Source organism: Rhineura floridana, chromosome 5 (genome assembly GCF_030035675.1).
Source record: "Rhineura floridana isolate rRhiFlo1 chromosome 5, rRhiFlo1.hap2, whole genome shotgun sequence".
Taxonomy (NCBI): domain Eukaryota; kingdom Metazoa; phylum Chordata; class Lepidosauria; order Squamata; family Rhineuridae; genus Rhineura; species Rhineura floridana.
Genome location: NC_084484.1, coordinates 181,758,655 through 181,829,717, shown reverse-complemented (window position 1 = coordinate 181,829,717; position 71,063 = coordinate 181,758,655). Strand labels below are relative to the sequence as shown.

Genomic DNA, 71,063 nt, shown 5'->3' with positions numbered 1-71,063 from the left:
GGCGTCGTCTCTGTTATCTTTTCGGCGCCTACCGAAAACCTGCCTCTTTCAACAAGCCTTTTAAGTAGAGGCCTTATTCTAGTCTGCACTGTTTTTCAAGATCTTTTCAAGATTTTTTTCAATAAGTTATTTTTAAGATGTTTTGTTTTTAAGGTTTTTTAAATATGTTTTGTTTTTAAGATGTTTTATAGAGGTTTTTAGGGTTTTGTTCCTTGTTTGCACTTCTGGACTACTGGAAGGATGGGATATTATTATTATTATCATTATCATCATCATTGTTATTGTTGTTGTTGTTGTTGTTGCTGTTGTTATAGATAAAAGTCCCATTGACTTCTTTTGGAACCCATTTCTCCATGCAGTCATCTAAGCCAGTCTTTCCTAACCTTTGGGTCCCCCAGATGCTGCTTGACTACGTTTCCCATAATTCCTGACCATTGGCCATACTGTCTGGGGCTGATGGGAGTTGTAGTCCAGCATCATCTGGGGACCCAAAGGCTGATCTAAGCCATACATGGGGAATCTGGTGCCTTGCAGATCTTGTTGGACTCCAACTCCCATCATTCTCTGCCAGGTTGGCCAATGGTCAGGGATGATGGGAGTTGTAATCCAGTAGCATCTGGAAGGCCAAACCCTCCTTTCCCCTGATCTAAGACAAATTCATTGTTTTCTGTAGTTTAAACACACCAAATACCTGCTGGATTGCTTGAGAGAGTGCCAATATATGTTCTCTCATGTAAAATCCTCTCTGCTGCTAATATGCTAGCCTATCACGGACAGAGATGGAAACATCTGTCAATTTCAGTTCTCTCTGTTTCTCATTTTTCCAGTACTAAATTCAGTTCTCTACATCTCTGCAGCGATCTGCATTTTTTTTAAATAATCCTCATGAAAATTCACCATTTTAGTGTACATTTCTCCAAATAAACACATTTTTGTAGGCAGTTTTGATGTACACATTTTTGCAAGCCATTCCTCATCATTTCATGCCTTTTGCATGTTATTTTCACTGATATACTCATTTTTATGCACACTTTCCCCTAATATATGCATTTTTGTAAATATTGTTTAGTTGGCGAACTGCATCCCAGAATTCTAATAAATGCAAATTTTGAAGGATGGCTGTGTTTCAGTTCTCATGTCATTTTGAAAAGTGCGAATTTGATCAATTCTGCTTGGAATTCTCCCCCATCCCTAAGCAGTGCTAGTCCTTTATCCCTGATTTGATAGCTTATTGCATGCAGAGAGGTTTCTTATGTGGCGAAGCGTTTGGAAACATAGCACCTGCACCACCCACGAATGGTGCAGACCAGAATTCTGCCACCTCATTCTGTGTCATGAGTGCCTTGGCTCGTAGACGTCATTCTTGGCTTGCCAACAGCTCTAACTTTTGCAACAAAAGTCAAAGAATTGCCCCCCTGGGGTCCTAGTTCCCTAAGGGGGGTTCTTTGCTTCCGAGAAGAGTCCCAACTCCACTGGGTCTCTGCTTTTCAGGCAAAAACTCTCCCTCCTTCAGGAGTAATTACTCCCGGTAGTACTGCCACCACCCTTCTTCCTGATTCCTTTCTCTGACAGGAGGGATCTCAGAGACCAATGTGAATTCCAAGGGATTAACCCTCATTAATCAATGGTCATTAGTAGTGTTCAGCAATCAAGGACTAGATTTAGAATCTTTAGTTCCACGCCAATACACACCATTCATAAAAAGATAGTTTATTTAAAAGTAAATAAGTTGGTATATACAAAAGAGAACAACAGTTTGATTCCTTAAAGCTAATCACCATCAGACGGGCTACATTCGGTACATTGGCATGACAAAGAGGAGAGGTTCAATACAGACAAAGGAATACAATAAAATTCTATCTAGGCTAAGATCCTATACGTACAGCAGAGTTGCCTGGTTCCCAAAAAGCTTCCCTCTGTCAAAACTTCTACAAGTCGAGGTAGGGGCAGGCAAAACACTAAACACCCATTTGGATAGAGGGATGAGTGATCAATGCAAGTTTTGGGGCCAGTTCATGTGGTCCCTCCCAGTAACTCCCAAGAGGGGCTGTAGTTCAATGGTAGAGCACCAGCTTTGCACGCAGAAGGTCCCAGGTTCAACTCCTAGCATTCCCACTTAGAGGAATTGGGTCTCAGGAACTCGTCAAGACCTGGAGAGCAGCTGCCAGAGCAAACAGAATGTTGAATCTTTTCCAATCCAAGGGCCGCATTCCCTTCCAAGGGCCACATGCCAGTAGTTGGAGGGGCCAGGGCAAAAGTGGACAGGGCAATGAATACAAAACTTTTGTGCAATAGGCTAATTTGTACACACACTCCCACTCCCCTCTCCTCCATCCAGGCAAGAGGGGTGATCAGAGTTCAAGGGTACCTTCCACCCTAACAAAAACATTCAAATCATAGTGTGCAAATCAGATTTACTGAGGGATGTGGCCTGATGAGAGGGGGAGTGACTTGGAGAGAGTTCTGAGGGCCTGGCAGAGAGGCCTGGGGGGCCACAAGTGGGCCCCGAGCCTGAAATTCCCTTCCCCAGCAGTGCTGGATTATATGGACAATTTGTTTAATGACTGTTAAGAACTCTGTTTTGAAGCCATCGTTATTTCCTGCAAGGGATGCAAATCTGAAATGCAGGGGTGTACGAAATGCTTCACGGGGTGTTACTCTCTACACATTTTTTACAAGCTGTCTGCTTTTCCGATACAAAAGGTGCTTCTGTACTGGAATAAGAGTGGAAGCGATGTGCAGATCGCCAGGTGGGATTTTGCTTGGTGTCCATGCAGCGGGAAGCAGGCAAGGGCTGTAGCGTCGCATTCGCCCAGAACCCCTCCGGATGGATGCACACAGCCACATACAGATCTGACTGTGTGTATGGATGCAGGAGCTGTATGTGGGCTCTGCACTTTTCTTTTGCCCGTGCAGTTAAATGCATCATGGGTGTGAAGTGGTTTGCAGCCTGGGAAATTTCACGGAAGCAGCGCCATTCACAGGACAGGGGGGTGGGAAGAGAAATAGCCTTTCAGCGGATGCCGCCCTCCTCCTCCTCCACTCGCCTCATCCAGGCCGCTTCTGCACACTTGTCTGCTTTTATCAGCTCCATGTCTCCTCTTGCTCTCTCTTTCTGCCCTTGTGCAAACGGCTATTTTCTTTTGACTTTCCTAACGGGTGCGTTTTTGTGCAGGAAAGCTGTGGGCAATGCGCATTGCTCAGCCATCAAGTCCGCAGTCCACATTTGGGTCTGCGGGATACAACGGGGTGGGGGGAGAGGGCACGTGCTTTGGACCTAACCCTGGACACTTGTCCGGACCCTGGCCTCCCTCTAGGCCGGGAAACTGGGAGTCTTCTCAACCTAGCAGCAGTCTCCCTAGGCATGATGGTGACAGGCCAAACGTCGGGTTTTGCCAAATGTATTTAGCTGTGTAGGGAGCGAGGTGGCTAACCTGTGGCCCTCCAGGTGATGCTGAACTACAACTCCCATAATCCTTGGACATGCTGGCTGGGGCTGATGGGAGTTGTAGTTCAGCAACATCTCAAGAGTCTCCCTTGATGTAGGGAGTGGGGAGGGAGTTGGAAATGCAGCATGAGAAGGCATGGGGGAAAAAATTAAAATCATCCTCGCACACTTTTCATCCCAGAACCTCCTGCAGTTCCTTTTTCCTGCAGGGGATACTTCTGGTTTTGGAGTTTCATTGGGGCAGGAAAACCAACTGGGTTCAGTGTTCACACGGAGGAAAACACACCTTGTGTGTGTGGTTTCAGCTCCTCACATCTTGCACCTGCTGCATTTTAAATTTCTTTCTCCCTGACATCCTCTATTTTATACTGATTTGGTATCAGACCTGATGTTAACACACGCGCCTGTCATCATCTCATCCAGTTTGGCCCAAAGATGGTCCTGGATGGATCAAGTAAGATTGGATTATTGGGCCATCAGGTGGAAGCCCAAACTAGGGCTGTCTGTGTTATGTGATTGCACTATGCGTGATGTTTGCGTGTATCTAAGAATATGGAGTGCGCGTATTTGTATTAGCGATGTGTGACTTTTCTTGTTTGTGCTTTTGATGTTTGTGTTTGAACTTATGTGGAGTGGGTAGCTTTGGATTTTAGGGAAGAACCTGTGTTCTCTGGGTACTCAAAAGATAGGCCTGCAACCTGACTTAATTTTTTTTTAATTACAATCATATGAGAATTTTTTAGCTGCTGAATCTACTGAAGCAAGAAACATACTTCATTCAGACACACGCACACACCACAACACCTGTGTCTAGCGGGCATCATCCTGACAAGAGGCATTTCCCTCCTGAATGAGTGAACAAGGGGGAGAGAGGCCTCTTTTAAGGTGGTGCTTGCCACCTAAAGCACATCAATTAAAAATATATTTTTTAAAAAATCTGCTAGACTAATCGGGGGCAACTTCTTTGTTGATTTCACACACCCCTGCAAAGTGTGATGGGTTGATTTGTAAACATTGCAGACCTGCTGTACTAAGGTTTTGCAAAGTTACTGCGTTAAGTAGTCCTTTGGCAGCCCAGGGTTCAAATCTCTTGTGATGAGACTCCATAAAGGCAGAGGCAGAAATGATTAGCAAGGCTCAGCCCTGAATTCTTCTCCTCTCTTTCATGGTTGGAAAAGGTGATGGCTTCCTCTTTATTTTATTTTAATTTTTTTGCCATTTCCCCGGTAGACGTACCTTTTTGCTTTGTTAGTGTCTGTGGGGAGATCATATTGAGCATCCTTTGTGCAAGATTTTTGCTAACCTTCCATTCCTGCTCCTTTTTAAAGCATGTGGTGGCCTTTTCCCCAAACTCTCCTCCTACCTTCCACTCCTCACCCGTTGAGTGAATGTTCTTAGGGAAACAGTCTGTCTGAATTTTGGTATATGTGAGAAGGTTTTCTTTCCGGATGAGGGGAGATTGCTGTTCGGGTACATCCAGGTTAACAGGTGTATCTTATTGTTTATCTATTATAAGGATTTATACCACAGCCTTCAATCAGATTTCCCAAGGCGGCTTGCAGAATTTCAAAACAGAATAGTAGGAGTTTAAAAAACACACTCAAAGTAGCAGAACTTAGAGCAACATTAAAAAAAAAGCAACTCACCATAAATACCATGAGCCAAAGTTTTAAAAATACACTCTCCACTGGGGTAATCACAGTGTGAAACTGGCACTATTATAGGTGCCACATAATGCTTGTTCTGTGCTGATAAGAAATTGTTCTTTTAGTGCGGCAGCACCTACCCTTTGGAACTCGCTGCCTATTGACATCAGGCAGGCGCCTTCGCTGTTCTCTTTTCAGTGCCTGCTTAGAACGTTTTTGTTCAGGCAAGCATAGATTATCCAGATACATAGATGCTGGTGCGTTTTTACTCTCATTATCATCTGTTGCTGTTTTAATTAGAGCTGGTATAGCACAGTGGGGAGGACAGCCTGGCTGGGAGTCCAGAGTCTGTGAGTTCATATCCCGGCTCGTGTCTCCTGGGTGTCAAGGGCCAGCTAAAGATCCCCCCACAGGGAGTGGCTCAAGGGTTACGTGCCCTGCCACCTGTGCAGCCGTGGGCAAGCTGCAGAGTCCCAAAAAGCCCAGTTGCCCCCAGCTGGCAGTTGCGGACAAGGCAGGGGCTGGCTTATGCAGCTGTGGCAAGCTGAGCAGGCCGTAGCCAGCTGTGGAGGACTAGCTTCAGAGGGAGGCAATGGGAAACCCCCTCTGAATACCGCTTACCATGAAATCCCTATTCATGGGGTCGCCATAATTCAGGATCAAAGGCAGTCCATTTCCATTTTGTTGTTTTAATTGTTTTAAAAATGTTTTAAACTGTTTTTATTGAAAGTTTTAATATTTTTTGTAAACCACATAGAGGTGTTCTACTGCCAAGTAGTGTCTAAATTTTGTTAAATGAAATAAATCCATCTTCTACCCATCCTGGCTCTACAGAACTTCCACTTGCAGCCTGTATGCACCGGCTGCTGACACTCTTCTGTGTTAATCGTACACATCTATATCCTTTCCTTGCTTGTCCAGATGGCTAGTTGCAGGGCTAACAAGCTGTGAGTGTGCACCACTTTGCACACTGATGGTGCAGGGAAGAAACCCACATAGATATCTACACCATCACCACTGAATGAAGGTCCCCCGTCTGAACCCGCGGATAACCACTGCCAGACAGTGCAGGCAGTACTGAGCTAGATGGACTAATGATCCAACTCGGTACAATGCAACTTCCTATGTTCCTTGGTGCTTTAATTAGTTAATTAATTGCTTCCCATAAAACGTCCCCAAAGGACTAATGATAAAAAACAGAAAAGCATTGATAAAACCATCAGTACATAAAACCATAAAATAAAACAATTTCAGTAATATACAGCTTGGGATATGGGTGTCCGCTTCAAAGGCTCGTTGGCAAAGGAAGGCCCTCAATGACTGCTGGCAGTCAAGATAGCACCTGTCCGATAGGGTAGGGGCCGCAGCCCTAAAGGCCCAGTTCTGACATTGCATGGAGTTGATATCTGTAGGTTTCCTTCTCCTGTATAGCGTAGTGACAGGGTGGGTATATAAGGGGTGAGACGATATCTTTGAGGTCCTCAGCCCAGGCTGCTTAGAGCTTTGTACACCAATGCTAGCACCTTGAACTTAATCTCTGGTAGCTGTTTGGCAGCTGGTGCAATTGTTTCAGCAGCAGGGTAACATAGTGGTGATAATAGATGCCTCTGTGAGCAGTTGACCTGCTGCATTTCGCACTAGCTGTAGCTTCCGGGCCATCCTCAGGGACTGCCCCGCACAGAGCACATTGCAGTAATCCAACCTGGAGGTTTCAAGTGCATGAATGACAGCTCTCCCCGTCTCAGCCCAGAAACGGCCACAGTTGTGTTAAAATAACCCAGAGCCCTTCCTAATCAGCTGAGCTCCACCGACTATGAGAATGGCTGTGTATGTGTGAGGGGGTGGGCGGGCATACAGTTGAGAATGCAGAATGGGTGGCTGCAAATGGGGAGGGGCATTCCCCCCCCCACTTCAGCAGTGCAGCTGTAAGATCAACTCATCGCGGGAATACAGGGTTGGGCGTATGAAAGGGTGACTTCTTTAAGTTCTGCTTCTCCATTGCAGATGGCGTCTGGGGAGCATCCACACGTATAACCCCGAGCAGATTATGCTCAGTGCAGCCGTCCGCAGGTCCAGCCGGGATGTCAACATCATGAAAGAGAAACTTATCTTTTCGGGTAAGATGGCCAGCGTTTCTAGCCTCCATTCCACAGAGCAATAACTACATTTGCAGGGTCGAGTGGCTTTGCGTGTGTCTGTCTCCCTTTTTCTTTCTTCATTCTAGTCTTTTGGTGTGCATATTTCTTCCCCTTAAATACACGGGCATGTGTCGCAGCTCCCGCTGGGGGTTTCCATTTTCGTTTATTGCAGCAAAACCACAAAAGAGTCTTGCGACATCTTTAGGCAGCCTTCACCAACCTGTTGTGCACGCTGGGGCTGATGGGAGCTGTAATTCGAGCCACCTGGAGGGCATCAGGTTGGCGAGGCCTGCCCCAAAGACTTACCAAATTTATGATGACATAAGCTTTCACCGTGTATCTGATGACATGGAGTCTTGTCCATGAATGCTTCTGGTGTAATCAATTGGTTAAGCTTTCAGGGGTATCATGCATCTGTTTGCTGTGTTCTGTTGTTGTTGTTACCGTATATTCCGGCGTATAAGACGACATTTTAACCCAGGAAAATCTTCACAAAAGTCGGGGGTTGTCTTATATGCCGGAATATAATATTTCTCCTGCTTGCAGCCTGGCCCGGCGTCCCCTCCCCTGAGGGGAATCCCCATTGCTCCTCCGTCCCCGCCACCTCCTGCGCGGCCGGGGTGGGGAGCAGCAGCAGCAGCAGCCTCCCCGCGTCCTTCTCCTCCGTGGCGGCCTCGCCTGCGCCGCCTCCTGCCGCTGCTGCTGCTCCTCCGCCCGCGGCTGCTCAGGCGAGCGACGGGGCCGTGGCGGCGGCGGCTGCTCCTCCTCGGGCGGCCAACGGCGGGCCGCTCTCACCGCCGCAGGCCGCGCTGGCACCTCCGCTGATGCACAACCACCGGGCGGCGGCAGCAGCAGCGGGAGGCGGCGGAGGCGGGAACCCGCTGCCGACAGCTGCCCCTGCGGCCTCCTCCTCGGTGCCCTCCGCCGCCACCTCCGCCTCCGGCCTGCTGGCACCGCGGGAGCCGGCCTACAACTGGCAGGCGACGAAGCCAACGGTGCAGGAACGCTTCGCCTTCCTCTTCAAGAACGAGGTGCTCAGCGACATCCACTTCTTGGTGGGCAAAGGTCGGTGCGTGCTATGGGGCGAGGGGGCGCTGGCCACGCAGGGAAGAAAGGGGAGAGGGACGCTGGCTTTTTAAACGGGGATCAGGGTCTTTCTTGCGGCTGGGGGCGGGTTGCTATGGGGGCAAGCGGGTTGAAGAGTTGTGGCTGTGGTTGGGGGGCTGTTATTCCGGCGTATAAGACGACTTTTTAACCCAGGAAAATCTTCTCAAAAGTTGGGGGGTCGTCTTATACGCCCAGTCGTCTTATACGCCGGAATATACGGTATGTCCCTCCAAGTCGACTACAACTTATGGCGACCCTATGCATCAGTGACCTCCAAGAGCATCTGTCATGAGCCACCCTGTTCAGATCTTGTAAGTTCAGGTCTGTGGCTTCCTTTATGGAATCAATCCATCTCTTCTTTGGCCTTCCTCTTTTTCTACTCCCTTCTGTTTTCCCCAGTATTATTGTCTTTTCTAGTGAATCATGTCTTCTCATTATGTGTCCAAAGTATGATAACCTCAGTTTCATCATTTAGCTTCTACTGATAGTTCTGTTTTAATTCATTCTAACACCCAATTATTTGTCTTTTTCACAGTTCATGGTATGCGGAAAGCTCTCTTCCAACACCACATTTCAAATGAGTTGATTTTTCTCTTATCCACTTTTTTCACTGTCCAACTTTCACATCCATACATAGAAATCAGGAATACCTTGGTCTGAATGATCCTGACTTTAGTGTTTGGCTTTCAGTGGCCATTCCTAGGGCTGCTTGTGAAAGTAAAACTACAAATATTGGAATATTACCCACTCGTCCCCTCCAGCACAGCAGAGAATAAAAACCCTAATCATTTTTTTAAAAAATCACAGCAACTTGAAAGAATTTAATATTAGTGGTGTTATCTAATTCTAAAATAAATTCATTTAAAAACAGAGTTAACATTCTTTCTTGCTTTTTTTCCTGCCAGCCCATATCCCAAACTGTCTTGCAGGTTTGGGCCACTAGGTGGCACCAGGCTCATAAGCATATTGTTTCCTTAAGCCCATAAGGAAGAGTTCACAGATCATTGAAGCATCAGTGTTAACACAAATGATGGGCAAGTTGCAAGAGGGCCTGAACATCTCAGACTGTGGTTGGCTCTTGGCTTGCTTATTGTTCCTAGTCAGTGTCTACAGTACTGAGCTAGATGGACCAATGGTCTGACCTGGTATAAGGCGGTTTCCTATGTAAACTGTTCCTGCCTTTGGTATGGTGTTGAAGCTTTTATTGCACGATGATCTCATACCTGCTACAGATGGGTTCTGGGTACCAGCTGTCCCCTTGGTTTTAAAGCTGGGTTCAATTTCAGATTAAACTGACAGTTTTTAAAGCGCAGAACAACACAGAGGTAAATGGGAGTGCCCAGTGTGGTGTAGTGGTTAAGGTGCTGGACTACGACCTGGGAGACCAGGGTTCGAATCCCCACATAGCCATGAAGTTCACTAGGTGACCTTGGGCCAGTCACTGCCTCTTAGCCTCAGAGGAAGGCAATGGCAAACCCCCTCTGGATACCGCTTACCATGCTTCCTTGGCCTTTCCTGCTGATTGGAGCCAATCCAAGTGAAAGGAGGTGAGCCAGCCACTGAGAAGACTCTTCTCAGCAGCTGACACTCTCTGCTTTCATGCTGATTGGCTCCTAGGGATGTCTGTTGTTGTGGGAGAAGGCATTAGCCAGGATCTCATTCTTAACCCAGCAGCAAAATAAGGGGTGGTGGTGGCTGTAACTATCATGAAGGGACCCTGCGCTTCTGGATTTGCCACCATACTACTGCCCGCGGGCGTGTCTGTGGATTTGTGGTTGAGGATGGGAGATGGGAGACCCATCACCTTAAATGTTCCTCTTGACTTTTAATTGTATTTTTTATCACCTCTTTTGTTTCTTATATTGTATTTTGCCGCATCAGAATTGGAATTCTGTGGAATTGCGATTGCTGCAACAGGCAGAAAAATGAGTTAAATGGTTCACCAAGACCCTCAACAATTTCAAGTGGTCCTTGAGGGGAAAAACACTTCAGAGCCACAGTCCTGCACCATCTCCCTCTCTTTCCTTGGCAGCTAGAGCAGCTTTGTGCACGGTCAGGAGGCGTTGGGGACAGGAAGCATAAGTAAGCGGTCCTTCCTGTCCCTTGCGCTTGTTCAGAGTTCACAAAGCCATCTACTCATCCGTTCTTGTATTTATGAATTCTGTCCTTCAAGTTTGCATACGTCTGGATGAATGTAAATTGAACAGGAAATGTGCATAACCATTAGCTGTTGAGCACATTTGCTGAACTCTCTAGAGAGACTGTACACATATGGACATGCTAAATGGGGGATTTGGCGCATTGCCTGGTCGATGTGTGTAATCGTCAAGTGGAGAATGTACATAGTCACCAGGCAAGGTCTGAAAGCCCCCTATTAATGTTGCCAAATCCTGCACATTCCACAGTGTTGTTGGGTCACTGTGCACATTGACTGAGCAATATGCAAAATCCCTATTTGTGCGGTCTGTGAACTCAGAAAGGCAGGATATTATTGACATTATATTTTATACAATAAAAATAAAAATGAGCGCTGTTGAGATGTTTAGAGTGCTGGACTAGGTGTCATGGCCCCGTCAGAGGACTCCTCAGATGAGGACGACTCGGGAGTAACAGCAGCAGACCCAGGAGCAGCAGGAGACACGGAAGAGCCTCCTGAGAATCCAGCTCCTTCTGCCCCTCCGCTGCAGAGCACCCCAGGGACAGCAGAGGCCCTGCAGCCAGACACAGACAGCGAACAGGATACTCCCCCCTCACCTGCAGAACGTAGACAGCAGAAGGTCAGGCAGAAGAGAGGCAGGCCTGTCTCCTTCAGGCCCAAACTCTGAGGGCTCACACCTGCTGTCCATCCTGCTCTTTATAAGGCACACCTTGGCTGCAGCTTGTTGCTGACTGCAACGTCAGGCGTGGCTTTGTGTAGACCTAGTTTCCCTGCAGCATCTCTTTGACTGACCTCCTTGGCAATTGATCCCGGACCTCCACTGACCTCGCTTCTGGACTTCTGACTCGGCAAGTACGCTTCGGATAGGCCTGGCAGATTTACAACCCGACTGCTGGCTAAGGACTTTCCTTCCCTGCCAAAGACCCAGGAATTTCCAGCCCCCCCTGACACTGCTGATGCAGTGTAGAGCTGACACTAGGACCTTGGGAGTCCAGGGTTCAAATCTGCACTCAGCTATGAAGTTCACTGGGTGACCTTGAGTCAGGCACCGCCTTTCAGCCTAACCTACCTCACAGGGTTGTTGTGAGGATAAAAGGAGGAGAGGGAGGAGAACCATGTATGCCATCTTCAGTGCCTTGGAGGAAAGGTGGGAGATAAATGTCATGAATGAATGAAAAATACATTTGTCCAAGGCGAATGTAGACAGTGACTGGTGTTTTTATGCATACTTTCCATTCAGCTCACAGTGATCACAGCATATATGTTAAGATGCTTTTTTCTCTCAAATGTTCCACTCTTCAACTGCCTCTCCCCATTTTTTCCCCTTCTTCCCTCTTCAGAAATCAACAGTGGCATAGAGACGACAGACGATCTTTCGCTGTGCTCCGAAAGCGGCTATGCCAACGATGTCGGCACCCCCATGGACCACCGAGAAGCGAAGCTCCGTATTGACTGAGAGGGGTGGGGAGGCGGCAAACAGCTGGTGGACTCCACAACCTCCCAGGACACCTCCGTGGTGGGAGCTTTTTGAGCTGCTGGGGACCAAACTCCTTCCACCCAAACTATTTGTGCAATGGACTTCGTGAGAGTGGCCTGGTGCCTCTCTGGAAACTGAAGCTGGGCTGGGTTTCTCTGGTTTTTTTTTGTAAATAACTCCCTTTTTTGTGGCCCTTTTTCTTGCCTAGTGTGGGTGGGTGGGAATGGGCATGTTTGTGAGGAGGAAACTGGTGATTGAGGCATGCTACCCACCCAGCTGGTCCCTCCATTGAGCTTAGACCAGGCAGAGCCAACATGGCGCCCTCCAGATGTTGCTGGACTACAACTCGCATCATCCCCGACCATTGGTGATGGAGGCTGGGGCTGATGGGAGTTGGAGTCCAGCAAGATCTGGAGGGTGCCATGTTGGCTACGCCGGGTTGAGATGCTGGGCCCAGCCAGTGACGGAACGAACCCTGTTGTCCTTCTCCTTTCCTTGGTGCAGCGATTGTTAGCTGAACTTGTTTAAAATATGTATGTTGTGAAGCTCTTGTGGTGTCATTATTAATATTATTGTTTATTATTCAAAATCATCTGGACAGTTGGAGATTTCTAGCATTGGGTGGGGTGGGGAAGCTCTTTCAGCCCGAGGGCCACATTCCCTGCTTGACAACCTTCCAAGGGCTGCATGGCAGTGGTGGGCGAGGCCAGAGGCAAAAGTGGGCAGAGCAGCGAGTGTACATGTTGCCTTTGTACCAGGAGGCTTGTTTCTGTGCACCCTCGCGCACCCCTCTCCACCCAGGCAAGGAAGAGCCATGATCAGAGTTCAAGGATGCATTCTGGCCAGGCAAAAATATTTGGGGTGCGAAGCAGAACCAGCAAGGGGTGTGGCTTGGGAGAGAGTTCCAAGGGCCATATAGAGAGGCCCAGAGGGCCACATTCAATCCTTGGGCCTGAGGTTCCCCACTTCTGATTTATAGGTAGTTTGCTGCACATGCCTGTTCAGAGTAGGGATGGGTGAGAATTTCGATTCAGTTCGCATTTCAAGCAGAAAATATCAAATTCGCATTTTCCGAAACAATATGAGAACCGAAAGCGCAGCCATGCTTCAAAATGTGCATTTATTAGCATTTTGGGATGCAGTTTGCCAATTAAATAACATTTACAAAAATGCATATATTAGGGGAAAGTGCATAAAAATGAATATTTGAGTGAAAATAACATGCAAAAATTCCTACAAAATTGCCTACAAAAATGTGTTTATTTGGAGAAATTCGCACTAGAATGGTGGGGAATCTTCATGAGGATTTAAAAAAAAATTCGGAGATCGTTGTAGAAATGTAGAGAACTTAATTCAACATTGGAAAAATGAGGACCTGAGAGAACCGAACCAGACAGCTCTTTCCATCCCTAGAGCCCCAGAAGCTCCAGGCAGGAAGAAGAGCGACTTAACTGGGAGTATTCCGTGAGCCTGAACAATAAACGACTTGGGTCTTTGTGCCTTCTTGATGGAGGAAGGAGGTAGGGTGTGGTGTACGGCAGGAAGTGGGACTGAAGCACATCTTTTGGTCCTCCTGAAGCCCATGCTGAGAATAAGGTCTGCAAGCATTACATATAATTGGGTGTCAGAACAAATTAAACCAGAACTGTCACTAGAAGCTAAAATGATGAAACTGAGGTTATCATACTTTTGACCCATCATGAGAAGTTATGATTCACTAGAATAAACAATAGTGCTGGAAAAAACAGAAGGGAGTAGAAAAAGAGGAAGGCCAAACAAGAGATGGGTTGATTCCATAAAGGAAGCCACAGACCTGAATTTACAAGATCTGAGCAGGGTGGTTCATGACAGATGCTCTTGGAGGTCACTGATGCATAGGGTCGCCATAAGTCATAGTCGACTTGGAGGCACATGACAACAACAGAGGAGCAGGTCTGCGGGTGCTCCAAGGGCTGATCCTGTCTCTGTGCAATCGAGATGCAATACAGTGGTGAACCCATTGTTTCTACAAGTGAGTGGCCTCCAGGTGTTGCTGGACTTACAACTGCAGCAGATCTATCCAGTCCCTTGCACAGGACTTAAAACGAGGATAATGTATGTTCAATCTACAGAGAATCACAATGCACATTTAATAGCTCAGCGGGGAATAGCTCAGCAACGCTGACACACCTTTGATTTGGGAGACCTAGCTAAACGATTCCATCCACAATTAAACTAATGCAGGGACCCCATACATACAGGAAGCAAGGGAATGCACGAGGCGTTAGAGGAAGGGTGAGTAACCGGCGGGGTAGGTGAAAGGCAATGCAGGGTTTTGTTAGAAAGATGCGCCTTTGAAAGACAGATGTGCATACTGCCAGTTGCTGGAAACCGCAGGAGGGGGGAGAATGCTCTTGTGCTCAGATCCCGCTTGTGGGCTTCCCAGTGGGGCATCTGGTTGGCCCCTGTGAGAACAGGATGTTGGCTTAGATGGGCCACTGGCCTGATCCAGCAGGCCTCTTCTGATGTTTGGCACCGCTCAGAGAAGCATGCCAGCCTGCTCTTAGTCTCCGGACTCAGGCTGCAGACTCGGCCTCAGGTGGTATGAACTTAGTGGGAGGCTGAGCTTGGGAAGGACTTTGTCTAAAACACAGTCGCCCAAAGAGAGGCAAAGGAGAAGGTGTGGAGGCTGCAATTAGTAGAGAAAGGATCTCCGGGAGAGAGGAGAGAAAGGCAAGGTTTCCTTTCCCAGCTCGGGGTCGCCTTGAAATGTCGGGGTCAGGCAGGATCAGCAAGGAAAAGAGCAAGAAGCAGCCCTGGAAAAGGGGCTTTAGAGCAACTGGAGCTGCAGCGAGAGGGGGATCCGAGAGCCTGGGAGGCAAAATGAAGGAAAAAGGGGAAGAGAGCAAGAGGGTGAGCCTGGCCCTCAGTTCCATGCTGGCGGGACTGATTTCAGCAGCAACTGGACGGAACAACTTGGGAGTTGCTCTCCCCTGCTAAACAAAAGCTTCAAAGCAACTTCCAAAACTGATTGGATACGGGATGGTGTCGTTCTTCATCTTCAGCCTTGCAGTTTGCAGCAGTGTGGGGTGCCCCCCTGACCGTCTTTTGTGGAGCCCTTTGGCATAGGCACTCCTTGGTTAACGAGATGTAGACTCTTGCATGAGGAGCCTGTCTCTGGAGGGGCGCTCTGATGTTGGCTCGATTGGATGGCATTGCCCAAGCCTGTGGTCCTGTGCACATGGCGCACAGCATCACCTCTGCTGAGGTGGACAATTTCCATTAGGCAGACCTCGAGCAGCCACTTTGCTCTGATTGCAAAGTAAATCATGCTGCAGCCATTTAAAAACCGTTTAGTCAATACTGGAGTGGAGTGTGTCTCATTCCCCCCCACACACACATGCATCTCTCTCTCTGTTGATACATAGATAGAAAGCGTATGTACACAGTCACAAAAGCTCCACTCCGACTCCAGCTTCTACTATACAGCCCATCTGGCTCGTGAGAGTGAGTGTAAAATGGTGGAAAGGACTCTCACTTTTCATGCAAAAGGTCTTCGATTTAATCAGACATATGAAGAGTCTGGTTGCTGGATCAGGCCCCAGGCCTGTCTAGTCCAGCTTCCTGTTTTATTTCATTTATTATCTGATTTCTATCCCGCCTTTTCTCCCACCAGGAGCCCAGGGCAGCAAACTAAAGCACTAAAAACAACTTTAAAAACATTTTTTAGAAAAGGTTTAAAAGCATATTAAAAAGCAGTTCCAACACAGAAGCAGACTAAGATAAGGTCTCTACTTAAAAGGCTTGTTGAAAGAGGAAAAGTCTTCAGTAGGCGCCGAAAAGATAACGGAGATGGCACCTGCCTAATATTTAAGGGGAGGGAATTCCACAGGGTAGGTGCTGCCACGCTAAAGGTCCGTTTGCTATATTGTGCGGAATGGGCCTCCTGATAAGATGGTATCTGTGGGAGGCCCTCACTTGCAGAGTGCAATGATCAACTGGGAATATAAGGGATAAGACGGTCTTTCAGGTTTCCTGGTCCCAAGCTCTATAGGGCTTTGTACACCAAAACCAGAACCTTGAACTTGGCCGGGGGGCAGCCAGTGCAATTCTTTCAGCAGTGGGGTGACATGTTGGCAATACCCTGCCCCAGTGAGCAGTCTCGCCGCCGCATTTTGCACCAGCTGCAGCTTCTGGACCAACCTCAAGGGCAGCCCCACATAGAGCATGTTACAGTAACTGGAGGATTCTCACAGTGTTTTCCCACAGTGGCCAATCAGACACCTTTGGGAAGCCCACAAGCAGGGCATGAGTGTGACAGCCCTCTCCCCCTCAATGCAGCAGCCTACCCCCTTCTGAGCTTGGAGGATGGCATACAGCCGTCATGATTTGCAATCCCTGGGATTTCTGCTCAGAATGATGGGAGAGAGCCTGGCAGGGCAGCTTGAAAAGTGGCTGCCTGTCGGACTACCCAATGCCACATTAAATGAGCAAGCTCTGGTTTGGTCCAAGGTATGTTCATGTTCATGTTGCAAACGACTGAGGTCCCCAAGCATGTTTTGGCTTGGACATTCTTTTGTGAAGATTATCACTTTCCCTTATTTTTGGTTTCGCCTGGCTCGCCTTTACCAGCATGTCGCCGTTCCAACAACAGCATGCTGAATCTTAGCAACAAATTCACATGAAGGGATCTGAACCGTTTTCAACGGCGTCTCAAAGGAGCGTGTCTTTGGGAGGGAACCAGAGCTCAGTGGGAGGGGACATCTGCTTTGCACGCAGAAGGCTCCAGGTTCAATTTCCGGTATATCCATGTAAGGCTGGGAGAGAATCCCTGTTTGAAACCGTGGAGTCACTGCCAATCAGTGTAAGCAATACTGACCTAGATGGGCCAATGGTCTGACTCTGTACAAGGCAGCTTCCTGTGCCTTGTCCCCAGCAATCAGATTTCTCTCATTGGTGGCATTCATTTAAAAGCAACCTGGACTTCAGGGATGGGCTGTAGCTTATGGATGCTGAAGGTTCCATTTTTGATCTCTGGCACCTGCATGCGTGGATGGGGACAAAACTCCCATCTGAATCTCTGGAGATACGCTGCCAGTCAGACAAAGCTGGGCTTGATAGAGAAATGGGCCCTGCCTGCATCATATGTTTAAAGCCGTATCATACCACTTTGAACAGTCATGGCTTCCCCCCAAAGGATCCTGGGAACTGGTTTGCGAAGGGTATGGAGAATTGTTAGGAGACCTCCTGTTCCCCTCATAAAGCCACAACCGCCCTCATTTTCTGGGAAGAGGGATTGACTGGGAAGCCACTCTGGAAACTACCATTCATGACGATTTGTGCACAAGGACTCCTTGGATCTCACGGGCAACCCTCCTCTACAGCAGGCTAGCTTGAGTCTGCAGGATCCCCCCAAAAAACCAACGCCTCCTGGCCGACATCCGGAAACCTCTCCCAGTATTGGCCCAAGTCATTTTGCTGCCTGAAGCGGAGCAGGGCCCCCCCCATAATCCAAATATAAAAGGACTGAAGATCTGTGGCATTTCAGATTCGTGGCTAGTAGCCATTGCTAGCCTTATCCTCCATGAATTTGTCTATTCCGTTTTTAAAGCCATCCAAGCTGATGCTAGCCATCACTCCATCTTGTGGGAAAACATTGCATGCAGGGCGTTCCCCTTTGCTGCACAGTGATTTGAACGCAGAGCTTGGAAAAGTTACTTTTTTGAACTACAACTCCCATCAGCCCCAGCCAGCATGGCCACTGAATTGGGCTGATGGGAGTTGTAGTTCAAAAAAGTAACTTTTCCAAGCTCTGTTTGAACCTGGGGCTCATGTTTGTCATTCTCTCAGGTTCCTTGTCGTGACGATTTTCTCTTCCAGCTCCAACCTTTGCCTCTTTTGGCATCCGTGGGAGAAAGATCTTCAGGAGTGTAACTCCTTAAGATCTCAACGGGGGAGCGGGTCCCTGGCTATCTCCTTGCCTTGCCCCCCCCCACTGTGGAATAGATAAAGGGAAGATATAGAAAATTGAAGTTTCTAAAGAGTCCAAAATCCTGACAACTAAAAATAGCTTTGCAAGGAAAGGGCTTGTGAAGCAATTCCACCTGTGACCCTCTGCAGGTCTGTCCAGGAGATTAATGAATAGCTCAGGATTACTGCCTCCGCCCACCCCACTCCCCGTCTCACCTCTGGCTACCTCTGTTCCAGCACTGCTTAAATGCTCATGAATTGTTGGGAAACATCCAAGGCCCTTTTAGAGATGGGCTCACCCTAACAAAATGCATGATTTCATTGCACGGGTGACAGCTCTCTCACTCCTGAGCATCACAGATCAATCTTTTGCCATTTTTGGCTTGGCCCTTTCATTAAAAGTCCATGTGCAGCCGCTGGGCATGGGGGAAAGGACTAGGATAGCCACCCCATTTTTCTAGAACGGGTTCCGCTGCCTTTATCAGCCAAAATTCAAATGGTAGAGCTCCTTTATCTGTTGGCCCCAGTCATGCACTCCAGTGGATGCTCATTCCAGGGTTTCAATTGTGTTTCCTCCAGATACACTCATTAGATTCAAAAGAGTCCTGTACTGCTACTTTTTGTCACCACCTCTGTCAGGTATAGTGAAAAAAGCTGATAAGAGAAAAATCAACGCATTTGAAATGTGGTGTTGGAGTAGATCTTTGCACATATCATGGACTGCCAAAAAGACAAATAATTGGATGCTAGAACAAATTAAACCAGAACTATCGCTAGAAGCTAAACTGAGGTTATCATACTTTGGGCACATCATGAGAAGACATGATTCACTAGAAAAGACAATAATGCTGGGAAAAACAGAAGGGAGTAGAAAAAGAGGAAGGCCAAACAAGAGATGGATTCATTCCATAAAGGAAGCCACAGACCTGAACTTCCAAGATCTGAACAGGGTGGTTCATGACAGATACTCTTGGAGCTCACTGATTCATAGGGTCACCATAAGCCATAGTCGACTTGAAGGCACATAACAACAATAACTGTCAGGTATTATTAATTTATGAATTAAATTTATATCCCACTTTTCCTCCCAAAGGATCCCAGAGCAGCAAACACATTTACAACAAAACATTTTAACAACGGCAGCAAAAACATGCTAAAGACCATTTAAAACATTCTACAAATAGTTACTGTTAAAACATTCTAAAAACAGTTGCAGCGATCTCTGGGTTGTCAGGAACAGTCTCCTTCAGCCATCAAGTGCCTGGGTAAACAGGGATGTTTTCCAATCCCTACTAAAAGCCAAGAATGATGGAGACAGATGCACCTGACCATAGGAGTGAGGGAGAAGTGGGTGATCTGCCTTCTTTGGATGCCGGGACTGGACTCTGATTACTCATGATGCCTGAACAAGAAATATTAACATCAGCAGCAAAGAGAGGGCCCCGCCCGCAACATCCCCATCTCTGCCACTCAGTCCCCGACCTTTCCGTGTTGGGTGGAAAAAATTCCCCCAGTAGTTTAACAGTCAATCCCTCTTCCCTGAGAACTCTGGGACTTGTCGCTCTATGAGGGGAATGGGGTCTCCTAACAACTCTCAGCCCCCTTCACCCATTACACCTCCGAGGATTCTTTGGGATATGCCCTGTCGGTTTGAAGTGAAATAATAGTGGGATGAATGCATGGTGCAAATGTGGCCAGACTGTCAGTACGGTTAAGCGACACCGCTTGAATTTTTGCATGCCACGCAAAACAGAAGACACAGAGAAGGAAATGGCAATTCCCAGTGCTGCAAGAAGTGAAATAAAAATAGTCCCGATGTTGAATAGTCAACCCAGCAGAGAAAAGCAATCAATCAACCATCTGACAGATCTATTATATACACAACACATCTTGTTATAAGTACATCTTCTAATATATTGCAGGGTGATAAAACCATGATACATAAAAGACAGAGCTGGGGGCAGGATAGTTATATAGCGCACATAGAATTTATCTGTCACAATGGTTATTTTAATTTATTCCCCCCCCCCCCCGTTTGGGAGATTCCTGAAAATCAGAACCAGGGCCTGTGTTCCAAGACACAGGAGACAAGCCAGAAAAAGAACAAGGGAATAAACAGAAATGGTCCAGAAAACACCAAGCTAAAGCTATATGGAAGTTGGGCACAGCAATTTAAGGAACCCTTGCACCCAGCAGAGGACGTTGGGGAGACATCTGGTATGGTGCAGTAATTAGACCCAGGGGCAAATTGCCCAGCAATGTAGCTGTCGCCATCTCTTGCTCTAACCTACCTCACAGGGTTGTTGTGAAGGTAAGATGGGAGGGGGGAGACTCATATATGTGATATATCTTAAGGACCACTTGATTCCTTATGTCACTGCTAGGTTGCCAGGTCCATGGCCTGAGACTGATCCTGTATCTTTAGGAGAAGAGAAAGTCAGCCAAGTGCAGGTGTTCTTGCAACCCTGTAATGGGAAAAACCACAAGGTGGAATTCTCCCTTCCTTCTGCACAACTTTTAAAGATACAGAAGACCTCTTGGAGGCCGGGCCTGGCAATTCGGAGGACCATGGAACCCCCAAAACTTTTCAAATAGGTGGTATAAGTTGCAGCAGAAGCACACAGTGATTGGGGATCAGACAGAAATTCAGTTTGGTTCAAATGCAAACCTATCTAATTCACACTTTGCAAAGCACTACGCGGGCTGAAAAGTAGGTATCCCTTGAAATTCATGGTTCTTCACATTTTACACTGCAATTCTCTGCAAAGCAAATTATGTGCACAAACATGCACACTAGGGGAAAGTGTGCCTAAAAAGTCACAGATCAGTGAAAATAGCTGAAGTAATTGCATTGCATCAGGAAAACAAAATCTTGCAAATTGTGTACATTAGAAGAAATGCTCACTAAAATAACATGGGAAGTCGCTTTCACAGAGTCCTAAGGGATTTTTCTGCCTCCCTTTCCTCTGTCCTCTTCACCAGTCTGATGCCCTGGGTAATTACCAGTCTGATGCCCTCGGACTCCCCGACCTGGAAGGAATTGGTGGCAGCGAAGCGACACCGGCGATGGGGGTGCTGAAGCAGGGACAGGCCCAGCAGCCGCCTGCCTCAGTGGTGGCAGCCTCCACCTGGATTCAGACAGCCTTGACTCTTCAGCTCCTGAGTCCGATCTCCTCTTGGGCATTCTGGACAGTCTGGATCCAGACATGTGCCTGCACTATGGTGGCCCAGGACCAGCCTGCCTGGAGAAGTTGCACCAGAAAGGGTGTGGAGGAGAAGCAGATTCCGTACCAGCCTCCTCCTTTTCCACTCTGGGGCCCACATCACCCAAGCTGGAGACCATTAATGAACTGATCTGGTTTGACTATGAGTATACCAACGAATGTTTATGTGAATTTGTATACATTTGTATAATTTTCTTAATAATGTTATTTGCTATTTAGTTTAATTTTTGTAAAGTGTATTGCTTTCATTGATGTATTTTTATATTTGTGTGTGTGTGTGTGTATATATATATATATATAAACGTAATTGTGATTAACCAAACAGAGGTGTTTATTGTATTAACAAAACGTCTCAGCTTCCGCCTTCATCAGCTGCTAACATACAAATGCTGTTGCGAAGGTGGCAGTTATAGAGCTTTGAGGATGGAATGCTCAGAGGGGCTTCATTTGCAGAAGCTAAGTAGTGGTGGTGCTGTCCTCCAGGTTCAGGCCATGTGGGGCCAATGTGTCCAGAGAGTAAATCCAAAAGTTCTCCCTTTGGGTCAATGCTGCTGGATCTGCTGGCATCTCTATCGCTGTAATGGAAAAGTCCAACAGGCTGTGACCCTCGATGTTAAAATGCTTTGCAACTGGTTGCTCCACTTTTTTTGTCAAGATTGCCGACTTGTGGTTCCTGAAGCGCGTGCGTAGGTCAGTTGTGGTCTTTCCTACGTATTGGATATGACATCTTATATATATTTGTAAGCCGCCTTGAGGGCCTTTGGCCAAAAGGCGGGGTATAAATAAATTTAATTAATAAATAAAATAAAATAAATTAGCATGCAGGGTGCAAAGGTCCATGGGAGATGCATTTAGTCTCCCTTCCCCTCCTAGTGCTGCTGCTCCAATTAAATGGGAACTCCATTCTCTATGGTTGCTTTTAAGTGGGGGGCAATCTAGAAGATCCAATCATGGGCTTTCCTATCTCCAGGGCTGGCCCTGCCCTTAGCCAAAGTGAGGCAACCATCTCAAGTGGCAGATGTTGGGGTAGTGTTGGCAGCCACCTTCTAGCCCAGGGGTAGCCAGTGTGGTGCCCTGTAGGTGTTGTTGGACTCCAGCTCTCATCAGCCTCAGCCAGCTTGGCCAGTTTTCAGGGGTAATGAGAGCTGTAATTCAACATCATCTGGGGGAACCATCATGTTGACTCCCCAGGCTCTGGTCATTCCTCCTGAGATCAGCAACCATTCCTCTCTCTTGTGAGGACGTTTATTTTTGTCACATGGTCTGTCCTGTACCCCTTAAGCAGGGGTGTAGTCATTCAGGGTCTTTGAGGGGTGTCTTAGACCCTTTACTTTTTTGGGAGCAGGTCCCAGCAGGGTTCCTACATCTCCAGCACCCTACGAGCCAATCAGCATGAAAGGGGAGTCAATTAGACACCGAGAATAGTCTTCTAACAAGCTTCCTTGTCCTTTTTTGCTGATTGGAGCCAATCAGAGTAAAAGAAGATGAGATATCCACTGAGAAGACTCTTTGTAGTAGCTAACATTCTCCCCTTTCATGCTGATTGGCTCTTAGGGATGTCTGCTGTTGTGGGAGAAGGCTAATCTGCTGCCCTCAAGTGAACTGGAGGATACTGCCCATTGTCAGTGTGGAAGTAAATCTCAGCTACCAGTACATTCAGTAATTCAAGCAATATCTTTGACAGTGAGAAAGGACAGTCAAATGGTGACAGTGGTAGAGAAGCAGAAAGCAACAGTCAAGCTTAGCCAGATTATTCTATAAATTTAGGATAGATAATCTGAAAAGGGGATGTGGCTGTGCCTATCATGAAGGGACCCTGCACTTCTGAATTTGCCACTACACTACTGGGGACACTGGCTTCCCATCCCTGCTGTAGATAGTGTGGTCACTTGCGCATAAAGAGGCCAAAAGGAGACACAGGTCTGCATAGAATTTGCATAGGCTAATAAGAGTATAAGAATCAGGCCAATAGCCCAACTAGTCCAGCATCCTGTTCTCAGAGTGGCCAACCAGAAGCCAATAGGAAGCCCACAAGCAGGACCTGAGTGAAACAACACTCTCCTTGCTTGTGATTCCCAGCAACTGGTATTCAGAGACAAAGTGCCTCTCACAATGGAGGCAGAACATAGCCATTGTGGCTCATAGTAGTTGTATCCCCCAGAAATTTGTCTAATCCTCTTTTGAAGCCAAGTTGGTGGCCATCACTGTCTCCTGTAGGAGTGACTTCCATAGTTTTACTGGGCTGTGCATGAAAAAGAACTTCCTTTTGTCTGTCCTGAATCTTCTGACATTCAGCTTCATTGGATGTCCATGAGTTTTAGTCTTGTAAGAAAGAGAGAAGTTCTCCCTACCTGCTTTTCCATGCATAATCTTATACATTTTTATCATGTCCCCTCTCAGTTGCCTTTTTTCTAAACTGAAAAGCCTCAAATGCTATAGCCTTTTATGATAAGCAAATTGCTCCAACCGCTTGACCAACATGGTTATCCTTTTCCGATCCCTTTCCAACAATGCAAGATCTTTTTTGAGGTGAGGCAGCCAGGACTGTGTACAGTATTCCAAGGGAGGGCTAGGGATGGGTGAGAAATTCAATTCAGATTGCATTTCTAACAAATTCACACTTTCTGAAACAATATGAGGACTGAAATACAGCCATCCTTTCAAGTTCATACTTATTCAAATTTTGCATCACAGTTCACTAACCAAACAATGTTTACCAAAGGGCATATGTTAGGTGAAAGTGTGCATACAAATGAACACAGGAGTGAAAATAACATGCAAACATGCATTATATGACAAGAAACTGGTTGCAGAAATGTGTACATTGGTGAAAAATGCCTACAAAAATATATTTAGTAGGAGAAATTCTCACTAAACTGCTGGAGAATTTTCCTGAAGATTTAAAAAAAACAACCCTGCAAATTGCTGCAGAAATGTGGAGAACTGAATTTAAGATTGGGAAAATGAGAAATGGAGAGAACCGAAAATGACCGATCCTTCCATCCTTTGCGAGGGCTCACCATAGATTCGAATAATGGTATTATGATCCTGGCAGTTTTCTTTTCAGTCCTATTGCTAATGTTCCCTCATGTGGCATTTGGCCTTTTCACACCTGTCACACACTGGGTGGGCATTTTCATCAAGTTATCCACTATGATCCCAAAGTCTAGTTCCTAGTCAGTTGCCTCCAGTTCAGTTGCCATAAGCTCATACTGGAAATTGGGGGGTTTGCCCCGATATACATCATTTTACACTTGCTTACATTGAATGGCCTTTTCTATTTTACTTCCCATTCACCCAGTTTGGTGAAGAATCCTTTTGTGACTTTTCGCATTCCAATTTTGTTTTAAACACCTTGACCAATTTGCTGTCACCAGCAAAGAAAGAAACTTCACTGCTTGCCTCCAAACTCCAGGTGGTTTATGAACAAGTTTAAAAGTGCAGGTGCAAATTCTAATTCTTGGGGGAGGTGCTTTCTACATTCCTTCATTGGTGAGAATGGTGCCTTCTACCAACTCCAGTTGGTGGCCCAGCTATGCCCCTATCTGGACAGGGATAACCTGGCTTCAGTTGTCCATGCTCTGGTAACCTGCAAGTTAGATTACTGCAATGCGCTTTACGTGGGGCTGCCTTTGAAGACAGTTTGGAAACTGCAGCTTGTGCAAAATGCAGTGGCCAGATTGATAACAGGGACCAGACAGTTGGAACATATAAAACCGATTCTGGCCCACTTGCATTGGCTGCCTGTATGTTTCCGAGCCCAATTCAAGGTGCTGGTTTTAACCAATAAAGCCTTACACGGCTTGGGACCACAATACCTGATGGAATGCCTCTCCCGACACGAACCCACCCGTACACTACGCTCCACATGAAATGTCCTCCTCCGGGTGCCTACTCTGAGGGAAGCTGGGAGTCTGGCAACAAGGGAGAGGGCCTTCTCAGTGGTGGCCCCCAAATTATGGAATGATCTTTTTGATGAGGTGTTCCTGGCGCCGAAAACATAACAGTGTTGGCGCCAGGTTAAGACTGTTCTCTTCTCCCAGGCATTTTTAACAGCATTTAAATACCACGTTTTTAACTTGCCTATCGTTTTTTATGGGTTGTAATTTGGTATGGTTTTAAATTTGTATACTTATTTTTAATGTTTTTAACTGTAAATCGCCCAGAGAGCTTCGGCTATGAGGCGGTATATAAATGCAATAAATAAATAAACCCAGACTTTGTACAGATCATATAATGAAAAAGGCAAAGGAGTCAAAAAGTATTTATCAATACATTTATTTCCTTTTCAGGTTAATTTAATCCTGGTTATTTTTATTAACATTTTTTGAGGAGATATTTGAGGAGAAAGTGTGTGTGGCTTCTACCTCTTCTGGTTCTCTCTCTATCCTCCTTCTCCCTTCTCAAGAAACAGTAGACAAGTAGTGCAATAGTACAATTGCTTAGCATTTCTTTTCAAGGTTCCTTAAAGAGTCTTGCCTTGGTTCAGAAGGGGTCCCTCCTGTCACAGCTGCTTCTCTGCTGGGAGAAACTGTGTGTGGCCTCCACCTCCCCTTACAGCCACCCCTTTCCTCCAAGTTTTCCACTATTTGGAGCATTGGTTCAGAAGGTTTCCATGCTGTCGCACTTGGCTGTTTATTGATTGGTTTGTGGCCTCCACCACCCCTTACAGCCACCCCTATCCTCCAATTCTTCAGACGATTTCTCATGATGTCATATATACAAAGTTTGCTCAGTCATTTCTCAACTGACAGCATTACCAAGGCTGTCATCTGAAACAGCGTTCCTCGAGAATGTCTTCATCCTCTTCAGAGCTTCATCCTCTTCAGAGCTTCATCCTCTTCATCCTCTTCAGAGCTTCATCCTCTTCATCCTCTTCAGAGCTTCATCCTCTTCAGAGCTTCATCCTCTTCATCCTCTTCATCCTCTTCAGAGCTTCATCGTCTTCATCCTGTTCAGAGCTTCATCGTCTTCATCCTCTTCAGAGCTTCATCGTCTTCATCCTCTTCAGAGCTTCATCCTCTTCATCCTCTTCAGAGCTTCATCGTCTTCATCCTCTTCAGAGCTTCATCCTCTTCAGAGCTTCATCCTCTTCATCCTCTTCAGAGCTTCATGCTCTTCATCCTCTTCAGAGCTTCATCCTCTTCAGAGCTTCATCGTCTTCATCCTGTTCAGAGCTTCATCCTCTTCATCCTCTTTAGAGCTTCATCGTCTTCATCCTCTTCAGAGCTTCATCCTCTTCATCCTCTTCAGAGCTTCATCGTCTTCATCCTCTTCAGAGCTTCATCCTCTTCTGCTTCTGCTGTTGTCATAGGTATAGTCATGAGGATTCTGAGTAACATTTGCTCCAATGCTGGCTCCAGATTGTTCTCCAAAAGAAGGTATAGGAGCATGGAAACATCCCTACATTTGTACAGTTCTGTTGTCTGGTGTAGGAGGAAGAGCTCTGTCTTCAACCAATCTTTCTCCAGCAATAAATGCCTGCTGTGGAAATCTTTGGCTGTGTGTTGGAATCAAAGTCCCCTGTATCAGTGATGAACTTGAAAGATGACTGGTCAATACAAATTGTTCATTGGCATGTGCGATGATGATATCACAGGTTTCCGATGCCACGCAATTGAGATTCCAAAGGTAATTCAGCAAACAAGCTTCAAATGGACTCTCTCACAATATCAGTGGAATCCCCAGAGTCTGACAGAGATGTCTTCACTGCTGCAGAATCCATGGCTGTTCTTTGGAATCTATGGTAGAGGACATTGGTGTGAGACCTTATTCTATGGAACAGAGATAGCAAGTACAGGAAGAGACCACAGGGCAGAATGAAGGAGGCCGGAGTGCCTGGAAGCAAGATAAGCAACCCCAGGACAGGGGAGGAGGGGACCAGAAGAAGAGAAGAGAGCCCACAGTAGGGGTAAAGGAAGCCATTGGGCCTCAAGGTAAGGGAAGAGACACAAAGGTATGGGTGAAAGGAGGCAAGTGGGCCTGGAAGCAAGAGAAGAGACTTACCCGAAGGTGGGGATGAAGTAGGCTAGTAGGCCAGGAAGGAGATATGTGGGATGAATATATTGTCATTCCTACAGTGCTTTCTTTGAAATGCTACTTACCGGTGCAGAGTCCCATCACCTCTTTTGTTGCTGCCCAAGGACACCATTTTATGCTGGCTCCCATGGCACATTTCTCAAGAGATGACTCCTGGCACCTCATTTCTTTCTCTGCTTTGACCCCACACTCACGGAGGTCATTTGCTTCCGTGCCATTCCTTTAACCGCACACTGGGATGGGGATCTCTTCTTTTATTTCCTGGCCCACTGCCTTCTTTCACCTAAACTCTGTTGTATGTGTGTGTGTGGTTTGGTGCGCTGGCCCGGCGCCTCGTTCACTGCAATTCTGGGCATGGTATCTCTCCTCTTCCTTCGAGGCCTGCTGGCCCAACCGTAAGAGTCATGCCATCCCCTAAGAGAAGAGACCTCAGGGAGTCAGGAAAGGAGGCCAGTGGAGTTGAAATTAAGAGACCAGGGGAAGAGGAGAGCAGGCAGCATGCATTAAAAGAATAGACCTCTAAGGAGGATTGGGGTAAAGGAGGCCAGCGGGCCAGGAAGTAAGAGAAGAGACCTCCCCAAGGTTAGGGTAAAGAAGGCCAGTGGGTCAGCAGGTAAGAGAAGAGACAGCCCCGAGGTTGGTAAAGGAGGCCAGTGGGTCAGAAGGTAAGAGAAGAGACAGCCCCGAGGTTGGGGTAAAGTAGGCCAGCGGGCCAGGAAGCAAGAGAAGAGAACCGCCAGGGGATCAGATAGAAGGAGCCCAAGAATTAAGAGAAGAGACCTCCTCGAGGGTGAGGGTAAAGGAAGCCCGTTGGCCAGGAAGTAAGAGAAGGGATGACTCTTAGGGTTGGGCTGAACATGGCCAGCAGGCCCCGGAGGAAGAGGAGATACCAAATATAACACCACCCCCAGAGTTGCAATGAAGGAGGCACCGGGCCAGGGCTTAAAAAAGAAACCACACACACACACACGCAAGAGAGTTAAGGTGAAGGAAGGCAGTGGGCCCGCAAATAAGAGATCCCCATCCCAGTGTGCGGTTTGAGGGAGCCAGCAGGCATGGAAGCAAATGACCTCCCCGGCCCTGGTCGATGGTCAGAAGGCTACTGAGTCAGGAGAAGAAAATCCATCCATTCCCTGAAAAGAGAGATCCATCCTCTTTCTGCAACAATCTCTTCTTCCTCAGCAGGTGATCCTTTCAAGCCTGCCTGCTCCTTCCTCCTCCATGCTCGATGGTCCTGAGTAATGGGCCAGGGAAGGATAGCACCTCACAGAAGAGACATCACTGGTGATGTAATAATTGCCATATTGCAGTTGGCAGTCGATGAGGTCGTTTGCCCCAGTTGGGAATGTTGAAATTAATGCACAATGCATGACCTGTGTGTAAAGGCAAAGTTGAGAGAGAAGGCACTGCAGGGACTCTGGCACGAAATGACCCCTCCGAAGCCCAGCCCTTCTATGTGCAGCTGAGACTCCTGTGGTTGTCCAAAGTTTCTGCGGCAACCGCACAGGAGAACACAAAGTTCTGCTCTTTGAAGGTTCCGTGTGTTATTGTGGTAACTGCACATTTCTCCCCTGGAAGTGTGCTACCTAGCAAGCCAGCCCAGGTAGCACCAGATGTTTAGGTCCCCAGGTGACTGGGCATTGCCTCATCTGGTCAGATGGATAGTCTGTAGCTACTTCTGTTGCCCCCTCTCATGTTTACCATTCATTCATTCATTCATTCATACCCTGCCCTTCCTCCCAGTGGGAGCCCAGTTCCTATTACACAGAATATCGTATTTCCAAAGACAATAAAGATGTATAAATTACAGAAAATCATCATGATGGGGGTGGTAGTGGTGATGATGGAATTACACATCTATAGGGATATAAGGTTGAAACACACCCACCTCTTAAAGTCTTCCAAAAACGAAAACTGGATCAATACAAATTCCAGGAAGCCTTCATTTGGAGTGTAATTTGTGGGAGCTATTTTGCATCTCCACATTTATCTGAATTCCCCCTCCCTCCCGTGTGAGAAGTCCCCTCCTCAAATGTGTCAGAAAAAGATAATGTTTTGAGAAGTTTGTCCAAAGAGGTCAGTGGGCTACAAAAGAGAACCTAATGAGAGGTTTGAGGCCATCAGTAAGCCAGGAGAAGTGTCCCCTTTGAGAAGTTTGGGTCATTCTCAGCAAGATCCATTCTTCTCCTCTGAGCAACATGTGGCTGTAAGGATACTGGCCATTCTCTCCCTTATAGCCCACCCCCTTAGCCTCACACCATCCACTTCCAACAGCAATGAGGGGCTACAAGAACACTGGGCTACATTGCAGGGTTGTTGTAACCCCCCTCTTTCTCAGCAGTTGAAGGGGGGGGCAGAAACCTGCCCACCAAGGACAGGAGGAGTGTGGAGGTCTCAGGGATCTTTTGCTGGAAACCCCAAAGAGCACAGAAAATGAGCGAGGTTCCACCTTCCACTGCCATGGGCTTAGCTATTTTTAATCAGACTTAGTGGCTGCAATTTCCCGGCTGCTTTTTGGTGTTTGACTGAAGATGGAAGGAGGCCTTAACACAACATGTAAAACCAGAAAGGGTTTGTTTGTTTATTAATTGAGTTTCAACCAATGAAGGGTTGAGCTGGAGTCTTGAAGTTGAGCTGAAGGTTTTAAGGAGAGTCATTGTGTATGCCCCCCGGGGGGGGGATCTCAGGACCCTGCACTGACCTAGTGGCTTCTTTAAGACAGGCAGCATCTCCAACACACCTGGCAGCTCTAAGGCCATCTGGAGAGAGCACTGCTGGTGGTTTAGTGCAGTGGGTAAAACAGCTGAACTACGAATTGGAAAATGCTTTGAATCCTGCAACCTGCCACAAAGTCCCTGTGGCCTTCAATGAGCCCCACTCCCTAAGCGTTTGTCTCTTGTCTGCTGCATATAACAAAATGAGCTTAATGATGCTGGCCTACCTTACAAGGTTGTTGTGAGGATCACAGCATTATTGATATCCAGGAAACGCTTTACATCCTTGAAAAGCCCTATACAGATGCTCAGTATTGTTTGTACAACTGGCACTGAGAGAGTCCAGCATTTTAACAATCCCACAATTGTTTCGTGATCTGGCTCAGGGGAGGTGATGGGAGGCTACAGATAACTGGGCCTCTGTATTGTTAGAGCCACTGTGCAATGGGTTGAAGCTGGGCGATTCCACTCGTAATTTCTTTTTTAGTGCAATTTTGCAAGGGTCTTGATCAAATGGACAGCTCCCTTTGGGCCCCGATTGGTTTTCCAGATGGGCTGTTGCCCCTAAGCTGTCCCCCGGGGTGCAATCTCCTTCCCGCCCCTGTTTTCATGCCCCCCCCTTCTGCAGTGGCGGGGGATTCCTTCTGCGTGTGCTGTTAATTGGCAGCTGCAGCGAACGCCAAGCGAATCCTCCAGGCACGTCATAAACGCCAGGAACAAAAGCAGCGTTTGCTCGGCTCTTGCTTCCGGCCTTTGGAGGCTTTTTGTTTTGGTCCAGCTCAAGCCAAAGAAAGCGGACTCAGTTTTTCGTTGGCAGTTTACGGCAGTCGGGGTGCTGGAGCCAGGATGCGAAGGGTGGCCTGATGTGCTTGCAGGAACAACACCTGAGCTGTGAAATCCTTCCATTCCAGGTGACTGGGGCTATTCTGGGACCCTAACAAGTGAGTATCCCAAACAAATGGAAAAGCACCTTTGAGGAGAGAGACTGGGCAAGCAGTGGTGCAGTCGTCCAGGGTCTCAGGGGGTCTTATACTTGATTTTTTGGGAGGATGGGCCCTATGTTTCCAGCATCCTATGAGCCAATCAGCATGAAAGCGGAGTGTGTTAGCCACTGAGAAGAGTCTTCTAACATTCTTCCTCGTCCTTTCCTGCTGATCAGATCCAATCAGAGTTGAAAGGAGGTGAGTTGGCCATTGAGAAGACTCTTTTCATTAGCTAACAATCTCCTCTTTTGTGCTTATTGTCTCCTAGGGATGTCTGCCGTTGTAGGAGGAGGCATTAACAAGGCTCTCATTCTCAACCCAGCAGCAAAAAAAGAGGGAGGGGCTGTGATTATCATGAAGGGACCCTGCACTTCTGAATCTGCCACTATGCTACTGTGGGCAAGTGAATGCAGGAAGCCTTCTACTCAGTCGGACCATTGGTCCATCTAGCTCATTTTTGTCTGCACTGACCGGCAGCAGTTCCCCAGGGTTTCAGGCACGATCCATCTCCCAGCCCTGCCTGGAGGGGCCAGTGGGGATTAAACCTGGGACCTTCTGCATGCAAAGCAGATGTTCTGCCACTGAGCTATGGCAGTTCTGCACAGGAGTGGGCTCTGCTGAGTGACTAGAAGGCAGGCTGTCAGCTGGAGGACTTGGGTTCAAATCCCTGCTTAGCCATCAAGCATCTCTGAGGTGATGCGAAGGCAACCTGCTTGGCTTTTTAGGGGAAATGCCCTACAATAAGACTGAGCCATCTCTTAGCAGCGATTTGGCATGAAGGTGTTTGAACCCTTTTCAGCGGAGTCTCAAAGCAATGCGTCCTTGAGAGGGAACCAGAGCTCAGTGGGAGAGCATCTGCCTTGAGTGCAGAAGGTTCCAGGTTCAATTCCTGGCGTCTCTGCATAGGGCTGGGAGAGACTCGCAGTCAGGGCCCAGAGAGCTGTTGCCAGTCAGTGCAGACAATACTGAGCTCAATGGCTCAATCGCTGGGCTCAGCATAAGGAGCTTCCTCTGTTCCTGGGCTGTGTCTCAGCCTAAAACACTTCATGTGGCTATGAAGGTGAAATGGGTTATCCAAGGAATGCTGCCCTGGAGTCATGAGATCAAGGGTAGGATACAAAATATGCTAAAACGTAGTCTCTCTTCCAAGCATAAATACTCCGCGGCTATGATAACTATTTTACTCTTAATATTGCTCTTTTGGCATTTAGTGAATTGATTCTCCTGCTGGATTTACCTGTTTGGCAGGCTGTCACCTCTTTTGTTTGGAAACCATCATGTGTGTATTGCCATTTTGCTGTCCCCAAACTGCCTACATTTTCAGAAGCAAGATGTGCAACAGTGAACATGCAGGCAAATTTATGCCTGAATGGGAAAGTAAAATCTTCTGATTTGTAGGGAAATGCACAGATGGTTCAGACTTTCTTTGGCAAATCATGCTGTTAGTCCTCAATGAAATATCTATTCTTCTCTTCCTCCTCTTCTTCTTTTTGCTTGATAAGCTGCTCTATGAAGATTTTGAAGTTTGAGTTCGGGAGATGGAGGAAGGAGATAGAATGACTCCTGGATCAAGGGAGGAAGGGTTGCTCTCCACTCCACAGTGTGAAGTGTGGCTGCCCCCTTATCAGCCATTAGCCCCATGGGACAGCAAATGAAACAACGCTAGCAGACAAGGGGGATGTGTGAATTGCTTTTTAAGATGATTTTAAAGCTTTTTTAAAAAGATGTTTTTAAAGCTGTTTTGTTTTAATATGTTTTTAAGCTGTTTTGTTTTAATATATTTTAAAGTCTGCATTTAAAATGTTTTAGAGTATTTTTAGTGTTTTGTTTGCCGCCCTGGGCTCCTACTGGGAGGATGATGATGATGATGATGATGATTAATATTAGAACCGTGGTCAGTCTAGGGTCAGGAAAAGGCATTCTTTGTTAATAATGAGCTATTGTAGGTAAGCACAGGCTGAAAGTTCAGTAAGTTGAACTTTTGGCAACCTTTTGGGAGGAGTTCAAATGCAAACTGTTTTGCATTGGCTGGAGGTGAATTTTGTGGGTTGTGAAGTAAAGCTCACTAGATCTCTCCTAGGCTCCTGAGCATTGCCAGCCACCATTTCCCCCTGCAGAATACCCTGGAATTACACTATGTCTTCATGACGAAGCATAATGCCAGATCATAAGCAAGTTCCTAGTCCTCATGGTTCTAAAACTTGTAAACTTGAAAGTATGTGGCAATATTTTCAAATATCCAAAAGCAGGAGGATAAGGATGATGATTTGCATTGATTAGTGCCTTCTGATCCTCTTTGCCCCTCAATGGGACAAATAGAGGTAGAATAAATTGTAGAGAATAAATGATACTGCTACTTTACATCTTTTAATGTGGTCCAAATAATCTAACGGTGCAGAACAGAGGTTGGGGTTTTTTTTAAAGCACACACAGCCTTGTGGACGGGAAACTGAATGGAGACAGTAATTTGAGATCCATTTTAATCGGTTCAGGGTGTTTTCCCAACCCGCTTCCTATAGCTGTCGGCCATGATACCTAAATGGAGCCTCCACAGTCAGATGCAATGTACCTCTTAGTCCTAGATGCTGGGAACAAACAGGGGAGGGCTGGTGCCTTCATGCCCTACTTGTGGGCTTCCCGGAGGCCTCCGATTGGCCAGCTGTGGGGAAACAGATTTGAACCAGACAGGCCTTTTGGTCTGATGTAGCAGGGCTCTTCCTGTGTTCTAATGTTGTGTTCCGAATCAGGATGCAAGCAGAATCTGATGACAGGACAGGTGACACTGATCACGGCGCGTCTCTGGAAGAAGGCAACAGGAAACTCCACGTGAAACTCTGCAGCGGGTCGTGCCACGCCGAGCAGATCCTCAGGACTCTCAACAGCTATCGGCAGGAGGGCGTCTTCACCGATGTGGTGCTTCTGATGGAGGGGCAGGTGTTTCCTTGCCACCGGGCCACCTTGTCTGCCAGCAGCACTTACTTCCAGGCTATGTTTGCCGGGGGGCTGAAGGAAGGCTGTCAAGGCACTGTCAGCTTCCGTGAGATCTCTGCGCCCAGCATGAGCCTTGCCCTGGACTATATGTACGGAGGGAAGGTCCTCATCCGGGAAGACAACGTGGAGGGACTCTTGGAGGCATCCAGCTTGCTGCAGATCTCCAGGCTCAAGGATGCCTGTGCCGCCTTCCTGGAAGGCCACCTCCGCCCTTGCAACTGCGTGCGCTTCCTGAGGCTCGCCGACTCCTTCTCCATCTCGTCCCTGGCCGAGAAGAGCAAGGGGTTGATGCTGGAGGGTTTCACGGAGGTCTCTTGTCATGAGGAATTCCTGCAGCTGGATGCCAAGACGCTCGAGGCCTTCCTGTCGAGCGAGTGGCTGGCTGTCCCGAAGGAGGAAGTGGTCTTTGCGGCGGTGATGCGGTGGGTGCGCCATGATGTGGCGGCCAGGAAAGGGACCCTGAAGGATCTGCTCCAATGGGTGCGGCTCCCTTTGTTGGACCCCGTCTATTTCGTGGAAAAGGTGGAGATGGACCAGCTCATCCAGGAATCCAAGGAGTGCAGGCCTTTGTTGCAAGAAGCCCGCAAGTATTACATTCTAGGCGCAGAGGTCAGCTCTCAACGGTCTAGGCCTAGAAGGTAAAGTGTCTGTGATTTAATTGTAGTGATTTCTATCCTGTCTTTCTGCACCATGAACCCAAGGCGGCTCAGAATGAATTAACATTTATTGAGCGCTAACAAAAAGTGTGCTAGACGTATTTTTACTACTGCTGCTGGTAATAATTGATTTCATTTAGGATTGGTTTCCTATGAAACATCTTGAAGCGATTTCACAATACAGGAAAAACATGTCTAGAACAATTGCTCTTTTATTTTAACTCCTTGTGTTCTCATCCTACCTTTTCTTTTAAATCAAGATCTAGTATGTGGCCCTTAAAATGCTACTGCCTTCAAAGCCAGCCTTTCTCATGTGTTCTCTCAAAGCATTGTTGCTTTCCAGAGCTACTGTGCCTTTAATTAGTAGCTTCCTACTTGCTGGTTTTGCTCTTTTAAAATTCCTTCCTGTTGAGCACTGAGTGTCATCAGCACTAAAGGCCTCCTAGCTCCTAGCACGGGTCTTAAGTGGCAGGGAAGCCCCCACTTCCTGCGGATTTGGCACAGCCTGGTTCAGGCTATAGTGCCATTAGGTCTCCTTGTGCCCTGAGACTAAATGGATTTCTTTTCTTATTCCAGATTCATGGAGTTAGCGGAGATGATAGCTGTGATCGGAGGCTGTGATAAGAAAGGCCTCTTGAAGCTTCCCTTTGTGGATATCTTCCACCCTGAAAGCAGGCAGTGGAAGCGGCTCTCTAGTGTGCCTGGATATACCAAATCAGAGTTTGCTGCCTGTGCACTGAAAAATGACATATACGTATCAGGTGAGATGGCTGCAGAACTAGCCTCCTCCCTGTCTCAGGATGGCCGGCCCGGAGGTTGAGAAGATCTCGGTAGATGTCATGGGAGACAGCCAGGTTTGCTGAGGATGGAACTATACGTTTTCTGCCTCCCTGAAGGCATATATATTCTGTGCCTCTCTCCCATAATGCATAGGTCAGGGGTTACCAACCTTTCTAGTAGGGCTGTGCACTGGATCTGGCCAAAACATGGAACCCACACTGAATCAAAGTTGACCCAGGATTTGGCCAGATCAGGCTGAGGAAGCCAGGTTAGATTCACCTGGGGAGATCCAGGGCTGTCAAAATGGGGGGGGGGTATGTGCACTGTGCACAGCCCCCCCCCATTCAATTCAGGGCCTGGAGTTGGACTGAGTCAGCCCCAGGTCATCCTGTATTGGATCAGTATTAGATCAGTCCCCAAACTTTCTCAGCCTGTGGACACATTTGGATTTCTGAGTGAATGCTATGGGCACCATCACTTCTGGTCACTTCTGTCACCCTCTCCCAATCAATACAGAGAGAGAGAGAGAGAGAGAGAGAAAGTGTTCTCACCCCACTTCACTTTTCCAGGGGATCTGGGTAAATGTGGAATCCAGTAGAATTAATTTGAGCACACAGAGCTGAAAGAGGAAATGAGAAAGAACATCCCATGGTGCCATTTCTAATATATAGTACAGAGTTAGATGGACTGCTGATGAACTTAGTATAAGTGATGGCCAACCCCTCTTCTCTGAGTAGTGAGAATTTCCAAGGGAACAGCATTTACCCGGGCTTGATTTCCCTTGGAAGGAGGTCACTGGAGGATTACTGGTGTGTTGCAATATTTGCATTTATTTACAAATGTACAGGATGAGAAGAGGTGGAGGCCACAACGTATTTGCTCCAACAAAGTCCACTGCTCCCATACCAGGCCTCTGGGAAGACAGCTCGTAAGGATGCTTGCATAGCCCCAAACCAGCTTTCTGTCTCTTTAGAGCAGACTTTGCCAAAATGGTGCCCTCCATCAGCCACAGCCAGTGCAGCCAATGGTCAGGGATGACGTGGGTTGTAGTCCAGCAACATCTGGAGGGCACCATCTTGCCTTCCCCTGCTCTGAATCCTCCCCCTGTCCACAATATTTAATCTAACTCCTGCTTAAATCATTTGGTTCCGGAGTTACGCAGCTGTACTGTGTTTACTTTTGAAGGAGGCCACATCAACAGTGGAGATGTTTGGATGTTGAGCTCCCAGCTGAATGTCTGGATGAGGGTCGCCTGCTTGCAGAAAGGCCGATGGAGGCACAAGATGGCTACCCTCCTGGGAAAGGTACACCCTTCTCTTTACCAGGAATGCTTGGAATCAGGAGTGGGGAATCTCATGCCTGGGCCTGAATGTGACTGGCCCTTGGGACTCTCTGTCCGGCCCTTGGGATTCTCTCCAGGCCACATCCCCTTTCCCTAGGCAGTCTTCACTGGCCCTCCTGTGTACCGTGCTTGAGTGTTTTTGCTTGGCTGGAATGTGTCTTTAAACTCTGATCACACTTCTTGCTCCCCCCAATTCCCTTTTGGGCAATCTTCTGGGGGCCACATGCCAGTGGTGGGCAGGGCCAGAGGCCAAAGTGGGCTCCAAGCAATGAAGGCCAATGCCAGAAGGCGGCCAGGTCAGGCCCTGGCTGAGGGCCCCTAGGGCGCACATGCCTGCCATCAGCCAAGATGGAGGTGGAGGCATCATCCCCTTAGGGAAGCCTCGCCCGCCATCTTGGTTGATGGCAGGCATGCGGATACAGCAAAGCCAGTGTTTACTTCAAGGAAAAGGTAGGTGGGGTGTGCAGGGGGGCCTGGGGCAGACTGGTGCCCAAGGGTCCCGGTATGCTTGGTACTGGCCCTGTAAGCAATTAATGTAAAGTGTACCTTTGTACAGGAGGCCAGTTTCTACATATCCTCCTCTCTGGCCTCTATCCAGGAAAGCGAGAGAAGGGATTACTCAAGGAGGGCACGGAGAAGAGCCGGTGAGGGGAGTGGCCTGGGGAGAAGGAGTATGGCTGAGGAGGAGCCTCTGGAGAGTCCTGGGGGCCAGGCAAAGAGGCTTGGAGGGCCACAAACTGGATGAGAACTAACAAACTGAGACTCAATCCTGACAAGACTGAGATGCTGTTGGTGGATGGTTTCTCTGATCGGATGGTGGATATATACCCTGTCCTGGATGGGGTTACACTCCCCCTAAAGGAACAGGTGCGTAGTCTGGGAGTCATCTTAGACTCTTCCCTCATACTTGAGGCTCATGTAGCCTCGGTGGCCCGGAATGCGTTCTACCAACTTCGGTTGGTAGCCCAGCTACGTCCCTATCTGAGTAAGGAGGACCTCTCATCAGTGGTACATGCTATGGTAACCTCGCGTCTGGACTACTGCAATGCGCTTTACGTAGGGCTACCTTTGAAGACGATTCGGAAGCTACAGCTAGTGCAAAATGCGGCGGCCAGACTGCTAACAAGAACTAAGCGGTCTGAGCATATAACACCTGTGCTAGCCCGGTTGCACTGGCTTCCAATATGCTTCCGGGCCAGATTCAAAGTGTTGGTACTTACCTATAAAGCCTTATACGGCGCGGGACCACGATATCTGTCGGAACGCCTCTCCCGATATGAACCGGCCCGTACACAACGGTCTACTACGAAGGCCCTCCTCCGGGTTCCGACTCATAGGGAAGCCCGGAGAGTGGTGACAAGATCTAGGGCCTTCTCAGTGGTGGCCCCCGAACTATGGAATGGTCTCCCCGAGGAGGTGCGCCTGGCGCCGACACTATCATCTTTTCGGCGCCAGGTTAAAACCTTTCTCTTCTCTGAGGCATTTTAATTCCTGTTAATTCTAAATTATTATATTTTGATTTTAGACTGTACAGTTTTGTGTACAGTTTTGTGTTATTTTTATTGTATTTTTAATGTTCACCGCCCAGAGAGCTGTTGCTAGTCGGGCGGTATATAAGCTTAATTAAATAAATAAAAATAAAAAAAACATTTGGGGCCTAGGTCTTAGGGTCTCCACCCCTGGGCTAAAATCATCTAGTGCAGCCTTTCCCAACTGGTCGGTCCCCAGTTGTTGCTGGACTACAGCTCCCATAATTCCTGACTGTTGGCCTTGCTGGCTGGGGCTGATGGGAGTTGTAGTCCAGCAACATCTGTGGACCCAAAGGCTGGGAAAGGCTGAGCGTGAGCTTCATGCTTAAGTGGGAATTTGAACTCCCATATCGATGGTCCTAGTCTGATGCTTTGACCACTCAAGCACACTACCACCCCCTTTTACATCCTATTTGCATGCTCGTAAGGTTAGATATCTAGAATGTATTCTCTCCTGTTCTTGTTGGCAGATCTATGCAGTGGGCGGGTATGACGGCTTTGACCGCCTGGCCAGTGTGGAATGCTATGATGCCTTCTCAAACCGCTGGGCGGCGGTCGCCCCGCTGCCAAAGGCCGTGAGTTCGGCAGCCGTCATCCCATGTCTTGACAAGCTGTATGTGATTGGAGGTGCCGTGGACGACAGCACTAACACAGATAAGGTAATGCAGGGGTTGACAACTTTTTGGGGCCTGTGGGCACCTGTGCAAACTAGAAGAATTGTTGTGGGTGCTCCATGTGTGTTGCAACTGTCTTCTCCCCAGTTATACCACATTTGAAATTGCCCCCAAGTCCCAGTTAGGGTTGAAAAAAGCCTTCTATTGGCTAAAGAAGGAATTGTTCAAGCCTAATTTCAGCAGAGGAATGGGGCCCTGGGGGTGCCAGGAAATGACTCTCTGGTCACATGTGTGTCCACGGACACCATGTTGATGACCCATGGGGCAATGGCAGAGCTTGGGAAAGTTACTTTTTTGAACTACAACTCCCATCAGCCACAGCCAGGCTGGGGCTGATGGGAGTTGCAGTTCAAAAAAGTAACTTTTCCAAGCTCTGGGTAATGGAATGTTATAGAAAAAGAGGAATGCAATGGCACCACTAACGTAAAGGGCAGAAGGGCACTGCTTTGCAGCACAGAAATTAATCTGAACTTAGAGAGTAATCTTTTGAACTGGGGCAGCAATTGCAAAATCTGTCGTCTTGGGAATGTCAAGCTGCATGAAGGCCAAACGTTCACTTGTATGACAAATGGTCAGTTCTGCAACAGATGGCTCCTAGCTACGATGGCCATTCTCTTCCTCTACGGCCGGAGATAGCATGCTTCTGAATACCTGTTGCTGTGTCTCAGAAGGGGCAGAGTTGCTGTCGTGCTCACGTCTTGCATGTGTGCTTCCTATAGGCACCTGGCTGGCCACTGTGAGAACAGCACACTGGACTAGATGGGCCATTGGCCTGATCCAGCAGGCTCTTTTTATTGAGCCTGGGACATTTTACACGCATAGCATGTGCCTGACCACTGATCTGTGGCTCATCACAAATGATAACCAGCTACTTCATGTTTACTTTTCAATGGTATCATCTTTAGCTTAACCGTCACCAGATGTCTGGCTATAAATTAAGCCTGGAGCTTTTCTTTTTCTCTTCCCTGAAGAGTTTGGAAGGTAACTGTGTGTGATTGAAAGTTGGCACGCATCCCTCTGTGTGATTGTGGCAGAAGCTGCACCCACACATTTAATGAATATTATTGCTATACAGAGGATATATCAGTTCTTGCCATTAATATGAATTCGCTTTGGAAGGAATGCAGAAAAGGAAAGGTTATGCAAGTTGAAAAGCACATTTCCTCTGGAGAGTGAGAAGATTGGTAAGAAGTGGAACATCAGAAGAGCCTGGCTGCTGGATCAGGCCAAAGGCCCATCAAGTCCAGCATTCTCCTCTTTCAGTGGCCAACCAGATGCCCCAATGGGAAACCCACAAGCAGGATCTGAATGCAACAGCACTCTCACCCCACTTGTGATTTCACCAACAGTGGGGAAGGAGAACATGTCCAGGCTATAGTCTGAAGGCACATGAGGCCAGCACGCTGCTGAAGCTAAGCAGGGTCAGGTCTGGTCAGTGCCTGGATGGGAGATTGCCTGGGAACCATATGGAAGCCGCCTTGGGTTTCTATCAAGAAAAGAAAGGCGGGGTAGAAATGTAATAAATAAATAAATTATGGCTAGTAGCCTCTGCTAGCCTTACCTTCCATGGATTTTTCTAATCCTCTTTGAAAGCCATCCAAGCTGGTGGCCATCACTGCCTCTTGGGGGAGCAAATTCCATAGTTTAACTACACACTGTGTGAAAATGTCCTTTCTTTAGGCAGTCCTGAATCTCCCACTATTCAGCTTAACTGGATGTCCCTGGGTTCCAGCATAAAATGTGAGAGAGGAGGACTTCTCTGTTTCAACTTTCTGCATACCAGCTTTCCCCTGGATCAGATCTGCACATGTACCTTCAAAGTGATGATACTCTCACTCCTGGCAAATCCAAACCCACTGTTTCTAAGTTCATAATCATTTGATTGTCAAATGCATTACCTTTGACCAATTCATCACAGATAGCGTTATTTAAAACCAACAAGATTTCTTAATAGCCACTTGGCTATAATTCCCCAAGATAACAGTGCAAGCATTTTTCTTATAGCATCAACTCTTTGGTTCTTTAATCTGTTTCCCATCCCCCTCCCCAGTCTTCTCCAATGCAGAATGCCAGATTGTCTCTACTTCAAACATTTTTCCCTATTCATTTTTAATTCATATGCAATTAACTGTGACCATGCTTACCGTAATAACATTACTCATATATGTATTTCCAAAACACCCCAACCCCTGCAATACAGATGTATTAAAGGTTCATAAAAGTACACTTGAGAGCTGTGGCGTAGTGGTTAAGGTATTGGACTATGACCTGGGAGACCAGGGTTCGAATCCCCATACAGCCATGAAGCGCACTGGGTGACCTTGGGCCAGTCACTGCCTCTCAGCCTCAGAGGGAGGCAATGGGAAACCCCCTCTGAATACCACTTACCATAAATACCCTATTCATAGGGTCACCGTAAGTTGGGATTGACTTGAAGGCAGTCCAAAAGTACACTATTGAGTTTTGGACTACATCTCCCATCAGCCCCAGCCAGCATGGTCCATGGTCAGGGCTGATGGAAGATATATTTATTTATTTATTTTATTAACTTTATTTATACTCCGCCGTTTTTCCAAATTGGAACTCACAGCGGCTTCCATTTATAAGACACATACAATTAAAATGCATAAGTATAAACAAATATAATTAAAAATGAACTCTAGTTTAAAATAGCATTAAACTGTTTCTAATAATTAAAAAACATAATCATAAAATCAGAATAATGAAAAAATAAACTGACAAGAACAATATAACATCCTTTTGGGCCTATCCTTGGCCGCCTTCGGAATCAAAGGCTTGCTGAAATAAGAAAGTTTTTAACTGTTCGCAAAAGGACTGCAGGGAAGGGGTCATTCTTATCTCCCTAGGGAGAGAATTCCAAAGCCTAGGGGTCACCATCGAGAAGGCCGTATCTCGTATTCCCACTAGTTGTACTTGTGTGGATGTAGGTATTGAAAGAAGAGCCTCTCCTGAAGATCTCAGGGTCCGGGCAGGCACATAGAGGGCGATGCGATCTGTCAAATAGCCTGGACCCAAGCCGTGTAGGGCTTTATAGGTCAGCATCAGCACTTTGAATTGTGTCTGGAAACAAACTGGCAGGCAGTGGAGCTTTTTTAACAGGGGAGTTGTATGGTCCCTGTAATCAGCCCCAGTTAACATTCTGGCTGCAGCACGTTGTACATCAAAATATCTGGAGAATACCAGAAGGCTGCTCCATACCATGTATGATTTTATATGCCCCTGTCATCATCATCCCCAAATCCACCTTCTTATTCTAAACTAAAAAGCCCCAAACTTTGTAACTGCTCCTCAGAGGGCAGTTGCTCCATCCAGCTGCTTGATGATTTTGGTTAACCTCTGTGTTTTCCAGCTCTATGTTCTATGCACTTCAAGGATGGAAGCATTATTGACCATCCAAGCTGGAGATGTACCTGAGATGCTAAACCAGCGCTCAGCCTCTGTAGTTGATTGGCTGTTTGTTTCCCCAGGTACAATGCTATGATCCCGAGGAGGATAAGTGGAGCCTTTTGTCTCCTGCCCCTTTCAACCAGCGATGCATCTGTGCCATCACTTTGGACAACTTGATTTATGTTGTTGGAGGACTCCTGAGTAAAATCTTCAGCTTCAACCCCCAGAAGGACTCCTGGAGCGAAGTGGCATCTCTTCCTGTACCTCTAGTAAGGAGATGGTCATGAGGCCTTAAGTTCAGGATGAGTGTGGACTGCAGCAGCTACAAATTCTGTCAGCTTTTCTTCAGGGCCTGTCTAGGACCTCGCTACTCTGTAGGCCAGAGGTTGCCCATCTTTGTTTGGACCAGTAAGCCCACCTGGAATTTTGAGAAAGTTCCGTGGGTGCCAGTCACAAAATGGTGGTCATGGTGGTGTGCTTGATGTAACAGAAAATGGCTGCCATGAGGGGGTGTGGCATAATGGTTGCCACATTTAAAAGAGCAGAAAAAGAGACAGGACCACAAACTAATGTGGGCATGCCCTCCGCATCAGCCATCAGTGGGGACAAAGGGACCTACACCAGTCACCATGGGGCTCACTTACAGGAAGAAGTTCTTTGCTCCTCTCCCATTCAAAACACATGAGAGGGTGGGCATTCAGTCCTGGCATCCAGTGTTTCAGGGAGCGGGGTCCAGTGGAGAAGAGGCTGAGTCAATGCAAGCAGGAACTGAGTAGGGAGAGCAAAGAGTCTCTCTTGCATGGTGGTTCTTTTATGGGATATTTATTGAGACCTTCTGCAGGCACCACAGGAAGTGCTGGTGTGTGCACTGGCGCCTATGGGCACCACACTGGCGATCCTTGCTAGGCAGCCCCAGTGGGCCCCATCCAAATCATTTACTTATTTATTTATTGGCCTAGTCTCAGTGCAACCCTAAGCATGTTTACTCAGAAGTAAGTTCTGTGGAGCTTACTGTTCAGAAGCAGCACAATCCAACAGTGTGTTTACTTAGAAGTAAATTCCACTGTGTTCAAAGGAACTTACTTCCAGGTAAGCATGTACAGGATTACACACTAATTCTCAGTCTTCCCCTTTTTTCTATCTAATGTTGTTTCCGACGCCATCTGGAATATCTGACACAAACAGCCGCCTTGTGCAGTGCTTTGCAAAACACTCTGCATGACCCCCGCAGGTAGGGGGAGGGGAAAGGTCATCTGATTGATTAATTGATGAACTGACTGATTGATTGAGTCTGTTTTCATGCCACCTTCCCACAGTGCGCTGTGCGCAAAGGCGCTTGCCACAAACACTGAAAATATCAAAATACAAAGCATTTTGGGGCAGGGGAGAAAAGTCAGTTTTCAAAACATGATAAATTCAAATAGGACAAAAATCTAGTAAACATAGATTAAACACAACACTACAAAAGGGAAATACGTACAAAGAAGAATATAAGTACTATGAAGACCTGATGTCATAGGGCACACAGGAAGCTGCCTTATGACTGAGTCAGGCCATTGGTCTATCTAGCTCAGTACCAGTAATGACCAGTAACGATTTGAAGCGAATGCTGATGAAAGTTAAAGAGGAAAGCACAAAAGCAGGACTACAGCTGAACGTCAAGAAGACTAAAGTAATGACAACAGAAGACTGATGTAACTTTAAAGTTGACAATGAGGACATTGAACTTGTCAAGGATTATCAATACCTTGGCACAGTCATTAACCAAAATGGAGACCATAGTCAAGAAATCAGAAGAAGGCTAGGACTGGGGAGGGCAGCTGTGAGAGAACTAGAAAAGGTCCCCAAATGCAAAGATGTATCACTGAATACTAAAGTCAGGATCATTCAGACCATGGTATTCCCGATCTCTCTATGGATGTGAAAGTTGGACAGTGAAAAAAGTGGTTAAGAGAAAAATCAACTCATTTGAAATGTGGTGTTGGAGAAGAGCTTTGCAGATACCATGGACTGCAAAAAAGACAAATAATTGGGTGTTAGAACAAATTAAACCAGAACTGTCACTAGAAGCTAAAATGATGAAACTGAGGTCATCATACTTTGGACACATCATGAGAAGACATGATTCACTATAAAAGACAATAATGCTGGGGAAAACAGAAGGGAGCAGGAAAAAGGGAAGGCCAAACAAGAGGCGGATTGATTCCGTAAAGGAAGCCACAGACCTGAACTTACAAGATCTGAACAGGGTAGTTCACCACAGATGCTCTTGGAGGTCTCCGATTAATAGCGTCGCCATAAGTTGTAATCGACTTGAAGGCACATAACAACAACAACAAAGCTCACTACTGTCAACACTGACTGGCAGTGGCTCCCAGGCTTTCAGGCAAGGAGTCTCTGCCAGCCCCTACTGGGATTGCACCTGGGACCTTCTGCATGCAAAACCGATGCTCTATCATTGAGCTACGGCCTTTCCCCAAAGGTCATTGTGATGCCAGGTGATTGACCCACCAGTTAAGCTAGGCCTGTTGGGGAAAAGGGCCGCTGCTCCATGGCAGAGCATCTGCTTTGCGTGCAGATGGTCCCAGGTTCAAGCCCCAGTAGCATCTCCAGTTGGTGCTGGGAGAGAACCCTCTCAGGAATGCTGGAGAGCTGCTGCCAGTCAGTGCAGATAACACTGTGCTAGATAGGCCAATGGTCTGACTCAGTTTAAGGCAGCTGCCTGGGTTCTTGTGCCTGTGAATGGTGGGAGTGATAATGATCTGGCCCCACCAACCAGACCCAGGCCTCCCCCTCGCCTGCTGAATAGCTATAGGCCTGGATCCCTTCTCTTTCTGACCTGTTCCTCTTCCTTCAGGAGAGCTGTGGCATAACCGTGTGCGATGGCAAGATCTACATCCTTGGGGGCAGGGATGGACATGGGGAAAGCACGGACAAAGTGTTTGCGTTCGATGTAGAAACCGGAGTGGTGGAACCCGAGCCGCCTCTTCAGCAATGCACCAGTTACCACGGTTGTGTGACCATCCTCCGGCGCAGGAGCCGATGACCCCTTTGCACCCACCTTCCTTCCCTCCTCCCTGCAGCCATGGCCTGCGTACAGATGCAATATGAGTGCTGCTGTTCCGCAGGCTCTTGAAGATGCACCTGTGTAGGGAAGCGTTCTCCTGAAGTCAGGCTTGTGATCTCATTGTTTTACATGTTTTTTAACTGTTTTCATTGTTATGCTTTTTTGCTGGCTTGTTTTCTTGCATTTTAAAATTATGTATGTTTTTAATGCTTTGATGGGGTTGTTTTACTGTGTATTTTAATCATGTATGGACTTTATAATTGACTTTAAACTTGTAAACCACTTAGAAGCCATTTTGGCTTGTAAGTATTAGGCTTTTGACTTGTTGTTGTTATGTGCCTTCAAGTCGATTACGACTTATGGCGACCCTATGAACCAGCAACCTCTAATAGCATCTGTCATGAGCCACCCTGTTCAGATCTTGTAAGTTCAGGTCTGTGGCTTCCTTGATGGAATCAGTCCATCTCTTGCTTGGCCTTCCTCTTTGTCTACCTTCTGTTTTTCCCAGCATTATTGTCTTTTCTAGTGAATCATGTCTTCTCATTATGTGTCCAAAATATGATCACCTGTTTCATCATTTTAGCTTCTAGTGATAGTTATGGTTTAGTTTGTTCTAACATCCAATTATTTGTCTTTTTCGCCGTCCATGGTATGTGCAAATCTCTCCTCCAGCACCACATTTCAAATGAGCTGATTTTTCTCTTAACCGTTTTTTTCACTGTCCAACTTTCACATCCATACATAGAGATCAGAGATACCATGGTCTGAATGATCCTGACTTTATTATTATTGTTGTTGTTGTTGTTGTTAAACAATACTTTTTAATGTAGAGATGGCCCTCCAGCTAGGGATAGATAAATCTGACAATTTTACTTTCTCCTGGATTCTCGTTCTTCCATTCTTAAGTTAAGTTCTTCCCATTTCCACATCGGTTTGGGTATTTATTTTTTTAAAAATTGATGTACATTTTCATGTGCATTTCATTTAAAGCACACGTTTTTGTACAGAGTTTTGCCCTCTGTACACAGGTCAAACAATTTCCCTTATAATAACTCATTTTTATACATTATTTTTTCTAAAACAAGCATTTTTGTGTGTCATCTTCCCTAATATATAATTATTAATTTTTTGGTAGGTCTTTTTTTGGTTGGAGAATTGCACTGGAAAACTTGGAGAAGTGCCAGTTTCAAAGGACGGCTATGTTTCGGTTCACATACTGGTTTGGGAAGTGCCAGTTAGCTGGATTTGCATTAAAATGCAAACTAAAAGAATTTCTCCCTATCTTTACCTCCAAATGTTGTTGGACTCCAACTCCAATCATCCCTGATCGTTGGCCAGGCTGGCTGGATCTGAGGGAAGTTCTAGTCCAAAACATTTCGAGGGCACCAAATTGGGGAAGGCTGGCCTTAAAACATTCCCCCCCCTCAACCCTAGTTTGGTTCGTGGTACATCTAGGCAGCTGCAGAGCTGTAGTGTTGATCCTCATGTATGATGCGAGTATGGAAACTGTTGTTTAGGAGAAGAGCCGCAACTCAGTGGTAGGACATCTGCTTTGCATACAGAACGTCCCAGGTTCAATTATCTAATTATTTCTATCTACTTAGTTTATTAAATGATTGACTATGCTTGTTAGATGACTCCCAATTGTAGGCTAGCTGTACTGTATTCGACTTGCATTTTGTATATCGTTTTGAGAATTATTTATTTCTTGTACTTTTTTTCTTGAGTTGTGCTTGATATATTTTGATATTTTTGTATTGTCAATACAAAATAAAGACAATTTTCGAATAGGTTTTTCAGATTTCTTTGTAAGATGCTTTGAATTTCAATGTGAAAAAGGCAACTAACAAATACCACTAATTATCATCATCATCTCCAGGTAGAGCTGGGAGAGTTGTCTGCCTGAAACACTGTAGAGGTCAGTGTACACAACACAGTTTAATGGGCCAGCGGCTTGACTTTGTACAAGGCACCTTTGTATGTTCTTATGTAATGAGCATTAACAAGAACATAAGAACTGGCTGGATCAGGCCAAACGTCTACCTAGTCCAGCTCTCTGTTTTGCGCAACTTCTCAGTAACATTCTGAAGATCCTCTTTCTCATAGGATATTCTAATGTCCCATTACCCCCCCATCCCCAGATTATTATTTTTAAATTGCACTGCATTGATAGGTAGCATTTGTTAGGATTTGTGCTGGATGCTGGCAGAAGCTGAACTGTGACAGGATCCCTAAGGATGCAGCACACTTTGCCCTGGATACAATCACACTGAGACTCTGGGTTTAGGAAAACAAGAAAGCTTTCATTCATTGTAGGAAATGCATAGGAAAAATCCCTAGTTGTGGTTAGCTAAACCTTCCCTGATCACCTTCTTTGAAGAAAAGGAGGGCTAGACAGTCACACCAAGTGGTCCCTGATCTGCAATACCCAAACGCCCGACTTTGATCTTAGGAAGCAGATAAAAGATAACAGATAGGATTCAGCTGCATCTTCTTGACATTAGCCATTTGCAGCTGTCTGGCACTAAAACACTTGGGTTTCCCCAGCACAGAGTATCCCGGAGGTCTTTGCAACAAAGCCCCCAGAATTCCTTCTGGTTGAGCCATTTTAGCTTGACCAAACTTAGCTATTCTTGACATGCACCCCCTTTTGGGTCTCACTGCCTCTTAGCCTCAGAGGGAGGTAGGGTTGCCAGGCTCAGGGCCTGGGAATGATTCTGTATCTTTAAGAGAAGAGAAAATTCAGTCAAGTGCAGGTGTTCTTGCAACACTGTAATGGGAAAAACCACAAGGTGGAATTCTCCCTTCCCCCTGCACAACTTTTAAAGATCCTCTTGGAGGCCAGGCCTGGCAACCAATAGGTCTTCTGTATCTTTACAAGAACACCTGCACTTGGCTGAATTTTCTCTTCTCTTAAAGATACAGAATCATTCTCAGGCCCTGAGCCTGGCAACCCTAGAGGGAGGCAATGGTAAACCCCCTCTGGATACCGCTTGCCATAAGTAGGAATCGACTTGAAGGCAGTCCATTTCCATTTTTTTCAAAGTTGGAGATGCGAAGCCATGCTTGCTCTTTGATCTCTGCAGGAGAGACAAAAGGAAAGATGTCTCATCTCCCAAGGTGGGACAAAGAAGAAAGAGGAGGAGGAAATCAGGTAAACAACCTTACGATTATCAGTGTACACATACCTGAAGGAAGGTCAGCACAGGTTAGATCAGAAAGACAGTCTTGGAAGGCTGGAGACTCCTCTCTCTGTCTCCTCTTTTCCACACAAACCCCCAGACAAGCTGAATTCCATCCCAACAACTCCAGCTTGACACAGGATCTTTGTCCACAGTCCAAAGCTACGGCTCTGTGGATGCTTAGAAAATGGGTGGAGCCAAGGATGCAAATCTTCCCCTTAGGCAACATCCCAACCATACCAAAGTTTCAACTCTCCCCCCCCCCCATGCCCGCCTCCATCCTCCATCCAGGCAAGGAAGAACATTCTCAGAGTTCAAGGACACGTTGCAGCCAGGCAAAAGCCCTTAAAGAGGGTGTGAGTCAAGGCCAGGGAGGGGCATGGCCTGGGGAGAAGGGGTGTGGCCTGAAAAGGGCTTGAGGGGAGTCCTGAGGACCATATTCGGTCCCGGGGGGTCATATTCAGCCTCTATGCCTGATACAAAGATTTTTCCTGGCCTTCAGAGGCAATGATGGGGAAAGCTGCAGAATTTCTGGTTGCTGTGTGGCTGCTGAAAGTCACAAGGGCCCTTTCAAGTGGAGGCTGGTGGCTCTGGTGTCAGCACCTGAAAGCACCTTGGACGTTCAGACTAAAACCCGGAGTGGATTCACTGCTCCACTGACATCGGAGCCCTTTCTAAAAACAGGTCTGCTCTCTTTTTCTCTCTCCTCCTGCTCTGCTATGGTCCCTCTACAGGATTCTGTCCCTCTGGCATGCTGTCTTATTTTGTTATTACTATCATTATATACTAATGAATTTCTACAGCACATATAAGATGTTCAAAGCACTTCACCTGCACCGTTGTGAAATCCTTCCAAAAACCTTTTAAGGTAGGTCCGTGTAACTCACCATCTTGCAGGTGGAGACAGGGTTTGAGGTGGCAAAACTGTGTCTTGCCTATGGGATCTTTGAACTGCTGACTTGATCACAGTTCTTCGCCCCAATCCTGCCCAGTTGCTTTCCTGATTTATTTTATTATTTGATTTATATCCTGCCCTTCCTCCAGCAGGAGCCCAGGGTGGCAAACAAAAGCACTGAAAACACTTTAAAACATCATAAAAACAGACTTTAAAATACATTAAAACAAAACATCTTTAAAAACATTTTATAAAAAAGCTTTCACAACATCTTTTTTTAACAAAGGTTAACATTTTTTTTAAAAAAGGTTTAAAAATATATTAGAAAGCAATTCCAGCACAGATGTAGACTGGGATAAGGTCTCAACGTAAAAGTCTTGTTGAAAGAGGAAGGTCTTCAATAGGCTGCAAAAAGATAACAGAGATGGCGCCTGTTTAATATTTCATATTTAATAAATATCTAATTTTGTTTTTAATAGACCATTTGGGTCTACTGCTGGGCCTGTTTCCCCAAGCCAAATTCATTTCCTATATGGTTGTGCCGTCTCAGTTTTAAATCTCTCTCATTTACACGCATGCCACTTTGCCGAAGCGCACTGCTAAAGAGCCCCTAATCTCAAAAACCAGAGCCACTTTTTCCTGAGCTGTCATTGTGGTGTGGTCTGTATGTGTGTGTTTAAAAAAAAAAATTGGGATCCTCCGGCTGGAGTGAGCTGAAAGAGCTCTTCAAAAGAGCAACATTGAGGGGCCCCAGCTGAGGAGACAGGCGCCCAGTCATTAACGGAGATTAGGGGTCATAATAGCCATCTGGAAACTCCTGCAATGGAGACAATGAAGGCAGATGATTTTGAGACTGAGTAGTGTTAATTATTTTAACTGATTTTAACACTGCATTTTCATATTATATGGGCCCTTATGGTGAAGGGTGGGTGAGAAATTCAGTAACTTTCATGATCATCATAATCTATAAGAAGAACCAGAAATGTTAGAATGTGAGGTGAAAGCTGCTCTTAAAATACTTGGAAGAAACAAATCACCAGGAATAGACGGCATGCCAAGAGAGTTGCTACAAGTTACTGAGATGGAATCTGTTCAAATTTTGACAAAAAATTGTCAACAATATGGAAAACTAAACAATGGCCCACAGACTGGAAGCGTTCAATATACATCCCAATTCCAAAGAAAGGGGATCCCAGGGAATGCAGTAATTATCAAACTATTGCCTTAATATCCCATGCAAGTAAAGTAATGCTCAAGATTCTACAACAAAGGCTCTTACCATATATGGAGCGAGAAATGCTAGATGTCCAAGCTGGATTTAGAAAGGGAAGAGGCACCAGAGATCATATTGCAAACATATGTTGGATAATGGAATGGACCAAGGAATTTCAGAAGGAAATCACCCTGTGCTTTATAGACTACAGCAAAGCCTCTGATTGTGTAGATCATGAAAAACTATGGAATCCTTTAAAAGAAATGGGGGTGCCACAGCATCTGATTGTCCTGATGCACAACCTATACTCTGGACAAGAGGCTACTGTAAGGACAGAATGTGGAGAAACCGATTGGTTCCCCATCAGACAGCGTGTGAGCCAGGGGTGTATTTTATCACCCTATTTGTTTAATCTGTACGCAGAACATATCATACAGAAAGAGGGATTGGACCAAGATGAAGGAGGTGTGAAAACTGGAGGGCGAAATATCAATAATTTAAGATATGCAAACGATACCATACTACTAGCAGAAACCAGTAATGATTTGAAACAAATGCTGATGAAAGTTAAAGAGGAAAGCACAAAAGCAGGACTACAGCTGAATGTCAAGAAGACTAAAGTAATGACAACAGAAGATTTATGTAACTTTGAAGTTGACAACTAGGATATTGAACTTGTCAAGAATTATCAATACCTCGGCACAGTCATTAACCAAAATGGAGACAATAGTCAAGAAATCAGAAGAAGGCTAGGACTGGGGAGGGCAGCTGTGAGAGAACTAGAAAAGGTCCTCAAATGCAAGGATGTATCACTGAACACTAAAGTCAGGATCATTCAGACCATGGTATTCCCGATCTCTATGTATGGATGTGAAAGTTGGACAGTGAAAAAAGCGGATAAGAGAAAAATTAACTCATTTGAAATGTAGTGTTGGAGGAGAGCTTTGGGGATACCATGGACTGTAAAGAAGACAACTAATTGGGTGTTAGAATGAGCTAAACCTGAACTATCACTAGAAACTAAAATGATGAAACTGAGATTATCATACTTTGGACACATAATGAGAAGATCTGATTCACTAGAAAAGACAATAATACTGGGAAAAACAGAAGGGAGTAGAAGAAGAGGAAGGCCAAACAAAAGGTGGATTGATTCCATCAAGGAAGCCACAGACCTGAACTTAGAAGATCTGAACAGGGTGGTTCATGACAGATGCTTTTGGAGGTTGCTGATTCATAGGGTTGCCATAAGTTGTGATCGACTTGAAGGCACATAACAATCAATCTTTCATGTGTTTGCTCTTATATCCCAACCTATCTCTCAATTCATCGATGGATTCAAATATTTTTATGCATAATAAATCAATAAACAAACAGGCTGAAAGATTCAGGGGCTGTATCCATTGCTTCTTGGCCCTGTTCTCCAAGGATGTGGGTTTTTTTCTGGAGCGGGAGGTGAAAGAGTGTTCCTTTTAAAGTCTTGAACTGTGCAAGCTATTGACGCTATTTTCTGGTCCAAATCATGATGCATGATGGCTGGCAGAACTTTGTCTTGCAGGTCTCCATAGGGGTCAAGATAAAAAAGTTGTAGCAACTGCTCTGCCTTCAAAAGCTTTATGTATATGTAGGGATGGAAGGATGTGTCCACTTTGGTTCTCTCAGTTTCTCATTTTTCCAACCTTACATTCAGTTCTCCACATTTCTGCAGCAAAGCGTGATTTAAAAAAAAAAAAAATACGAAAGTTTTCCAGCATTTTATTGCAAATTTCTCCTAATAAATATATTTTTGTATGTAGTTCTGAATAATGTACCCATTTTTGCAAGCAATTTCCCCTAATATAATGCATTTTCTGTGTTATTTTCACTAAATATATTTGTATTTATGCACAATTTCCCATAATATATGCATTTTTGCAAACATTGTTTGGTTAAAGAAGTGTGTTGCAAAATTTGGATGTGTGAATTCCTAAGGATGGCTGTGTTTTGGTCTGGATATTATTTCAGAAAGTGCAAATTTGTCAGATTTGTCTTTAAATGTGAGCTGAATTGAATTTCTCCCCGCTCCCCCGTACATGTAACAGTGTTTTCCCACATTCTGCCCTCCTACATGGAGTCAGTTATCTGACCAATGGTAAGAGATAAAATGAATAATGATGATAATTTTTTTGTACAGCATTTGAATATAAAATACAAGCAACATGTCCCAGCTGAAATTTTGCACTTTTAATTACCCCCTTTTTCTTCTTCTCTCCTTTTCCTCAGTTTCAGCAAATGTTGGGTTGTTAGAGAAAGTGGCCATAAATGGCTTTGGGTTGATACAGATAAACCGAACAATTCGTCATGTGTTCATTTGCTCATGAATTTACTATACTAATGTAACATTTTATACAGCAATGTAAAAACACAACTAAATACGAATGAAGCAATGGCCATAACCATCTATTTGGATTCCTACAATGTATTTAAATCCATAGATTTCTAGTGTCAAAATCAAGGTGCAGGAAGAACGATGAGGAAGAGAGCGGATCTGGCCTCCTCCAGGGAAAGTCTATACGGCCTGCCTCTCAAAATGGCAAAAGGCCATCGTTTCTCCATGTCAGGTAGTGAGCGAAGCCTTGCACAATTTTGTTGATGTTCTGTTCGCTAAGAAACACCAGGACAGTCTCCGCAATGAATTGCTGATTGAAAAAATAGGTGTAGCTGAGGGCTAAGACTAGGAGGAGAATGCAGCCAAGAACCAGGATGGTCAGGAATTTCCCCAACTTCCAGAGCCAATACATGGCTTTCCTGCTCTTTGATCTGTTCAAAGCAACATCCACCAGCTTGGCCTCCACAATTTCGTGCATTAGCGAACCCATCTGCACCCTGTTCTCCTGGTCCAATCTCAAGATTGTGGCCTGCTGTACACAGGTCTCCAGTTGGGCCTGTAGATCTTTGATGTCATTCCTCTGGTTTTGCCGGAGCTGAAGAAGTGTCCCTACCTTCTCCTTCAGCTGGGAGGAATGGCTCTTCTCTGCATGATAGTGATGCTCCGTCTCCTCCAGCCTCTCCTCCAGGCTCTTCAGGTACTTTTTGACTTCTGCTGAGAGGTTCTGCATCTCTAGAAGGTCCTTCTCCTGAGCTGCTTTGTAGTCTTGGAAAAGGGCCACCTGAGAAGACACCTCATGCAGTTCCTTGTTGAGCTCCTCATTAGCTTTCACCAAAGACTTGTTTTGGATGTCCAGCTCGTGGATCTTCATGTTCGCATGGTCCATCCTCTCTCTAATATCCTCCACCTTCTTCTGCATCTCCTCCATCGTGGCCTTAAATGTATCTGCAGTCCCTTGCAGGCTCCTGTTGTGATCCTTGATGCATCTGTTCTCTTTGAGCAGCTCCTGATTCTCAGAATCAAGGCAGGCCACTGTTTCTCTCAGGTCATTGATTTGGCACCGGAGGTTTTCATTTGCCAGAGACAGATCCTCCACCGATGATGACATGGTTAAGAAGCTTCATGCGGAGCTGGTGACCTTTTTGCAAAAAGCAGACAAACAGAAGCACTATTTTTGAAATCTATGGGAAGATTACCATCCATATTGTTTATTATTTTACATTGCTATTGGAGTTCAACACAAAAATATTTCCCCCCCCCCCAAGGAATTAGGACTTTGCTATAGAAACCCGATAAAGGCTACATTTAGACAAAGTGGACTATTACCAGAGCTTGGAAAAGTTACTTTTTTGAACTACAACTCCCATCAGCCCTATCCAGTGGCCATGCTGGCTGGGGCTGATGGGAGTTGTAGTTCAAAAAAGTAACTTTTCCAAGCTCTGACTATTACCAGTATTCATTAGTAATTGATATAATACTTTGCATAATACATTGCTTTCAATATACATATTTATAAGTTCTGGGTCTTGTTAATGCTTGCATAGTGTTTAATATCTCTACAGTGGGGTGGTGAACCTGTGGCCTTCCAAAAGTTGCTGGACTCCAGCTCTCATCAGCCCCATCCAGCTTTGCCAATGGTCAGGGATGATGGGAGTTGTAAACCAGCAACATCTGGAGGGCCGAAGGGGAGCCACTCCTGCCTAACAGAAGGAACGTATAGCCCAGTCAGGTTGGCAGGCTTGACTGGTAGTAAACCTTTTAAGCCAGGGGTAAGGAAGTTGTGGCTTTTCAGAGGTTGCTGGACTCCAACTCCCATCAGGCCACGCCAGTATTGCCAAAGGTCAGGAAAGATGGGAGTTGAAGTCCTGGAGAGCCACAAGTTCTCCATCTCTAGTTGATGCTGTTTTTCCACCCTCTTAACTCTTTCCTCGCCAAACCCCTGTCTCCATGTAGCAATTTGGTGAAGTGGCATGCCATAGCTCAGTGGTAGCATCTGCCTTGTATGCCGAAGGTCCCAGGTTCAGTCTCTGGTATCTCCAGGTAAGGCTGGAAATGTCCCCTGCCTGAAACTCTGGAGAGCTGCTGCCACTCAGCATAGACAAGCAGGTGGACCATTGGCCTGATGTGGTATAAGGCAGTTTCCTATGCACCTGTGTAACTGGACAGCAATCCACTTGCAATTATAACAATATCAGAGAGAAAAATAGCATCCAGCATCTGCAGCCAAGGAGGTAACACCTGAAATGAAGCAGACCAGCAGACGTTCCAAAGCAATTCCCTGCACAACAGCTTCAGAATTCAGTACTAAGAGGGCCACTTCACCTGTCCATAGTCCAAGTCCATTTTGAACAAGGATCTTAACACTGTTAAGCCATGAAGGCCAACTGTGGTTGACTATCTCGTAAGCCTAACCTCACAGAATTGTTAATATATGATCATAAGGATATAAAGGAGGAAAAGGCTCTGTTGGGTGAGCCATGATGGCTAGGCTGTACCGCCACAGTCAGAGGCAGTATTCCTTTGGATGCCGGTTGCAGGGGGATCACAGGCAGGGAGAGTGCTATTGCAGTCAGGACCTCTTTGTGGGCTTCCCATAAGCATCTGGTTGACCACAGAGAACAGGATGCTGGACTAAATGGGCCCCTTTTGACCTGATTCATCAGCCAGGCTCTTTTTATGTACACTGTCCAGAAGTCCTTGGAGAAAAAAGTAGGGTAAAAACTAAGGACCACCTCTGAACCAAGGTGACTCTGATCTGAAGCAGTCCTAACTAAAGCTATTCTTGAAATTTTGGACCTGCCTTGGACCTTCGGATGGTCGTTGTTTTTCTTTTGTAAGCCCAATTTGATGTATTTTGGGCCTTCCATAAGTTCTCCATAAAAGGAAAATGCCAAGCAGTGGAAAGGGAGAAGAAGGAGTGTACTTTTGTGACTGGCAGCTCTAGCTTCCAATCAGGGAATGTCGTTTACCTAGGGCTTTCCAATCACAGTGCTTTTGGAAGGGATGTTGAAGGAACGTATCAGAAGCTGTTTCTGCTCCTCTTTGCTTGTTGTCTGTCTTATATTAGGAGCAGCATGTCTTGTTCTGTTCCCAGGGAGGAGCCCAGCAAGCAGGGCAGATTGGGTGTTTCAGCACCATGGAGAGCTCTTAGCAAGCCGCGGGCTTCAAGAAAGGTTGGAAGTGAACTGAGGCCTTTTGAGCCTCTTTCCTCCAGCCCATCTCTCCTAGGCTCCACCATCTTTTGAAGAGCTAGAAAAGGCCAACCCTCTGGCCTGAAAATGGGATATTTCTCCTACACTTCCTGGCCTCCCACCTGGCCCGCTTCCTGTGCCAATGAACCAGCAAGGCAGGCTGAAAGGTAATCAGTTCTTTGTACCCAGAAAAGGTGCTCGTAAGCGTCTCAGTGTTTAGGGCTGTATCCAATGCTAACCCCACTCAGACTAACTTAGGTCCATTAAAGGTCTCCTGTCAGTATGACTTAGTGGCTCACAACAGAGCAACAAAAGCTGCAAATCAATACATCATTACAATATCAAATATGGGTAAATCAAGTCAAAATGTAACAATCCAGCAAATAACTCAATTTGATGATATGAACAGCACTTAAAATCTGTCTGTATAAGGTCTAGGGCAGGGTTTTTTTGCCTGCCAGCTTTGGGTTTAGTGACACCCACACAAACACCCCCATTCACCATCAGCAGGCCCAGAGACAGAAATCCAGACTGACTCCTTCGAGGGTGATTCTGCAGCCTCTGACTCAGGGTCTTAGTCACTGGGTTTATACCACCTTGCTGTTTGGGATTCTTGTGATCTGGATTAAATTTTAAAACTTTGCATTTTCTTTATGTTGTACGTTTATTTTGATTTTATTTTTTTTTAAGCCACCTTCGTCGTTTAAAAGAAAGGCAGGATATACATCTTTGCTTATTTGAATGCTATTGCAAAAAAAATTAGTTTTGTCAAGAGCCAGAGAGGAAGTGGTTAATGTTGGACCAGGTTGGCAGCAAAGGGCCCCCTCAAACAGATAAAAGGGACAGAATGGTTTTAATTTTGAGCCTCTTACTTGAAGACGGCTAAGCCCTGGGGGAAATGAAAGCAATTTATTCTGATCAAGGGAGTGCCTAATAGTTGATCATCATGTTAAATATTTATGCCCAGCTGGAGGCCTTGCCTTGAATGCTTCGCCCATCTGCACTGCAGCTTGGAGCGAGCACCCCCACAATAGGCTCCTGCAAGCAAAAGTCTACATCTGCTTTGCATGCATCCAGAAGTGCTCAGGGTTTTGACCCTGGCATCTCCAGTTAAAAGGATCTCAGCAAGCAGCTCTAGAAAACCCTCTGACAGAGATCCTGGAAAGCTGTTGCCAGTCTGAGCAGACAATTTTGGGTTAGATGGACCCAAATAGTCTTGTTCTCTGTACAGGCTAAGAGTGCAGGAGAAATTCCGTCCGGTTCTCATTTGAAGGTCAACCTGCCTAATGTGCTTTTTCCAAAACAATATGGAAACCTAAACACAGTCGTCCTTCAAAACTTGCGCTTCTCCAAATTTTGCAGTGCCGTTCTCCAGCCGAGGTGCAAAAATGCACGTACAAGGACAAAGTATGCACAACGACGCCTACATTAGTGCAAACTAGCATACACAAATGCTTTACATTGCTTTGCAAAATTGTTTGTGTTTAGCCAAAATTACATACAAATAGGTTAGGAGAAATTTGTGCCAAAATGCTGATGGATTTTTACGAGGACTTTTTAGAAGAAAATTTGCAAACTGATGTGGAAATGTGGAGAACGGAAATGAAGACTGGAAAAATGAGAAACCCAAACTGACAGATTCATCCATCCCGAGGCTTTGCATGTTTATGTCTCTGCCGGGCAATATTTTTAAGATTCCGAAGCTCACTGCCTAGCCGTCCACATGAGTGCCTGTTTTCCAGAGTCAGGAAGTCTGGAGCTGGTATGAGAGCTGATGCAATGGAGCAGCTCACACTAGGAACCGATATAAAGGCGGGGGCTCCATTCTTTCCTGGTTCTCAGTCAGGCCCTGAACCATGCAAATGCTTCTGTACGCTCCCCCATCCTCCCTAGTAGCCAGCTTGGGCACAGACAGCTAGCCAGACTAGGGTTGCCAGGCTCAGGGCCTAAGAATGATTCTGTATCTTTAAGAGAAGAGAAAATTCAGCCAAGTGCAGGTTTTCTTGCAACACTGTAATGGGAAAAACCACAAGGTGGAATTCTCCCTTCCACCTGCACACTTTTAAAGATCCTCTTGGAGGCTGGGCCTGTATCTTTAAAAGTTGTGCAGGGGGAAGGGAGAATTCCACCTTGTGGTTTTTCCCATTACAGTGTTGCAAGAACACCTGTACTTGGCTGACTTTCTCTTCTCTTAAAGATACAGGATCAGTCTCAGGCCCTGAGCCTGGCAACCCTAATCCCAAGTCAATTGATTTGTCATCTGGCCAGTAGTCTTCCTAGCATTGACTCTCCAGGCACACAGAGAAGAGCCACAGCTCAGTGGGTAAGCATGCAGAAGATTCCAGGTTCAGTCCCCAGCATCTCCTGGTAGGGCTGGGAGAGACTCCTGCCTGGAACCCAGGACAGCTGCTGCCGGTCAGTGAAGTCACACTACATAGACCAACGACCTGACTCAATATAAGGCAGCTTCCTCTGTTTCCATTGCTTGCTACCTAACCCTTTTAGCTCAAGATGCCAGCTCTTGGAGGCTAGGCCTGTATCTTTAAAAGCATGCCAGCCCAGGAAAGTTTAAATGAAAGAAAACCACAAAAATAAAAACTCAGATTCTAAGGAATCTACAATGAAGCAGGGAGGGGAAGGGAAAAGGGAAATAAATATGTCCAGTGGCTATTTGGAGGCCTCTGACATGCTCACAAGCAGCACATGAAGGTGCTGGGCTGTTAAATGTTACTATTGTAACTGTGGCCACATCCGCACTCTACATTTAAAGTGCTGTCATCTTCCCCCAAAGAATCCTGGGAACTATTGAGAGCTGTTAGGAGTAGGGTTGCCAGGTTCTTGGCCTGAGACTGATCCTGTATCTTTAGAAGAAGAGAGAGTCAGCCAAGTGCAGGTGTTCTTGCAACACTATAATGAGAAAAACCAGAAGGTGGAATTCTCCCTTCCCCCTGCACAACTTTGAAAGATACAGAAGACCTCTTGGTTGCCAGGCCCGGCCTCCAAGAGGTCTTCCGTATCTTTAAAAGTGTGCAGGGGGAAGGGAGAATTCCACCTTGTGGTTTTTCCCATTACAGTGTTGCAAGAACACCTGCACTTGGCTGACCTTCTCTTCTCCTAAAGATATAGGATCAATCTCAGGCCATGGACCTGGCAACCCTAGTTAGGAGGCCCCTATTCCTCTCCCAGAGCTACAGCTCCCAGAATTCCCAGGGAAGAGGGATGGATTGTGGAACCACTTGGTGGACTGTAGCTCTTTCAGGGGAATCGGGGTCTCCTGACAGCTCTCAGCACCCTTAACAAACTAGAGTTCCCAGCATTCTTCAGGGGATGCAGCAACTATTTAAAGTGGCAAAACCGCTGGGTGCGGTCATCAGGAGTTTTGGAGTGCGTTGCCATCAATATGCTGATGACACGCAGCTCTATTTCTCCTTTTCATCTTCTTCAGGTGAGTCTGTTGATGTGCTGAACCGTTGCCTGACCGCAATAATGGACTGGATGAGAGCTAATAAACTGAGACTCAATCCAGACAAGACCGAGACACTGCTGGTGAACGCCTTCCCTGCTCAGATGGTGGATGTTCACCCTGTTCTGGATGGGTTTACACTCCCCCTGAAAGAACAGGTACGTAGTTTGGGGGTTCTTTTCGATTCTTCCTTGTCTCTCGAGGCCCAAGTGGCCTCGGTGGCACGGAATGCATTTTACCATCTTCGTCTGGTAGCCCAACTACGCCCCTATCTGGACAGGGATGACCTCGCTTCCGTTGTTCATGCTCTGGTAACTTCAAGATTGGATTACTGTAATGCGCTCTACGTAGGGCTGCCCTTGAAGACATTTCGGAAGCTTCAGCTGGTGCAGAACGCGGCTGCCAGACTATTGACGAGGACCAGTCGGTCTTCGCATATAACACCTATTCTGGCGCGTCTGCACTGGCTCCCTATTTGCTTCCGGGCGAGATTCAAGGTGCTGGTTTTGACCTATAAAGCCTTACACGGCGTGGGACCTCAATACCTTGTGGAACGCCTCTCTCGATACGAACCTACCCGTTCACTTCGTTCAGAATCTAAGGCCCTCCTCCGGGTACCAGCTCATCGGGAAGCCCGGAGGGTGGTTACTAGATCTAGGGCCTTTTCTGTGGTGGCCCCTGAGTTGTGGAACAGCCTCCCCGAAGAGGTACGCCTCGCGCCTACACTTCTATCTTTCCGGCGCCAGGTAAAGACCTTTTTATGCTCCCAGGCATTTTAATCTTTTAATTTTCTTAATCTTTCTACTTTTAACATGTATCCTTCTTAATTTGTGTTGTATTTCGTTTTTGTTGTGCTTTCTGTTGTTTGTTTGTACATGTTTTTGTGATTTTTATTATGATATATTGTATTTTATCTTGTTTGTTCACCGCCCTGAGAGCTATTCTGCTAAGGGCGGTATATAAATTGAAATAATAAATAAATAAATAAATAAATAAATGTGTCGTGTGGATGTGGCCCTTGTTTTGTGCCTTTGTTGTTTTTGTTTTGTAAGCTGCTTTAGAAGAAAATTATTTTGCAATGACAGGATATAAATGATTAAAAGAATAAATAATAAAATTTGAACAGAAAAATAAGGTGATGGCCATTCCAGTATCTGTTATTCAGAGATACATTGCCTCTGATCATGGAGGTTCTATTTAGCCCAAGGCTGAGGCTCATGGCCTGGATAAGAGCCCACGGGGCCTTTGGTGTTGCCTCCTTGGTTCCACCCACCATGCAGCAATTAGGCTGGGGGGAGGGATCTCATCACTATTAAAAAGACCTTTTCTCCTAAGCCTAACTGGGGCTTGAGGCCTGCAAGGGGATGTATCGGTGATTACAACAGCCTCATTTAGTCTGTAGCCAGGCAAAGCAGGACTCTGGTCAGCTCCCAGCAGGCTCAGCTGTGGATGACGTCTCAGCAGAGGACCAGCGTCATTTGAAGGCCTCAGAAGGCTGGCAGGGCCTTTCCTCTCGTTGACTCCACCCCTTAGGAGAGCTGGCTGCAATGCCTGGTCTGCAGCGTTATGCTCCTATGTGGCTGTTGAGCAGGAGAACTTGCAGGGGGAGTCATCTTCCGAGTCTGGGGATGATGGCAGAGCCACATTCTCAGGCCAGGATGGTGTAGAAGGGAGGTGCCGAGGGCTCTCCCTGCCCCGCCCTCCAAACAAGGTGACTGGTATGTCATCTGAATCTGAATATCCTCAGGTTGACACTAGGACTGATAGGCAGGAGACAAGACGTAAGAGAGTGATTGGGACTTCCCAGGAGGATCCCTCCGCCTGTGCTGCCTCTGAGACGGGCTCCCGTCTTGGATGAAACTTATCCAGTTTTAAATTCAGTCAGAAGGGTTTTTTCTGACTGGGGATGATTTCTTCCGGATAAGGAAGAAGCGTGAGATCTGCCACATAGTTTTGTTTTGATTGTTGGAGCCTGGAATTCGTCAGAATTGTCTGTCTTCCAGCAGTTCAGACAGAGCGAGGATTTTATGCTAGCTCAGCTGGATAAGTGACCCGTTTTTTTTTAACGGACTAGCAGGCAAACCTCCTGTCTACATTTATCATTTTCTTATCTATATAGCTAAAGAGATTTGTCAAAGTAACAGCAATTAAGATAACCTAGATGAGGTAAGACTTTCCTTCTTTATTTACGGAACTAAGGGGGAAGAAAATATAAATAGCTTATCTTTTTTTTTTTTAATTGCAAAAAGCTGACATGGAAAATTGCGTTTTAAAGATTACAACGGATGAGAGCTTTCTGATTGGGAGAGATAAGAAATCTTTTTGATTTACAAGACTTTTGTGTAATATATATAAGGGACTATTTTTTCTGATCTACTTTTTTGTTGTTGTTGACGAATCTGCTCATTCTCTCTGCTACTAGTTATTTGAACGCTGTGAACTGAAAGCTGTTTTTGCACTTCTGGACATTTAAGAGATAAGGACTGTCTAGCGTGTGACGTTAGTTGGTTGGAAAGATTAACTCCTTTGTAACTGGATAAAGAAATAAACTGCTCTTTGCTTGGGACATTGAAAATTGAAGGAGTTTTGTTCTTTTGGTTTTAAGAATGGCAATTAAGAAGATCATGGATGTACAAGAAGGGACTTTATTTCTAGACATGCTTCAGAAAATAATGGATGGGATTAACTCAATAAAACAAGAACTGAGAAATAATAGACAAGCGTGGAGAACTGAATTTCATGAAATGAGACAGGAGCTGAAAGAAACTCAGGATTCTATGAGAAAGGAGAATAAAGATCGATCTGGAAAACAAAAAAAGGATGAAAGAGAAATTAAAGGCAAGGTTCAATCTATGGAGATTGGCTTAAATATGGACATGAAAAAAGATTTGGATTTCCTGGTTGTGACGGATCCTGGAGATAAATATTACAGTTTGGAATACAGCGCTGTCTCTGAAGGAATTGAAGAGATTGGAGATAAAGATATTATCGGTTCAAAAAAATTCCTGGACTGGAAGGATTTGATGGAACTTGAAATGGAGAAAGTTAATAGAATTAATCCCTGTTTTGTGTCAATGGAAAAACCTTCAAGAAATGTACTAGTGTATCATGTGGAAAAGAGGAGCAGAGATGCGGCTTTGAAACAATACTTTAGTGTTACGTTTGGATTTGATGGTAAGAAAATATCTGTGATGGAGGAAATTCCTATCAGACTTTTATTATATGACTATGACAGCAAGATTTTTGGGTGCGTAAAGATGGAAGATGGACCCAATATGGATAATGACAGAAGAGCGATTTGAAACTACTGGACTCAGTAGATTTGATGAGTTGGATTAATTGACATGTTTATTTAGAAAAAAAAAATGATTGACATATATCTCAAGGATTGGAAACCTCTTTGACTTTCTGTGGAAGATTAAAATGATATGATGTTAATGAGATTTGAAACCAACTAAGATAACTGCTGGAGGAAGGTGATTTTATAATCTATTAAGAGATAGGTCTGTTATATATTATAGATTTATAGTTGAATTATAGTGTTTTGAAATTACTGGATTTAGTAGATTTGATGAGCTGGATTAATTGGCATGTTTATTTAGAAAAAAATTGATTGATATATATCTCAAGGATTGGAAACTTCTCTTTGACTTTTTGTGGAATATTAAAATGATATGATGTTAATGAGATTTGAAACCAACTAAGATAACCGCTGGAGGAAGGTGATTTTATAATCTATTAAGAGATAGGTTTGTTATATATTATAGATTTATAGCTGAACTATGACAAATCGGAAGTCAATATTTTTATATATATGTATTTTTTTGGTATTGTATTAGTTATTGATTTGTGTTGTTTTCTTTTTGTATTATTTTGGTTTTGAAAATTAGAATAAAAATTAATTGAAAAAAAAAAGACGTAAGAGAGTGATTGGGGGGGGGATGATGGCCACTCCCCAAATTGTTCGCTCTGTATGGCACATAGAAAATAGTTCCATTTGGGTATATGGGACCTTCCCTCTCGCACACTGAACTGCTGCACAGACAGGCAAATTGGGAGGTCTGGAGACAGCATCTGGGGAGTGAAGGATTTCCCTTCCCCTCCTGGATGCACCCTTGAAGGGAACACAGCCATTGGCATAAAAAAGGTTCCCCACCCCCTGATTTAGCCTACGATATGCAATAGCCGTGGGTTGGACTTATCCACCATGCACGCGCGTTGCATGTGGTCTTCCTATCCTGGTATGTTCAGTGGTCTCTTCATCACGTTATGTACGGCAACACAGTGTTTTAAAATAACACAAATGTAACACCAATGGGAAAAGCTGAGGTTCCCCACACCTTTTTGTTGACTGCCTATGAGTCAAGCAGTCTGCTTTGACCATCTGCATTACAGTGGTAGCTGCTTGCATCCTAGCTTTTCAGATGTATTCTTCTACCGTTGTCACAAATGCCTTTCTTTGTTGATGCATGTTTAAGGCAAAAGTGCCCCCCGCTGGTGAATTTGTGGCAGTGCAGAAGGGTTGTCTCAGGCCCACTCTGTCTCCTGCGGCTTGCAGCAGCAGGGACAGATAAATCCTTTTAGGAAAATAGGGAGGAGCCTTGAAGGATATCAAGACTTCTTTACGGAGCTTGACAAATGGAAACAGAAGTGGTCTGAGCCTTTAAGAACCTGCCTGAATGCTTTGCGCGTGCTCTGAGGTTCTGTTGATTTCACCTTTTGTCTGCAGAACTGGGAAGTCTTGGCCCAGGAACGTCCCAAATGGAGATCGGCTATTATCAAAGAAGCACGAGTACAGGGCGAACGGGACAAACGAGCTAAGCGGAAGGCATGTCAAGCAAATCCTCATCATGACTATCTTCCATCTGGAAACCGATGTCCTCACTGTGGGAGGCTGTGGGGATCCAGAATTGGCCTTCACAGTCACTTACGGACCCACCTTTAAAGACCTTACCCTGGAAGACAATCTTACTCGGCCACGAGTGATCACCAGTGATGATGAATGATCATGCTGTTCGGGGACCTACTTGTGTGTGTGTTTCTCGTGGCTTTTGGAAGCAACTTTGGGGGGCACAAGGGCTAAAGGAAAGAGGGTTGGGTGGCATGAATTGTTACGTGCTGTTTTGGGGGGAGGGAGCAGCAGTGGCAGGGGGCTCAGAGCTTGGAAAAGTTACTTTTTTAAACTACAACTCCCATCAGCCCAAGCCAGCATGGCCACTGGATTGGGCTGATGGGAGTTGTAGTTCAAAAAAGTAACTTTTCCAAGTTCTGAGGGGTCTACTACTCCAGTGGCAGAGTTGGCAGCTTTGAAAGAAAAGAAGCCCATTTTCTACCAGAAACTGTTTCTGGGGTTGAATCATCCCCCCCCCCATCAAAAAGGGTGCTGAAAGAGCTATCCTCAATTCACCACCTATGAATTGGGTGGCAAAATTGGCAGTGGATGTTTCAATTTTGACCTATCCCCAAGGAACAAAGAGCTACGTACATAGTTTCACCTTTTAATCTGCACAACAACCTTATGAGGTAGGCCCAGAGTAACGATTGACCCTGTAAGCTTTGTGGCTGAGCAGAGACGTGAACCTGGGCCTCTCCTGTTGTAGAGTCCAACACCCTAACCCAGGGGTTGCCAATTCCGTGCTCTCCAGATGTTGCTGGACTACAGCTCTCATAAGGCCCAGCCAACATGGCCAATGTTCAAGCATGATCATCCCTGAGCATTGACTGTGCTAGTTGGGGACATTTGGAAGGCTGCAGGTTCCCCACCCCGCTCTAGCCATACCGACTCTGTTGCTGTAATGAAAACATTCTCAGATTTTTCATATTTGAATTTGGATGGCAAATATTCTCCAAGTTATTCTCTGAGTGCACAGATATTATTTGTTTATTTGATTACTCTCCCTTCGCCATAAGGTCCAGGGCAGAGCTCAGCACATTAAAAATACAATATTAAAAACAGCGTAACACAAGCTACAGTCAGCCTCTGAAGCAAGACCGCTGTGGAATGACTTAAGAATCAACCTTGGTGGAAGAACATCAACATTTGATATTCAGCACAAACATTTGACAGACAAAAATTCCGCAGTAGCAGTGAAGATTTGACAGCATCTCATGCAACAGATTCCCGATTTTGGTAGCATTCTAACACATAATGGACAACATTTGACAACAGTTATGACCTGACAGGAACTAGCAGCGTCTGTTTGACAGCAGATACTGGCATGCAGTAGAGTTGCACCTTCTGACAGTATCACACTTATTGCACACCACAGCGCATTTGATAGCAGGCTTGCCAAGGAATCCATTCATTCTAGGTTATCATCATGAATTTGTTTATCCCAGGGGTAGGGAGCTTTTTTGCAGCCTAAGGGCCACATTCCTTTACGGGCAACCTTTTTGGGGCCATGCGTGAGCGGTGGGCAGAGCAATGAATGTAAATTATACTTTTCCACAATAGGCTAGTTTCAACACACCCTTTTCTGTCCTCCATCAAGCAGGATCAGCTCACCAGGTAGGGGCAGAGGCACTGCCAGTTTTTGGGGAGGAGGGAGGGGCAGGGGCAGTGCAGTTGGGGCTATGTGGACATGCCAGTGAAACCAATCCAGTGCACCTTCTGGGGTATCTACATAGCCCAAGCTGCTGCTGCTGCTGCCTCACAATTCTTCCTCTCCCTCCTGGTAAGCGGCAGTGGCGCCGCTGCTGGGAGGGAAGGGCTGTGGCTCTGCCCAATCAGGTGAGCTGCTCCTGCTGTTCAGGCAAGCAAGAGTCCTAATCAGAGTTCAAGAATACATTCAAGCCAGCGGTGGAGGCTGGTGGCTCCATGTCAGTGGGGCAGTGGAATCCACTCCGGATTTTAGTTTGAACTTTCAAGGAACTGTACAAGATGCTTCATGCCACAGCCAGTCAGGCAAACACTCAGGGTGGGAGTGAGGTAAGGCCAGTGAGGGGTCTTCTGGAGAGAGAGGGTGTGGCTGGGGTGGGGGTGTGGCCGAATAAGAGTCCCAAGGGGCACAGAGAGGCCAGCAGGGTGAAATTTGGCCCCTGGGACTAAGGGCAGATCCACACCATACATTCAAAGAATATCCAGTGCACATTTAAAGTACATAGCGTCCTCCAGAGTCTTATGGATGGAGGTTTGGCCCTTGCAGAGCTACAAATTCCTAGCACCCTTCACAAATTACAGATCCTGTGATTCTCTGGGGGAAGTCACGTGCTTTAAACGTTTGGTGTGTGGGCCTGTGTTCAGGTTCCCCAACTCTGAGTTAGTCAATCAAAATAGGCACATCTCCAATTTTTATGTCAGATTTGGAAGCCAAAAACTAAAAGGATGAATTCTTTCATCACCCAACCCACCATAATCTAACCGTAAGATGATAAATATTCATTCAGGTCTGGGGATTCTGCAGAAATCCACAGCCATGGCATCTAACACTCAGCCTCCGTTTTGTACAAGGCATACCTGTGAGTTAGCAGATGGTGGGCGTTAGCCACAAAGGTTGAGGTGGCCATTCTGCCCAGCTGGCGCTCCTCTCTGTGGCATGTGGCTGGTCATAATCAGGATGTTGCACTAGTGTTTTTTTTCTAACCTAGCACCCTAATTGTGCCCTAATAGTACTATCCATTCATGCTGAGACCATCTCCCCCCCTTTCTCATATTTAACCAACCCTCGACATTCTTAGCCTAGAAGCCCAAAATCGTGGGTAGAAAACACAGCCCTCTTGCCTATATTGCCAGCTGCCAGTTGCTTTTTTGCTTTGCTTTCATCCAGCTGTTTTTAATGTAGTTTCTTAGCACTGAAGTGTCAGGAATAGAGAAATCACTCCAAATGCTATTGTATTGTCATTCGCCATAGCAACGCCTCAACCAATAACGTTACGGGGAGGCCATGTGATGTAACAAAACCGTGGCTCTGATTTGAACTGTTCTTGAAAGAAAATGTTCTGGGTGTGGCCACATCGCAGAAAACTTCCCTTTTGGCTGGTTTAGCACTGCACTGCGGGTGGGTGGGTGTTTGTGTGTGTGGTGGGGAGATGGCCCTAGAAGAGGCAAATATCTTTCCCTCTTTGGGGAAGGGCTGTGTAGCTCAGTCAGTAGAGCATCTGCTTTGCATGCAGAAAGTCTCAGATTCATTCCCTGGCATTTGCAGGTAGGGCTGGAGGAGGTGCCTGCCTGAAACTCTGGAAAGTGGATGCTGCCAGTCAGTGCAGACAATACTGAGCTGGATGGACCAATGGTCTGACTCGGTTTCCTATGTTCCTGTGTTCCAATGTGTGAGCATCCCTAACATAGCATATTTATTAAGTGACATGATCCTGGAGTCACTTGCTTTGAGCTTGATGCTGGTGATCAGGGGCCCATTGTTCCTGCAATTGGCAGGCAAGAACTCATTGAACCAGATCCCAAGCACTAATGCCTGTTGACCCAGGCCTGAGGAATCATAGAATCATAGAATAGTAGGGTTGGAAGGGGCCTACAAGGCCATGGAGTCCAACCCCCTGCTCAATGCAGGAATCCAAATCAAAGCATTCCCGACAGATGGCTGTCCAGCTGCCTCTTGAAGGCCTCCAGTGTCGGAGAGCCTACTACCTCTCCAGGTAATTGGTTCCATTGTTGTATGGCTCTAACAGTTAGGAAGTTTTTCCTGCTGTCTAGTCAAAATCTGGCTTCCTGCAACTTGAGCCCATTATTCCGTGTCCTGCACTCTGGGACGATCGAGAAGAGATCCCGGCTCTCCTCTGTGTGACAATCTTTCAAGCACTTGAAGAGAGCTATCATATCTCCCCTCAGTCTTCTCTTCTCCGGGCTAAACATGCCCAGTTCTTTCAAGGAACATTTGTTACATTCAACCCCTTTCCACTAATCAAAATGGTGGTGATTGCCTTGGAAATATGCAAACTGCAAAGCCCACTCCTGGCTAGTTACACTGTTGTTGAAACTCGCGTTGACTGCTGAGAATGGCGAAGCCTTTTGACTAGTGAGTGTTTTCTCTCTCTGGGGCAATCAGTTGTCTTGATTTCTTCTTTGGAGTGGTTGCATCCCATCCTGCCTTGTTTCCAGATCTATGTGTGTGTGATTGGGATGCACAGCACAGGACAGGGCAGTGGAATTTCAAGGTGTGTGTCCTGCCACAGCTGACACTATTGGGGAGGGTGTGTTTGTGTGAGTGCAGGGCAGGGCAGATGAAACCAAAATGTAAGTTCCAGAAGGCTTAGGTCAGCCTTCGCCAACCTGGTGCCTTCCAGATGTTTTAGACTACAGTCTTATCTACCCCAGGTAGCATCCAGAGTCCTGGCCTGGAGCTGATGGGGATTGTAGTCCAAAACAGTCCAAAACCCGGGGCCTTCCAAAGGCCCCTTTTGACAATAGAATATGCACTCCGCACAGTCATCATCGAGCATGGTGCAGCAACCTTACAAGGTGGGAGGGAACTTTGATTTGCTTTGATTTGGATTCCTGCATTGAGCAGGGGGTTGGACTTGGTGGCCTTACAGGCCCCTTCCAACTCTACTATTCTATGGTTCAATGATTCTGTGAACTCTCACAAAGCAGATGGGCTTTCCCCAAGAATTCTCTGAGTGGGCTTGTAAATAGGGTGCCAATTCCAGATCACCCCAATAAATGTTTTCCCATACAAGTTGCCATTTGCTCCAGTGGAGTTTGGCTAAAGCTCCTTTCTGTTCCTCATGATGTCACTCATTAGCCTCATCCTATGTTCTGAGTCATCCTGGTTGCACTGACTAGAGCAGGGGTGAGAAACCTGCAGCCCTCCATACATTGTTGCTCTACAACTCCCATCATCCCTGGTCATTGGCTGCACTGGCTGGGGCTGACGGGACTTGGAGGCCAACAATGTCTGGAGGGCTACAGATTCCTCATACCTGCACTAGAATTTGGCAGATCTTTGGGAATTGGTTTGGGGATGTGCAAGATTATGTCTGATCAGCTGATCATACAATAAGCTATGTTTTATCGATTCAGGCTGCTGATCCAGTTCACCAATATTGTCTACTCTGAGTGGCAGCAGTTTTGCATGGTTTCAGGCGGGGCCACCCCTGTTCTATGCCTGCCAATATCTTTTTAACTGGATGGGAAGGACCCTAGCTCAGTGGCAGAGCATCTGCTTTGTATGCACAAAGTCTCTGGTCCAGCCTCTGGCATTTCCAGGTAAGACTGTGAATGTTCAAGTCTGAAATCCCTGAGAGCTACTGCCAGTCAGTGTAGACAATACTGAGCTAAATGGACCAAAGATCTGACTTGGTATAAGGCAGCTTCCCATGATCCTAGTACAGCCTGGGACCATCTGCATGAGATGCACGTGTTCTCCTACTGAGATACGGGCCTCTCCCCACTCTCTCTGTGTGAGATAGGGATGGAGGTGTCCTCTTCCGCTGCAACATCTCTTTTCTGGAGGACCAGAACCCTGTATGGGAAAATGACCACAAGACATCTCAGTGCACGAGGAGGCTTAGTGTGGCATGCTCAATTCCCCTGTTCCATACTCCTGTCCCATGCCCTTGCATCCCAGTCAGGTGGGCTTCTTGCTTTCTCACCCTGCTTGTGTAGTACATAAGTCTGAGAAGCTTTGTTTATTTAACACAGATGAGGTAAGAGAGGCTCCCAACTGGCAAAAAGAGATAGTGGATTGCAACAGATCATTAGGAATGATGTTTTCACACACAGTGCTAAGTGCTGGGAACTTGGCCTTCAAGGGCAGCTGCAACAAATCAGGCTGCTACAAAGCAAGGACACTGACCAACAAAACTGATAAACAAAGGCAGAAGCATTAAATTAAAAAAAAACATTCCCACAGGTATAGCTAGTTAAAGTCACAGGTGCAAACCTGCACCCAGGTCCAGAGGTTCTTTTGGATATAAATAAGAATCCCTAATGCCTGCTCAGGGGGCTTCAACGCAGACCAGGATCGGTGCGGTGCTGTGTAAGTGATGGGGAATTCTTTATATACAAACAATAAGCAAAATAAATTCTTTTATAAAGCTATAAAGTTTTATAATATTCTAATAGTTCAGTAGCCAGCCAGAACCCTTTTGTCTTTGGAGCTGTCTTCCCTGATTGTGCTGGTATATGTGGTACGGCTTGAAGTCTATAAGATAACACTACACTGAACAGACACTGAACATCCCTGTACTCTCCAAGACGTAGGAAGGATTACATTAACGGAAATGCTTAGCTTATAGCAAAAATGTACTGGTATGTGAAGTGCTGAACATCGCCAAATTGACTAGAACATAATGTAGACAGTGCAATGCCTATCCAGTGCCTATGGAATGTTTATGCAATGTCAGTGCAATGCCTATGTAATGTCTATGCAATGCTTATGTAATGCCTATGTGATGCTGATGTGTAACCTCCTGATTCGTTAATGCTAAAGTCTTTGTCCTGGAATGTATAAAAACCCAGGCAAG

General features: G+C 46.1%; 3 protein-coding genes across 7 annotated transcripts in view; 2 read left to right on the top strand and 1 right to left on the bottom strand.

Annotated features, from left to right (window-relative positions):
* Positions 1-12,519, top strand: part of GDPD5 (glycerophosphodiester phosphodiesterase domain containing 5) — a 208,004-nt gene extending 195,485 nt beyond the window's left edge. For 4 of the 5 annotated variants that reach the window (XM_061629057.1, XM_061629053.1, XM_061629054.1 and 1 more), the window contains 2 exons: positions 7,099-7,211; positions 8,875-9,209. In XM_061629057.1, the coding sequence (XP_061485041.1) occupies positions 7,099-7,211; positions 8,875-8,999 (238 nt within the window). In that variant the 3' untranslated portion in view covers positions 9,000-9,209. Of the gene's footprint in view, positions 1-7,098; positions 7,212-8,874; positions 9,210-11,837 lie in introns of those variants that run through there. The other variant, XM_061629055.1, reaches the window with a different exon arrangement.
* A 21,112-nt stretch (positions 12,520-33,631) lies between these two features.
* KLHL35 (kelch like family member 35) lies at positions 33,632-45,361 on the top strand. The gene is made up of 6 exons (XM_061629736.1): positions 33,632-34,512; positions 35,107-35,291; positions 36,496-36,614; positions 38,652-38,840; positions 42,344-42,532; positions 45,121-45,361. Exons 1-6 carry the CDS (start codon positions 33,632-33,634, stop codon positions 45,307-45,309), a joined length of 1,752 nt encoding a protein of 583 aa, XP_061485720.1. The 3' UTR covers positions 45,310-45,361.
* Positions 45,362-53,184: 7,823 nt separating this feature from the next.
* Positions 53,185-54,096, bottom strand: LOC133386129 (transmembrane and coiled-coil domain-containing protein 5B-like). Its single transcript, XM_061629735.1, has one exon. It carries the CDS (start codon positions 54,094-54,096, stop codon positions 53,185-53,187), a length of 912 nt encoding a protein of 303 aa, XP_061485719.1.
* Between the last annotated feature and the right edge of the window lie 16,967 nt (positions 54,097-71,063).

Excerpts from the sequence above, each read along its gene's own strand:
- KLHL35 (XM_061629736.1), top strand. The coding sequence starts at position 33,632 with ATGCAAGCAGAATCTGATGACAGGACAGGTGACACTGATCACGGCGCG. Across the intron at positions 34,513-35,106 it reads CAACGGTCTAGGCCTAGAAG|ATTCATGGAGTTAGCGGAGA; the intron begins GTAAAGTGTCTG and ends TTCTTATTCCAG. Across the intron at positions 38,841-42,343 it reads ACAGCACTAACACAGATAAG|GTACAATGCTATGATCCCGA; the intron begins GTAATGCAGGGG and ends TTGTTTCCCCAG.
- LOC133386129 (XM_061629735.1), bottom strand. The coding sequence starts at position 54,096 with ATGTCATCATCGGTGGAGGATCTGTCTCTGGCAAATGAAAACCTCCGG.